Below are 72089 nucleotides of genomic sequence, written 5' to 3' on the forward strand. Positions count from 1 at the left end.
TATATCTGGTTATTATTATGCTTTTCATGCAGTCTATGAATGCAAACACATATGAATGAATGTATTGGCCAATCAGATTTGAATCCGCATCCGGTTAGTGAGTTTTGAGCAACCAAACCAAAGTCTTTCTAGCAAGTCAGCCCACTGGAGGTCTCAGGAGGCTATTTCCAGTCATGCAAGTGCAGCTCCTATCTACTTGAATGGAGAAAGACCGAAATCTCCAAAAAGGTTGGTCAAGATTACGATCAAAGAACATACTTCAAATCAGCAGTAAAATCTGACAATACTGGAATCATAAATTGTACTTCTTCACCTCATATTATGCTAAAAGATCCAATTTTCTCGGCTTGTATACCTAATGCGCATGCGCGTTCTTGAGTTGATTGACAGGCGATGTCTGTATCTTAAAGGTGATTGGCTCGTTTAACTGTAAGGCGGGACTTCCTTTCTACATCCGTTGACTGTTGGGCGCTCCAATTTCTCCCATTCATTTTAATAGAAGTGGCCCATCTCTACTAAATAATCTCTGGCAATACTACTAAATCTACGATTCTCACAGATTGATACGAAATGAAACGACTCTTACAGTTACTGAAAAATAGATATAGAAATGAAATATCTGCGCTCACCTTTAATGAACTCAACGCATTTGGGCAGATCACAGTTTTCTTCAGACATGTTGTTCCGGTGCATTATTTTAATCTTTTAATTCTCGGTTCGGTTTAATGAGACTTAACTCTTGTCTAATGCGAACTCGCTCCTTGGACTTGAAGACTGTTTAAAGTTCAAACCCGTTTAAAGCCAGTCCATTCCAGGCACATGATTGGCTCGTGGTCGCCCCGCTGACACGTCAATCACGTTAGGTCCCTCCCTCTAATATTTAAGTGGAGCAGCAGAAGCGCCGACTGGCCAATAGAATCTCACGCTGCTCTGACTAAACGCTTTGATCCACTGTTTTGAATAATTTCAGCTATTTACATCCATCGAACAGAACAAAGAACATCGCTGTCGTATCTGAAAATTCCGATAGCGGGTTGTTACTGTATATAAGATCATGATGGCAGCGTTTGTAATTTGTTTACCTGTGATATGAGTGTAAATCTCGCGCTTGGGCTCCGCCTCTTTCCTCAGTCTTTTCCTGGAGTCGCTCCGTCGCTCGTTCTTGCGCTTCATTCTTCTCTATGCACGAACAGATGACGCTTTAAACATGAATAATCGATGTTTTTCCGCGGGTCGTTGTGAAATGTGTGCTTTATTTTGCATAGTCCAGTTTCTAACAGCTCCAAAGCGTATTTGAGCCAGTGACGTCTAGAAGGCAAGTTAGAGCCTTCCGAGTGACGTCACTGCGTCATCCGCGTTATTATTTACAGACTGTGATGACGCGTTTCCGCCTCATTTAGCAGCGTAAATCTAGCAAATGTTTTTTATATGATCATTTTTTTAAATATTGGGTGTAAGTTTATAACATTATGCTTTGTGTTATATTACTCTGGAATTAGTTTTAAAAAACGAATTACCACAGCTGCGAGGGGGTTTATATTACAGCTGCCTTGAGAGAGTGACAGTAAATTGGAGTTATATATGTGCCACAGTTCTGCACGCGCAAAATTATATTTTGAGTGCAAAAAATAAAAATGTTCTGCACGACCCAGATGATATTTTGAGCGCACAAAAAATGTTCTTCATGCGCATGATATTTTGAGCGCACAAAAAGTTATTTTGCATGCACAAGATGATATTTTGAGCACACAAAAAAAATGTTCTGCACGAGCAAGATGATATTTTGAGCGCACAAAAAATTATTTTGCATGCACAAGATGATACTTTGAGCACACAAAAAATGTTCTGCACGCGCAAGATGATATTTTGAGCGCACAAAAAGTTATTTTGCATGCGCAAGATGATATTTTGAGTGCAAAAAAAAATTCTGCATGCAAAAGATGACATTTTGAGCACACAAAAAGTTATTTTGCACACGCTTGAACTCAGTTTTGTAAAGCAATGTATCTTCTTGCAAAGATAAATTCATTTTGAGCAAACGAAAATAAATTTTGCGCTTGAACAAAGTTTATTTGAATGTGAATTTGCTCAGAATTCTTACATTTTGCTTTCTCCTCCTACCTACTCTATGTGCAAAATACTTTTTTGCGTGCTCAAAATATCATGCACACGCAGAACATTTTTTGTGCGCTCAAACTATAATTTTGTGCATGCAGAATTGTAGCACAAGTATAACTCCATATAAGTGTGTAGAGTGGTGGCCTAGTGGGCTAAAACACATAACTGGTAATCAGAAGGTTGCTGGTTCGATCCTCACAGCCACTACCATTGTGTCCTTGAGCAAGGGACTTAACGCCAGGTTGCTCTGGGGGGATTGTCCCTGTAATGAGTGCACTGTAAGTCGCTTTGGATAAAAGCACCTGCCAAATGCATAAATGTGGCATCTTCTCCCAACTGTCTTAATCCACCACTCTCTATATTTATTTTCTTCTGGAAAGTCATTCAAATGTAATAGTGATTTTATCTTTTGCTCTTGGAGCAAATGGTTAAGTGAAGTTTACCCTGCAAACGTTTACTTCCGTATTCCAAAGCACTGAGTGTGAAAAAGGTCTCTGGCAACTCCAGCTATTGATATAATTAGACGTCAAATGATTGGACGAAAGTTGTCTTTACGTCACCAGCTTGACAATGCCTTCTGATTGGATGGTTATGATATCCACCTTCAAGATAAGGCATTGGGGTGATTCTAACTTCTGACACTTTGACAGTTTTTTTGTAATATTATTAATAGTAAATGGCTGAATAAATGTATTGGAAAGAAAATAATTAGTTATAAGTGACATCACTTTGTCCTGAACACTAATGAGTGATATGAATGAGAAATGTTTTATGACAAACCAATTTTGCCTGGCTCCCACGTCTATAGTTTCACTGTATGCCAAATATAAGAATCTAAAATATCAAGGTAACTATCACCTCCCATGAGAGAATATGTATTTTTTTGTAATTAAATATTTTATGCCACTTGTATCCATTGAAAATAGCTGCGTGGGAGCTTTCCAAAGATGGCTGCTCAGTGGACTGACTTGACTTGAAAAGGACTTTGGTATGAGAGATGTACAGTGATTTTATACCTTGTTTGTTTGTTAAAAAAATAAATAGGCCTATATACAAAAATGATATGTTGCTGCAAAATGCGTACTGGACATTTCACCAGTGCTTGGCATATTGTATCTTTAGAATCGCATGTACACATATGAAAATTTCCCTTACATCGGTATTAATGAGAGCAATATGGGTTAGTGAGTGCTACCTGAAGGAATAAAACAGAAAAAGCATCTTTAACATTGCTTTCTAAATGTAAACATAACACAGCGACAGTTCTCGGGTCATTTCGGTCGTGTCTAGAAGGGATCCCTCTCACGCCAAGTTCTCGCACATGCGCATTCTGTTATGATGCTTTCGCCATGCTGTCACTTGTACCGTCCTTGTGCCAGTGCTGTCTTGCACCCAACCAATATGTAAAGTTTGCTCTTGGGGCCTCATAGAGGGGCCAACTCTCCTCTTTGCTATACCACAGAGACAATTTCCCAGGGCTTGGTAGGGTATCGTAGGTGGATCTTATTAGAAATCTTAGGATGGGCTGACCTGTGGAAGGTGCCCCAGACCAGGCTAACACTCTATCAGATGTCCCCTCCCATATGGTCCAGCGCCCTTGCTGCAGCTGGCTGACTGCCCTAACCTTATACCCTTCCACTTCCATCCTAGTTACTTCCGTAACTACCATTGCTTTCCACTGTTTTTGGGAGGCTGCTGACCACAGTTTGGGAGCCACACCCAATCCAAGGCCTGTTCATCCTGACTGTGCTCTTCCAATAATCTCTTGATGCTTCAGTCTTGAAACCACCTGGTTAACAATCTACTCTGCCTTCCAAGTTCTGCCTGTCCAGACTTGGACTTGACCTGCTCTCACTGCCTGGTCTGTTGATTCCCGTAGTTCCAAAACAAGCCTGGTCTTTTTCTGCTTGTAGCCCAGAGTGAGTGATTTTAGAGGCAGTTGTAAAGCATTTCTTCCAAACAATGCTACATCTGAGAGACAACGTGGCAGGCCTAGCCACTTCCTGATATAACTGTTGGCCTTGGCGTCCATACTTGCCACTGCAGAAATTGCACACATTTTTAGCGGCCACATCAGGCATCGGTAAAGTGTAAATTGGTAACGCCAAACCTTGAATTTGCCTGGGAGATGACAATTGTCTATCTTATCCAAGCACTCTTTCAGTTGCTTCAGGACCAACTCTGCTATGTGTTTGTCTGAAAGATGTATTCTCTCCCTAAACTTAAAATAGGCTACTCTGCCACAACCGGGATTTTTTCACCCTCCACATCAAATGAAACCCGAACATCCCTCACCCCCTTTCTAATAGAAATGTGATTTTGTTGGCTTAATCTTCATTCTGGCCCATGCCAATAGCTCTTCCAGCCTTTTCAAGAGCCGGTTTGTACATGCAGCAGTCTGGAGGATGCTTGTGACATCATCCATATAATTGCGCAGAGCTGGCAATCTCACCCCAGATTATGCACGTATTCCTCGGACCATTTGTCTTGCACCAGTTAGGATGATCTCGAACGCAGCCATGAACAGGATGGGAGAGATTTATCATCCCATCGCTATTCCTTTTTCCAGTTGCTGCCATCGTGTTGTGTAGTCCTGTGTTGCATGACATATCTTCAAGTCCCCATTGCAGCTGTCTACCAAGCTCCTAATGCACTCTGGTACATGTAAAAACTCCAGTGCATAGCTAACAAGCTGGTGTGAAACTGATCCATAGGTGTTTGCCAAGTGGACATGTGGATGTCTTTCTTATCTCTCTTGGCAGACTGGATCTGCTCCCATATTACTGATGCATGTTCCACACACCCAGGAATACCTGGTACGCCTGCCCTCTGGCAGCTTGTGTCTATGTATCCATTCTTCAGGAGGTAGTCAGTCATCCTCCTTGCTACCACCGAAAAGAAAACATTTCTCTCCACGTTTAATAGAGCAGTGCTCCTAAACTGACTAATGTTTTGACAGCTTGACAAATGTAGTCATTATGAACTGTTGTTGTACATAAAAGAACTGCAGATTATTCAAAAATTCTCATTTTTTTGTACCATGAGTATAAGTTAATGATAACAGAATTTTCATTTTTGGTTAAACTAATCTTTAAATGTATTTTTGGGTTGCAGTCATCACCCTATAACTGATAAAGCTGCTTAGATAAGTGATGAAATGCCTTTAAACTACGAGAAATAAGTGTTGATTTTAAAACTGAATTATATAAATAGACAGTAAACAAATCCACAAAAGGCACAATTAGGACAGACAGAAGTATACACACATGACTAGTCAGGGTAGATGCCATATTGAATTTTATGAAAATGAAAGCAAGGCTTTGAGGGAAAGAATATAGTCTAAAGATTAAAGATTAGGCCTACATTTAATTTTCACAAATTGTGTTTTCACACAGCCTTAAACAGCACTAATTGATCCAATCATGAGAGGAGACGTCTTACTTTTTAATGAAAGATCAAAGCATAATAAGCCTGGGGGCCTGGGTAGCTCAGCGAGTAAAGACACTGACTACCACACCTGGAGCTGCGAGTTTGAATCCAGGGTGTGCTGAGTGACTCCAGACAGGTCTCCTAAGCAACCAAATTGGCCCGGTTGCTAGGGAGGGTAGAGTCACATAGAGTAACCTCCTCGTGGTCGCTATAATGTGGTTCTCGCTCTCGGTGGGACGCGTGGTGAGTTGTGCGTGGATGCCGCGGAGAATAGCGTGAAGCCTCCACACACGCTATGTCTCCGCGGTAATGCGCTCAACAAGCCACGTGATAAGATGTGTGGGTTGATGGTCTCAGATGCGGAGGCAACTGAGATTCGTCCTCCACCACCCGGATTGAGGCGAGTCACCACGCCACCACGAGGACTTACAGTGTATTGGGAATTGGGCATTCCAAATTGGGGAGAAAAAGCACCCCCACCCCACCCCTGATGAATAATTTAAATTGCGAAACAGCACAGGAAGTGCTCGTAAAACATTGGCACTAGCATTAGATTAAATATTAATGATGTTTGTATGAACTGCTTTTGTTGTAACAGGCAGGAGAGTCTGTTTACAGATGGATAAACACTGGATTGTGTGAATGCACTGGAATGGGGAAGTTTTTTTTAATGGGATTTTAGGGGAATTCATGGACACAAACCCTTTATCACAGGTCATACCTTGCTTGGAGACCCTGAACTGTGTTTCGATTGTATGGCTTTGTGTTTGTAGGTTCTGAACAGTGCGTAGTCACAATCTTTGTCGGGCATGTGTGTTTTGAAACTCAGAAGGAGATTGAAAAGAATGATGGGCTTCATGAAGATGATCTGAGATGGTTTGTGTCCTGTTTTCATCACATGTTGAGGCTTATAGGTTTTGGGTTTGACTGAAAAAAAAGAAAAAGAAAAAAAAAAAAAGAGTAGGAGGGGCTTTCAGTGATAAAAATATTCTTTCTAGGACTTTACTATGGTTGCGACACTCACGCTGGTAGACATCTTGACCTCATCAACCAACTACTCCAAACGCTCTCCCATATAAGCTAGACAACACAAAACAAACAGAATAAATAATAACAGAGAAAAGCAAACATCACTGATCAGCTTTAGTCATCATGGGCTGAAAAAGTGAACAATAGTTACTGGCTTTTCTGGTGATCTTCTTCCTCAATGTTCTTCAAGACGTTCTATGATGTGTAACATCTGCAGCCAATGCAGAACGTTCTAGACTAGAGAGTTCACATCAATAGAGCGCAATAGTGACCGCCCACTTTTTCAGCCATCTGGGTTCTGGAAGTATTTTCCCCATTTATTTCTTCCATAGACTTTTAATAAAATCCTTCATAAAAGAGTTGTGAGCCATGAACTAAACCAACCAGCTCCGAGGAGAATCACAACATCACAAACTTTGTTTTGAGGCAAAAAAGTGTTGGACATAAAGACAAAGAAACAAGACTGTGTACTTACCATCTTTCATGAGGGCACAAACTACAATCCCATGATGCACTGGGAATGATGTCATTGAATAAAAAAACATGGGAATATATAAAACTATTGATTTTAGGTTGTTGATAAGTACAGGAACAGTATATTTTACGTTTATTGCAGAATATCCTGATATGTACAAATATATACAGTAAGTAGTTTAAGGGTGAAGAGACAAGATTAGGTCATTCACAGTGCGTCATGGGAGTGGGCGGTCACTCCGAAGCATGTTTCGCGTGTTACGTTGGCCGCGGTTCTCTGATTGGTGGATCTTTCTCTGATGCACCATGGGTAATGTAGTTGGTTACCGTTAATTACGCTATCAAATAAGATTTTTAAACATTGAAGTTGAGATAACACAGACGGATGGCTTCAACGGAAGCATACCATCGATGAACATCCTCGTAGATCACGGTAGGTCTGTCTTTAAAGGTTTATAAGTTTTCATCGAAAATCAATTCGAATAAGGCATAAATGAATGGGATTGTTACTTCCGAAATCAGACTGTTGCACTCTACAGTGCCTTTACTTGTTTCTCTGGAACAAGACACACCCATCTCATTCACATATTTATTAAAAACAGTGATGTTGTCCATCTTGTTGTTTCTTGGTTGCTTAGTAAGACATCACAACCATGACTGTCAAGCACCAAAAAAGAAAAAAACTAAATAAATGTAGTCCACATGACTCTAAAGTTGTGCAATGATTTTGTGTGATGAAAAGACTGAAATGTATCCCCTTTCACCCTGAAGGCATTTTTAGGAATGTCATGCTCATATGGCATACCCAAAAATAAGAGCTTTTAACTCTTTAAAAAAAAATAAAAAAATTATAATGTCAAATGCATGATATACATTTTTAGAAAACCTTTCAAATTTTGAAGAAAATATATTTGGATCACACTTACCAGACACATGATATAACACTGCTGACAAATCACACAAAACATGAACGCTAAAAATACACTTACACGAGTTATTATTCATGTTTGACATTATTCCTTTTAGACAGTAAGTATGGACGGTTATAGTGTTGTCACGGTACCAAAATGTCAGTAGTTGCTACCGATCGATACCAGTGAAATATCAAGGTTCTCGATTCCAGTGAAATTTCGGTACAACAGCATAAATATGCTAATATGAAGTGCTACTGAACACATCCGATTAGCCTATTTAAAAAGTGACATGTCAATGTAAATAATACATTTCCTTCAAGTGTTTCTCAAACAAGGATGCATTGCTTAAGTGTTTTTAAGTAGCGCCCGACTGAAATCCGTTTTATTATTCACCAAATCATGTTTTCCTTTGTTATTATTTTTCAGAACTCCATGTTTTAGTTTAGTTTAATTTCCACATCAAATTGGTGTCTAATCAATTAATTTTCTAAAACATTTAACAAGTGAAAATATAACTTTTCAACATAACTAAACTTTTATTCAATTACAATGAATCGAATGCGCATGCGCATTAGCGACTTGATTGACAGGCGATGTCTGTATCTAAAAGCTGATTGGCTCTTTTACCTGTAAGGCGGGACTTCCTTTTCTACATCCGCCATATTTGGTGTTTCAATTTCTCCCATTCATTTTAATACAAGTGCTCCATCTTGGGGCTAAATAGTCTCTGTGCTGGCGCAACAGCTGCATTATTTTTATTGAAAATTCCTTTCCCACATAATAACTCCATAAAGGTGTCAGTGGTGTAGTTTTGTGATACTATCACCTGTGTAATGCTGGCTGGGAAAACACAAATCCAAATGTCTACTCCTCTTAGAAGGGAGCCTTATGATCCTTATTATTATGATCTTCCCCCCTATTGCTTAGAAGCAAGTAAATAAGCATTGAAAATGTGTACAGGCATATTTATTTAATTCAGTATTACGGAGAACAGAAAGAGGGACAAAAACTGATGCAACAGTAACCTACAAACGAGCGGGCAAAGATTAAAGGAATATTCCGGGTTCAATACAAGTTAAGATCATTTTACAGCATTTGTGGCATAATGTTGATTCCCACAAAAATGAAGTTTCAACTCGTCCCTCCTTTTCTTAAAAAAAGCAAAAATCTGGGTTACAGTGAGACACAATGGAAGTGAATGGGGCCAGTTCTCACCGTTTCAAAAGTATAGTCACAAAACGTAAACTATGCGTGTAAACATTTTTAGTGTGATAAAATCACGTGTAAAATTGTACAACTTTGTCGCCATGAAAACAGAATGCCATTAACCCTAAATTGACTGTAAACACAATTATTTAAACAACATTACAGCTCAAGTAATACACGAGTTTTAACAGAAGAATTAATGTAATTGCTTTTATAAAATTATATGCTTCACATTTCTGCTTTTAAACCCCATTGACTTCCATTGTAAGTGTCTCACTGTAACCTAACTGTAAGATTTTTTGCTTTTTTTAAAGAAAAGGAGGGACAAGTCGAAACAAATTTTTGTGGCGATCAACATTATGCCACAAATGCTGCCGATTGACCTCAACTTGTATTGAACCTGGAATATTTCTTTAATACGGCACAATCGATGGATCAATAAAGAGGCACATACTGTGAAAACATGCAGCGACTAGTCAGAGGTCAAGTGACCCAAAGATCATTTAAATATTAACGCTCAGATTCAAAACTGTAAATACAGAAAATGAAGCACATAGGAATCAATATCCACTCAATACCAAATATTAATCTCTCAAACCCAAAAATCCTTCCCGGACAATATATAAAATAAATTAAGTGCTGATTAAACAAGATTATTTTCTAAGTTGTGTGCATTAATGTGTGAGATTGTCATTTTAATATTTCTAAAACATCACCCCTGACCTCTGAAATATTATATTGGTCTCTATGAACATCATATTGTTAATAATATGTACTATGTGTGTCTGGAAATCATTTACAAACCCACAATAAATTCAAATCAGTTGGCAAATAACACTGGCATTTTAAATTTGTAATCTTCACAGTTTGAAATCGAACTCAAGCCATCATGCAATAGAAAGGCTAAAGACTTATAAGTGCTGATATTGCATATAAATGAATGCATTTCAGGCTTATAAAGTGCACAAAGAGACTGTAAGATGTGTGCACATGCATGACCTCAGTATGGGATCTGGTTTTGATAGTACTGGATCATGTCATACTTTTTGCTCCTGAAACAAAAGGAAGTTTATAAGGTAGTTTATTATGTTTTAAACACTTAAAGGCAAAAGAAATAAAATATGTGTGCAGGGATGCAAACTCATGAGGGGCGAAAAAGGTGAGACACTGGTCCATGAACATATATATATATATATAAATAAATTTTTTTTAAGAATGAACTAAAAGCACCAATTCCAGCTATTTTAATGATTCAAGTATTGTAAATTAAACTGCTGAGCATGCCTTTTATCAGAAACAATGACAATAATAGCCTAAAAATTATTACTGAGATTCAATAATGTCCTTTTGTCATTGTAAAGCGATTTTCACATGACTTGCGTCGAGGTGTCAACACAGCATCAAGCGCCGCTAGCATCAATAAACCTTGAAAATGTATTTAGAAGAGGAAAAAAATTGCAATTGCTTTAATTGCAGAAAGTAAAAAGAGGACTCGTTTATGTTAATGTCTTAGCATTTTTTGGGTTAATTACTGTATTCATTAACTGAGGTCTCTGGATAGTCGGAAACGATGAGGTAATATTTATTTTTATATAAATTATGACACATTCAATATCTATTCAAACATTTGGACAGTTTTTAAATATTTCTTGTTGCTTTGAACTCTCAAAGACATCATTTGTGAAGCAAAAACACTTTGGTGTAAAGTTGGAGCTGAGGTTGCACTGACACGTCACTCCATAGACTTCAATGAGCGCATTTACATGCACGTTCTTACACTGATTATGCTTAAGCTGACAACGCATGCAGTCATGTAAACGCAATAAACCGCGTTCCTTTATCGGCGTAAAGGCTATGAACAGCTTATGAATAACCCGATCGACACGGGTAGATTTTTGCCAATTACGCCAATTTCGTGTGCCATGTAAACACCTTACCTGATGTTCTTACCGGCTCATCCAATGTGCGCACGTGTTGAGCGCATGCCTCTTTACTGTTTGACGTCAAAAGTAGAGAATAATGCGATTATTTCAAATGTAATATAAATGCGGATTTCTTACCTTGTCAGATTTTTTAAATAGGCTGATATTAGAGAGTAATCAGTGTAATTTACACATTAATAGCTCTTCCACCTCTTTCTCTTTGAACAAGGTGAACATGGTAGACTCACATGCCGATGCTGAAGTGAACGAACAACATGCCCCTTTAGTTTGTTTTTAAATTGAGAAGTTTCACGATTGCCGCTTTTTTAGAGCCCTTCATGCTCCATTCCTGTGAGACACAGTATAACTGTGCACGCACTGCTGTAGCCAAGCACGCGACTGGCCGCTGCTGTAATCAACAACGCATGAGACCGAACCCCTACCCCCCAAAACCAAAAACTCTTCGGATATGCAACAGGTTATAAAACAGCAAATTTGGCCAAAAGGTGAGGAGTTTTCATCCCTGTGTGTGAGAATATGAGACACTGACCTGCTGCTCAGGAAGCAGCTCTGAATGACTTTGATGATAAAAGCCACAGCTTCTTTCTCACTGACTCCAGGATTGAATCGCTGCCTATGACACATTTAAATAGCTCAAAATCTGTCAACAACTCAATGTGGCATTTCTGAACCACCATAGCTGCTTTACTCACTTAAGAGGTTTGATGGTCTGACCACGGAAGCAGGGTAGTCCTGTGTCCAACATCAATGTTACCAAAGCAACCACAGCATCCATGTACGGCCTGCAGAGTGTGGACGGAAATAAACATTCCATATTTATAAGACATAAAAAAACACATTAATACCATATGAAATACCTGACGGCCAGGTATCCGCGCACACACATCTCCATGAACCATTTGAAGGGCGTGGCCTCCATCTTCCCAGCCATAATCACCATCTCATCCGTTAGTTTGATGTCCGGCTCCCAGCCCAGATTCCCACCTGGAGAACTCTCAAACATGAAGCCAAAATCTGCAGAGGACAAACACGCAGATCACATTCATGTTTTTTACACAAGTGCATAACATGTCTTCATCGATACAGGGCCATCGCTTGAATTCACATCGCCCAGGAGAGATTAGGGGTGAATATGGCACTAAATATGACAAAAATCCCCCAGATATTTTAAATGTGGGACAAAAATGCAGTTTTAGTCAATTCATTTATTTTTATTATCTACTATCTAACATTTCGTTTATTTCACAAGATTCTATTCTTAACACACAATGTGTGTTATACAGTATGTTAAGAAATGCTTGCATAAACGTAAAAAATGCCCCTGAGAATCAATTACATGGGTAAATATCCAGTAATGTCCAGAGGCTCAGGTGACATTTCACCCCACACTTCCTGTAGCACTTGCCATAGATGTGGCTGTCTTGTCGGGCACTTCTCACGCACCTTACAGTCTAGCTGATCCCACAAAAGCTCAATGGGGTTAAGATCCAGAACACTCTTTTCCAATTATCTGTTGTCCAATGTCTGTGTTTCTTTGCCCACTCGAACCTTTTCTTTTTGTTTTTCTGTTTCAAAAGTGGCTTTTTCTTTGCAATTCTTCCCATAAGGCCTGCACCCCTGAGTCTTCTCTTTACTGTTGTACATGAAACTGGTGTTGAGCGGGTAGAATTCAATGAAGCTGTCAGCTGAGGACATGTGAGGCGTCTATTTCTCAAACTAGAGACTCTGATGTACTTATCCTCTTGTTTAGTTGTACATCTGGTCTTCCACATCACTTTCTGTCCTTGTTAGAGTCAGTTGTCCTTTGTCTTTGAAGACTGTAGTGTACACCTTTGAATGAAATCTTGTATAGCCTTCATTCCTCAAAACAATGATTGAATGATGAGTTTCTAGAGAAAGCTGTTTCTTTTTTTTGCCATTTTTGACCTAATATTGACCTTAAGACATGCCAGTCTATTGCATACTGTGGCAACTCAAAAACAAACACAAAGACAATGTTAAGATTCATTTAATGAACCAAATCTGGGCATCACAGGAACTGTGCTTGACTGGTTTAATTCCTATCTCTCAGGTAGGTCCTTCAAGGTAGCCTGAGAGGTGAGGTATCCAAGCCACATCAGCTACTTACTGGGGTACCTCAGGGACCTCAGCACAACATCACTGGGACCCATCATTCAGGTACATGGTTTCTCTTATCACTGCTACGCTGATGACACGCAACTCTACTTGTCTTTCCAGCCCAACGACACCACAGTGACCACTCGAATTTCTGCCTGCCTGGCGGACATCTCGGCCTGGATGAAGGAGCACCACCTGCAACTCAACCCAGCCAAGACTGAACTCCTTGTCTTTCCAGCCAACCCTGCTGTTGAACACAACATCACCGTGCAACTGGGTGCAACTACAGTAACGCCTTCCAAATCGGTCAGAAATCTAGGGGTAACCATCGACAAAAGACTAAATTTCACAGACCACATCTCAAAGACTGCAAGATCATGTAGATTTACACTCTACAATATCAGGAAGATAAGACCCTTTCTCTCTGAACATGCCACACAACTGCTTGTCCAGTCACTTGTCATAACTAGACTGGACTACTGTAATGCTCTCATTGCAGGCCTCACTGCATGTGCAATTAGACCCCTGCAAATGATCCAGAATGCAGCAGGACGTCTGGTCTTTAATGAACCAAAGAAAGCGCATGTTACACCACTCCTTGTCTCTCTCCACTGGCTGCCGGTTGATGCACGTATCAAATTCAAGGCTCTGATGCTGGCATACAGAACAGTCACTGGGTCTGCTCCAGCATACCTAAAATCATTTATGTAGAGCTACGCACCCACTAGAAGCCTGCGGTCGGCTAAGGAACATCGCCTTGTTGTACCAACATAAAGAGGCACCAAAACACTTTCCCGGACTTTCAGCTTCATCATACCATGTTGGTGGAATGACCTTCCCAACTCAATCCATGAAGCTGACTCACTCTCTGTCTTCAAAAAACGACTAAAAACACATCTTTTCCATGAGCACTTAACCAGTCATTAATAAAAAAATTAAAAAAACATTCCTGTTGCACTTTATTCTGTTTTGAATACTATTCTGATACTAGTGAAACTTTGTAATACGGCACTTTTCATACCACTGTCTCCTTAAGATGATTCGCTTATGTTTTCCTCTTTTGTAAGTCGCTTTGGATAAAAGCATCTGCCAAATGAATAAATGTAAGTGTAGCTGATGATAATAAAATCAGCGAGTACTGATAGATGTGGGTGAGGTTTTATTTTGTTTTATTATTATTTTTGTCTCCTGCTACCCAATACCTTGCTCTCCTCTTTCAACAAACATGAAAGAACGGCTCGTGCCCATTTTGCTATTTGCGGTATAGACACCAGTTAGGCAGTTGTGGGTGAAGTTTTATTTGATTTTTAAATTATTTTTTTGTCTTCTGCTTCCTTCTGCTCCTCTTTCATTGACTGTGGCTCATTGTCCGTCTTTTGCTCGTTGGGAAAGTGCGAACACCTGAAGACAAGACGTCTAGATATCAAGCAGTTTTGAAAACTGTCGTAGCATCTGGGACTTGTCTCGGCCTGTTGCTGGAGTGTGCACACAACAAGCCCGTTCGTTGTGAGATTCGAGACTTTTTGTCACAGACCAGTCACAGTCTCAAAACATCAAAGGAGATGAGCTTGAGTCATGTAGTGTACACTAGGCTTAAAGGATACATATTAAAGCTCAATAAGTTCAAGCCTGAAGTTGGAATTAATAAACATTATAAAGAGAGTTTCGTTACTGGTGTAACAGTGTCGTTCTTCAGTGCAGAGTTGTACTGAAGTTCTGAACGCAGCGGTTCTCCACTCAGAAATGTTAGCAGCGGCGATTTTGTGGCAATTTCACACACTCCCTCATACCACTCCTCAAGCCACAGACCTAAGACACACACTTCTGTAGAAATAATATTTGAAGCTCTGTTCCAAAATCTAGTGAACTATCAAGCTTTCTACTGCCTACATAGGCAGCTACTTAAGGCAACCTCATAAAGATGGAACCTCATTAGCACCTTTTTGTAGAATGTTCTACATAGTCAGCAACACAAAAACACAAGTAATCCACACAAGAGTTTGATGTTAGCATGTTGCTAAGCTAACAACACAATACTGTAATAAGCATAAAACTACATAGGACACACAAACATTTGGGTAAAATAGTCTGTTTTTAAACAGACTGAACTATTTAATCCATACTTCTCAGTATTGAATGAAATATACTTATAAGTTAACATTTCTCTCACTTCATCTGCCATCTTGGATTTATTTTTCAATGAGCTTGTCCCTATGCATTCTAGAATTGCCTTCTCCATGAATAAAACATGCAATGATTAGAATTAGGCCAAATGAAGTGTCTTTGAAGGGCCAAGAAGAGATAGCTTTTGTGTTGGAGAGCGCCTACAATACCTTAAAAAGCTGTCTAGGTAGGTAGCACACTAGATTTTGGAAAAGAATCAGCATATGGTGAAATTTGTTTCCACAGTGGCAGTGATACAGATGATTTTATTTCCTCACCAGAACCTTCAACAGCAAAAGCCATGACCACAGAACAGAGCCAGAAGTTTTTGAAGAGCTTCTGTAGACGAGGTTTGTCTTCTTTAACGGGAGGCAACCGACGGGTCAACTGCACAGATAGAGACAAATTAACAATTGATTTAACTTTATACTATATTCACACATTTAAAAGAAAAACACCCAGACAAGCAGATACTCTTTGTGTGTTTCAAGGGTTAAACAGTCAAATGAAAAGGTCTTTGAGGACTGTTTGAACTCGGTTCTGTTTGATCAGTGAAGACTAACTTCAAAGTCCAGCTGGGGAATGTATTCACAAACCGACACACAGAAACAGATTCCACAGGAAGAGAGCAGGTAAGCAGTTCAAACCAGTATGAAAAATTATACGATCGCACAAGTTATGTTAACAGTGAATGTTTAAAATATATCAAATCTCAAATGCATAGGTCTTATCTCTGAAACAAAAATTTTAATTTTATTCTGAGTAAGCGTTAGACATTCAAGCAAGTTTTGTTTCCATAATTTCCTAGGATGTGGATTATTCCAATCATAGTTGTAGCTGCTCTCCTGAACACCCCAGCTCTGGCTGGGGTAAAAGACATCAGTTCACACTTTGAAGGACTGAAGAATGAAAAGGCAGTGGATGCACGTGCACATTCTCTGGGTGGAGAGAACACAGACGTCGAGCCCCAATCACTGGACTTCCATCGGGAGAACACGGTCACAAACTACCTTCCTCTAGAAGGGCTCGACGATGAGGACTACATCGACTTCGATAAGATCTTGGAGGAGGGTGAGGATGACTACAGCGAAGGTGATCATATAGATGAGATCTCCACTCCTGCCCCTGACCTTGACTTATACTCAGAACCCTCAGACCCCAAAATACGACGAGCACGCCTCTTAAAGCTATTCCACGGACAAACTCGCCTGCAGCGCATCAACGTGGTGAATGCCCGCTTTGGGTTTCGCCTTTATCGAAAACTTAGAAATCGACTCAACCAGACCGACAACATTCTGCTCGCTCCTGTTGGAATCTCCATTGCGATGGGCATGATGGCTCTTGGCGTTGGCCCAGCCACTCACGAAAAGCTCTATGAAACTCTCGGTTTTGCCGAATTCGTCAACGCCAGCACTCAATACGATAACTCTACAGTGCACAAGCTGTTCCGCAAACTTACGCACAGGCTTTTCAGACGAAACTTTGGCTATACCTTGCGCTCTGTTAACGACCTGTACGTGAAACAAAATGTCCGCATACAGGATGGGTTCCGTGGTGATGCAAAGACTTACTACTTCGCCGAACCGCAGTCGGTGGACTTTGCCGACCCTGCATTCATCGTGAAGGCAAACCAACGCATTCAGAAGATCACAAAAGGTCTGATCAAAGAACCGCTTAAGAGTATCGACCCCAACATGGTAGTGATGCTACTGAATTACCTCTACTTCAAAGGTAAATTGATTCTGCTACATTTTTGTGATTGTTCATTGAGCCAAAAACCAAAGAGTGACACTATTTGTTTTTGTAAGATTACTGATGTGCCCCTTCATTATAATTTTCTCTACTCATTATACTCTAATCAACTCAATTCTAGTGTAAATGATTGTGCCTTGTGTGCAATTTTTCTTGTACCACAATTGATTGAAATATTTAATATCTTTTTAACCTAACCCTGCTGATAAGACAATGATAGCTGGTCAACAGCATATTGAGTTTTGGATGCTGGATCCCAGTATGAGATTCTGCTATGCTGGTTTCCCCACTAGGCTTCTTTACAAGCTTAACCAGCAACAGTTTCTTGGTCAACCAGCTTTGCAAGAAGAAAACATGCTGGTTGACCAGCTTCAACAAGTTTTGCTGGTGAACCACCAAACCAGTTGGAACAGCAAAGAAATTCATGCTTGCCTAAGCTGGCATTTTTAGCAGGGAAACCGGTTCATCTTTAGGGAAATAAATGTCCACTTTAACTTAACCTGACTCACCTCTAAACAGATGTAGAATCTAATGCCAAGATTACTTGCTTCTCCCAAATAATCCCACAAAATGAGACTATAAAATGTTGACTTCTCCTCAACAACCTATGCAGGTACATGGGAGCAGAAGTTCCCAAAGGAACTGACGCACATAAGGAATTTCCGTGTCAATGAGAAGCAGCAGGTGCGTGTTCCCATGATGCAGAACAAAGGAAGCTACCTGGCAGCGGCCGACCACGAGCTCAACTGTGACATTCTGCAGATGCCTTACAATGGTAACATCAGCATGCTCATCGCTGTTCCTCAGAAATTCTCAGGAATGAGATCCCTTGAGCAGGAGATCTCGCCAACACTTATCAATAAGTGGCTCAACAGCATGACCAACAGGTAAAGCACAATAAACCACCAGCAACACGTATGAGACCAACTTACCAACAAGCCAGAAGACCACTGAACTTTGCCAATTCACAGCAGATAGAAACTATACCAAAAGATACCAAAACTGTAAAGCTCATTACATTGCAAGGTTAAGTCTTGTAATAAAGACTGAAAGAAATGCTAAACATAATTTACCCAAACAAGACATCCTTATTGGTCCTGGATAAACATATCTTCCACCCAGACTGTTGGGTTAGGTTCAAGGTTAGGGATAGGGATAGGGCATTGGGCTGGGGTAAGGAGACTGAACAACATTCTTATCAACCCTCTTATCATGACTCTCTGATTTTAGGTATAGGTTAAGGTTAGGAATAGGGTCTGGTAAATGATTGTTTTACAGAAATGTTGTTTGAGAACGGAAAAATGATGTTGATCCAGGAACATGTCCAGTTTGGCTAAACTGTACTGTGCTTTGTAAAGTACATGTTCCAGGAAGTAGTATCCTTGTTGGCCCTGGAACAACATTCTAATCAACCAGTCAGATTGTATGGTTAGGCTAAGGGTTAGGGACTGGCCATTGGGCTAGGAGCCTGAACAACGTTCTTATCAACCCTCTTATCACGACTCTCTGATTTTAGGGATAAGTTATGGTTAGGAATAGGGTCTGGTATATGATTGTTTGATAGAAATGTTGTTTGAGGACCAAAAAAGGATGTTGATCCAGGAATTAGTATCCTTGTTGGTCTTCTTAGGGTTAGGGCTATGCTTCGGGATACGTTTAGAGGCTTGAAAAACATTCTTAGAAAGCTATAATTTACCTCTGATGTTATGGGTTGGTTATGGTTATGATTGTTGGATAGGAATGGATATAGATCCAGGAACACATCCTACTTGGCTTAATCAAACCATATTGGGTAAAGCGCATTCTTCAGTTGCCTTTTCAACTTTGCTTGATCTTATGAAAACAAATCAAACTTCTCATTTGTCTTTTTGCTCTTTCTCTGGTAGAACTCGTGAGGTGGTGTTCCCTCGGTTTAAACTCGATCAGAACTACGATCTGATTGAGCACCTGAAAGAAATGGGCCTCACGGACCTGTTCACCGAAAAGGGTGACTTTTCCCCCATGACTTCAGAGAAGGTCGTCATTAACTGGGTAAGAGAAGAGATGGCATGGGCCAAAATAATGCAACTTAGGACTTATACGTTTCTCTAGACTGTTAGGCCAGTTTCATACATGTTGCATCTACAGCACATAGGCAAAGCAGTAATTAAATGACAGAACCAAAACCCCAAAGTGCACACTATAAACTACTGAAATTGTATGGATTTACTGTACTGAAGTGTTTGCGTACCAGTCACGGTTTCCAAACTATAAGGGTTTAGTTCACTCCATTATTTGATGTTGCTTCATAAAAGCCTATATTGTAAGAGATCATGTTGATAAATAATTTTATAGAGCATTTTCAGCATGCAACATAGAAACTGCACTTGCAGTGCTTCTTAGGTTACTTTTCTATTATGCAGAATTCATACTGCAACCTGTTATCATGGGTTCCGAATATGTGTTGCTTAAATGCTGCAAATGTGAGATGTGTGAAGCAGGCCGTATACTTTTAACTTCTTTACCTCAAATTTGTCCCATTGTACTGTTATGTTAGAGAGCACTTTTGGTGGCCTAAGCCTTATCTGTCACAAAAACATACTCTTTGACCTTTTATTGCACAACAAAAACCTGCCTTTTCCTGTCATCCTCCCACTCACTACAACCCCTTCTCTCTCAGTTTAAGCACCAGAGCATTATTACTGTCAATGAAGAAGGTACAGAGGCCGCAGCAATGACACACATTGGTTTTATGCCTTTATCGACACAAACACGTTTCGTTGTGGACCGACCCTTCCTCTTCCTCATCTACGAACATCGAACAGGCTGCGTCGTGTTCATGGGACGTGTGGTAGACCCTTCACGGAGTTAATCAAACATGCATTCACACACACAGCTGTAATCACTTCTCAAGTATAACAAATCACTGTAAAGCACTGAAATGGAATAGTTTGTTTAAAAAAGACTGTAATATGACATAAAAGTAGCCAGATCATAACATTCTGTGACATTATCAAGTGGAGACTGTTGTAAAGCAATGCTAGTGAAATGTAAACAATGAGATCATCAACTGATAAACATATTTGTTCATTTGTAAGAGAACATGTTGTGGAAAATAAAATGAATCAGAGGACTGCTATACTGAAGTAATCTGTTCAAAGGGTGAATAAAAACAACACTTATGTATGTCAATAACATAGCAGAACATTTTGCAAGCCAAGTAAATATTTGTCAGCGAAGCTAAAGTCTAACCACAAGCACTTGAGGTCTAATTACAACGATTATTTGGCTACCACAGGAATGATGCATGCAAAAAAGCAAAGTGAGAGGTTTTACATGTTTCTATACATGACTTAAAAAAAAAAAAACCACACAAACAAATAAAATAAAACAGAAACTAATTATATTAAAAAATAATGGGTTAAAAGAATGTGTGCAACTAATATGCACCTTGACTGTACATTAATTTCGTAATAAGGAATTCAGTACCACATTTGTTATTAAATTATTTTAATTATATATTATATTTATTTAGAGGCATTTTTTCACAGGACAGGTCATAGTCTAAGAGATCCAATTTTGGTAATAACTCAGTTTTGACAAAAAATGTGTAGTTACTGTTTTTGCCTTTGCATGGATGTATTGTCCACTCAGACTTTCACTGTATTTACTCTTAACAAATTCAGATTGGTGGTCAATCACATTCTAACCCTCATCAAGTCAATACATTTAACCTCCAGACACCCGAGCGTGACTGCTGTGTGCATTTTCCATTTCACTTTTTGATTTTTAACAAGTAGCACATAATAAACAAGTAAAAAAAGTTTTTCTAGAGCAAATATTTTTCCTAAAAATGTATGTCCATGTATGTGGATAGTGGGATTAAATTGTGAAATTTTAAATAAAATAAATCTACAGAAAATCAGATTTTTTCCATCAAATTGTTTATGTTGTTTCCAGGAGTGTTGATTATTCATGTTACAGACATTACATCAGAAATTAGCATAATTAATTCTGATTCAAAGTAATGTCCAGCATCATCCAATCACTGTCAATCATGTTAAAATAAAATGATACATTATAAATTCTGAATCTATGTACTGATTATCATTGTCACATGTCTGTCAAACATGTTGAGTGATCCAAACATCATCTGCAGCCTGAAACTGAACTTTTGATCAGATTTTAGGAGTGAATGCATTTAACTGCATAGAGAGCTATAGGATGAATTAATTGAATGTTGTGCTTTTTCTGACACTACACTCAAAGAGCTTTACACAGTGAACAGGGGTCTCTCCTCAACCTCCACCAGTGTGCAGCATCCACCTGGATGATGCGACGGCAGCCATAGTGCACCTGAAAGCTCACCACACACCAGCTGTTGGTGGAGAGGAGAGAGTAGAGTGATGGAGCCAATACATGGATGGGGATTATTAGGAGGCCATGATTGATAAGGGCCAATGGGGGGAATTTGGCCAGGACTTTGGGATTTTTAATGACCACAGAGAGTCAGGACCTCGGTTTAACGTCTCATCCGAAGGACAGTACCTTTTTTTTTTTACAGTAAAAAAGTTTTAAATACCTGCACACTACGCAGTATACACTATATACTGCCAAATATTGTTTTAAATAGTATGTGAAGCAGTGCGGATGATAGAATATTTATGGTAACACTTTCTATAAAGCCCATATTTATAATGCATGTGTAAAGTCTCATAATAAATTGTTGTGACTTCTCATAAATAATTGTAACCACAATTATAATACATTATAATACTTAACTATTCATTGTTATATCTTAGAAGAATATAATGTATTACAGCATGACCAACATCACATTTTATCTGCAGAAAATATAATGTATTATATATGTTTTTATTTATATTTATTAGGTATGCTTTAAGTAAAGTGACAAAAGTAATGTCTTCTTGTTAATATCCATAAGATATTTTTATGGGTTATAAGATATTGCAAGACATGTTTTAACTTTGCTTTACAAGTGTATTTCATAATGTTTAAAAATGTACATTGTGAATGTATGATCCATTGTATTCTGTGCATTTTCTATAAATTCCATTATAAAAGCTTGACTTGCAATATATTGCATATTACCTGTTTATGTTATGACTGTATATAAGAACACTATATATAACTGCTTTGGTAACTTAAAGCAGGTCAAGATCACGTATAATGGTATACGATAGGGATGGGACGATATGGTTATCTTCTGATTCGGTTTGATATACGATACGAGGTTCACAATTCGATATAATCTCGATTCGATATAATAACACAAATGAAAAAATATTGCAGAATTGTTTTTATTTTCTGAAAAAATGTTTGAGCAAAATGCTCATTATAATTTCTCATAATAATAAAGATCTATAATACACAATAGAAATGCTCAAAGTTTAAATAATAAGAGTTTCTCTATAAGAAAAGATCACAAACAAATAAGCTTTCAAAAATAGTGGGTTACATTCAGACTGATCAGCAATTGAAATGAACAAAACCGGTCCAGAAAACAAATATGTGAAAGTGTATATTTATATTTTAATAACTTGTTTGTCATCATTATTAGAATAAAAAAAGTCCTAAAAATTCTGCATTATATTAATTAATATTATATCATGAAATTGCATGTATAATAATGATATGAGCAGACACTGTTTGAAATAATGTGTACAATTTACATTACATGTTACAGTTATTTGTGTAAGAAATGCTAAAAAGGTTACTGTCACTTTAAGGGTTCAACGATCCGGTTCAGTGAACATTAACGAGCATCTCTCAGTTTCTTTAGCGCATCCATGCTGTGTGAGATTAAAATTAATATTTCTTTTAACTTTTTTATCTGACTGTAAAGAACAAAGCATATTAAAAGACATTATTCAATGAAAGTGGAGTCACCTAATTTTTTATGGACACACATTACACGGAGGATCTGTTTTAACCTCAAGCACTTTTCATCAAAACAAGGTTTTTGACTATATGGTTCGTCACGCGATATATCGTCCCATCTCTAGTATATGATCATGTCAATCCTTATGACTGTTTACACTATGCTTCTTTTGTAGACAGCACTTTTACGATACCAGATATATAATGTATATTACATTACAGCTTTTGACAATAAAATTAGATGTTTACTGTGTTATAATGCATTATACTACTTTATGTATAACTCTAATAAGTATTATAATGTATTATAACTGTAGTTACAATTGTTTATGAGAAGTTCTAACATATTATACATGGGCTTCACAGAAAGTGTTACCGAAATGATAAATGCTTCAAACAGTAGTACACTACATTGTTGTCACATGACCTCATTAGGCTGCATGTCATCATCTTGGAAATCAAATGGTTATTTTTCCATTTTAAATTTAAATCCAATTTTGAGTAAAACTGTCTAAATGTCAATTTAAAAAAATCATAGTTGATATTACTTCTGGCTCATTCATCTCTCTGGATTTGAATGTGGAGAGCATTGCATTGTGGGATACAGTATTCCATGCCGTGTGTTCTGTTGTTTACTGCACATTTCATCAAATGTAATAGATCATTTGTGTATTCTTTGCATGCCTCAGAATGGAGTAAGAGTAGTATGGTAGTATGCTATTCAGAACACAGAATCAGACACACACTGACCTTCAGTGCAGGACCTTCATCACTAGCTCTCTTGCCCTCCAGTCCGAGCTGAACAAACAGCTCCAGTAGATTCACCAACAGCTCGTCCACCAGTGGCTCCCACTGCATGTTAGCTGCAATATTTACCAGTGCGTTCATCACAGCGAGAGAGCAGTGCCTGCAGACATAAACGCAAACATCACCACGACTGTCCATATTTACACATCAATACCGAATCAGTGTTCAGTACAAACGTCGGTGGAAACGGATCATGAAAAACTAAATTATGTTTTGGACAGTGTTGGGCAAGTAATGCACTACAAATCACTAATTACCTCTCTAAAATACTAATAAGATTACTTTACTGATTACATTACTATTTACTTTACTTTTAAGTTACTTTTAAAACTTTTTACAGAAAAACAATTGTTTCTTTGCTCTACAAATTCAAAATAAGGTCTAGATTTCCTCGTTCATTGTCACATCCAAGCCATACACTCGTTTCTCCCTACAATGATTATTTAGGGGATGCACTCCCTTCGGCTGTCAAACAGACGTACATACTAACATAATTAATGCTTTAAATGTGTTTTATATTAATAATATTTTTTCAGAAATGTGTGTAACCCAAGTAATGTACTTAAAAGTAATTAATTTAATTGAAAATCAGTAACTGTAATCTGATTACAAATGTAATTAAATAATGTGTTACACTACTTTTTTGATTTACCCTTCAAGCTCGGCTGGGCCTGTGAGAAACAAAATAGTCAAAATATTAACAACTACAGTCATGACGAACACAAAATAGGTGTCGTTTGAAAGCTTAGAAGCTCTATTTTTCAATGCATGTAGATATTATGACCAAAACTGAACAAGTGCTTTTAAATTTGCAGACAAATCAGAAGTGTTCAGTTTTGATAATTCAGAAAACATTTGCACTGTACATATTATTGCAACCAGTATAAACATAAAAATCATCAAATGGCCATGTATCATATGTTGTTAGAAAGCTCTCAAAGAGTAGAATACAACCAGCCTATTTGTTTTACTCACAGACAAAAATATAGTGAGTAATAGCTAAGTATATGTCTTTGACAATTACGTTGGTGTTGCTTATATGCCACATTTTCACTTATAACTTCACGAAAAATAAACGGAACATAAAATATCACTTTATTACCATATCACCATTACTTAGAGGAGGTCATTATATTTCAAAAGAGTCCACACACAAGGTAATCGGATGCATAGATCATTAGATAATCCACATGAAGCACAATGTTACATATGGCCACCAGGAGATGGCGCCAAACACATGACACAGACTCAATGATGACTCAAATGACACAGAATGAAACTCATTCTGTGAAATCTCATTACTAAAATCATGTCTGCATGCTATGCAAACCTTTAGTCATTGTTGTGTTTGCATGTGTAATTAGTTCTTATGTTTTATTTGTTTGGAGATGTTTTTGGACACTATGATAAATTATTTTTGTAATGCTATAAATTTTGATTGCTTTGTCGTATCAAAACAAACTTTTTCTCAGATACTGTTGACATGATTGGGAACAAAACAAAAGCAGGTTTTTCAGAGCTGCTTATTTACACCGAGAGATACAGTATATAATGTCAAATAAGAAAAATATATATATATATATATATATCTTTTTTTTTTGGCTATTTAGCTAATAACTTTGGCTACGACAGCGTCCAGAGTCTTTAGGAATGAATCAGAGACAAAATGCTCACCTACACAAAGATAATAAACTGCATTATGACTATAATAATATTTCTGCTGTATTATTATCAGCCAAAGAATGTCAGGAACAGAGTAAATGGGGCATTTACATCGATTTGTAGCAATAAAATGACCAGAAGTCATTAATATTCAATATTAATGTATTTTTATTTTTATTTTATTTTTTATTTATAATGAAAATGTGACATACAAGTAACACCAACATAATTGTCAAAGACATATACTTAGCTGTTACTCACTATATTTTGTCTGTGAGTAAAACAAATAGGCTGGTTGTATTCTACTCTTTGATAACCTTCCAACAACATATGACACATGGCTATTTGATGAGTTTGATGTTTTTACTGATTGCAAAAAAAAAAATTTCTCTTGCAGGCCCCATCCGAGCTTCAAGGATTAAAAGACCTTTTCAGTCAGAAAGGAAAGATCCTGATGCTGTCATCGGTGGCAGATTTCTAATTTCAATCAATAAGAGAGGCGAATGTGACGACTTTTCCAATAATTCGCAAAGATGCTCAAGGGGAGACGCATGGAATTCATGTTCAAGTAAAGGTAGGATAACATATGTGACTGCTGTTATGGATTACATAGTTATATGGTGCGTTTTGTAATTTGACTCCCTGCGAAGCTGTAAAGGCTCTGGACTGATCTCCTTCATGGCAAGCATATAATTGTTTTATTATGCTCTGTTTGTTTTATAGGTCTAATGTTATGGCACAGAGTCAGCTTTAAATAAATGATTAAGGGGTGCAGATACTGTATATCTATATGCATTTATGCACCATGTTTTGAGGGGGGCTATGAAGCAGGTTATTATTCTCAAAATGTGGCCCCCTCAGACATTTCTACAGTATGTGTGTGCAGACAAATGATGCATTATTTAATATATCTAGTACTAAGTTGATAAATCTTACTCAAAACAATCTTTTGAGTAGAGAAAGAACAGAAAAGAGTAAAGGTACAGCTGATCTGTGTGTTGAAACAATACTGCGAGTCTGTTTAAAGTAGCTTAACAAGCCAGCAGCACTAATCCAGCTGTGATCACACATTAACTGGTCTAGCGGTTACACACTCACAGCGTCACTTGTGAAAGACATTCATTCTCTAACAAGCCCTGCTGAATAACGGAGTCAGTCCTTATATGGCAGCATCATCTCACCTGTAAATCTGACTTGACCAGGAAGATGGCCAGCACGATGACCGCATCTCTGCGGCGGACGTCTAGAGTGAATACGCCGTGTCTGTCGCATGGACACATGCATAATAAATTCTGTACCTGATGGAGAGAAAATGATGCAAAGTAATCATCAGATTTATTTTACATTCTTGTCTGTTCACATGCAGAGTGAATAATAGCCACAAATGCTGACAATTCAATTGGTCAAGTTAAAGGTGAAGTGTGTATTTGTGTACTACAGTGTTTACATTTTTGGGAGAAATCAGCCTACAAATGGTTTACGTATTAGAGATAGACCGATATATCGGTTTTACCGATTACTTGGTGCCAATAGTTGCTTTTTGGAATTATCGGTTATCGGCAAAAATCTATGCCGATGGTTGCCTATATTTTTTTCCCTCCGTGTTTCTCTATCTTTAATCATTGACAATATTCATCCATATTTTTATCCTCACTTCAAGGCATATTTTCATTAGATAATCAAGCATCTAAATTGAAACGAGGGCATGCAACAAAAAATGCGATTAGGCCTATATTGAAACGTTCCCCAACAGCACATACATCGTGTCTCAAAGTTCATATCTTGCAAATAATACTAAACTTTATTCCTTATTAAACGTCATCTGGTAAAGTATATATATATATATACACACACACACACACACACACACACACACAAACACACTGATGGCCAAAAGTTTGGAATAATATACAGATTTTGCTGTTTCAGAAGGAAATTGGTACATTAATTCACCAAAGTGGCATTCAACTGATCACAAAGTATAGTCAGGACATTACTGATGTAAAAAACAGCACCATCACTATTTGAAAAAAGTCATTTTTGATCAAATCTAGACAGCAGCCATCACTCCAACACCTTATCCTTGAGTAATCATGCTAAATTGATCATTTGGTACTAGAAAATCACTTGCCATTACATCAAACACAGTGGAGAGATATTTGGTTCATTAAATGAATCTTAACATTGTCTTTGTGTTTGTTTTTGAGTTGCCACAGTATGCAATAGACTGGCATGTCTTAAGGTCAATATTAGGTCAAAAATGGCAAAAAAGAAACAGCTTTCTCTAGAAACTCATCAGTCAATCATTGTTTTGAGGAATGAAGGATATACAATGCTTGAAACTGCCAAAAAACTGAAGATTTCATACAAAGGTGTACACTACAGTCTTCAAAGACAAAGGACAACTGACTCTAACAAGGACAGAAAGAGATGTGGAAGACCAGATGTACAACTAAACAAGAGGATAAGTACATCAGAGTCTCTAGTTTGAGAAATAGACGCCTCACATGTCCTCAGCTGACAGCTTCATTGAATTCTACCCGCTCAACACCAGTTTCATGTACAACAGTAAAGAGAAGACTCAGGGGTGCAGGCCTTATGGAAGAATTGCAAAGAAAAAGCCACTTTTGAAACAGAAAAACAAAAAGAAAAGGTTAGAGTGGGCAAAAAAACACAAACATTGGACAACAGATAATTGGAAAAGAGTGTTATGGATCTTAACCCCATTGAGCTTTTGTGGGATCAGCTAGACTGTAAGGTGCGTGAGAAGTGCCCGACAAGACAGACACATCTATGGCAAGTGCTACAGGAAGTGTGGGGTGAAATGTCACCTGAGTATCTGGACAAACTGACAGCTAGAATAACAAGGATCTGTAAAGCTGTCATCGCTGCACGTGGAGGATTTTTTGATGAGAACTCTTTGAAGTAGTTTAAGAAGTTCTGAACATTTTTTTCAAATTGTAATAGTAATTTAGCACATTATTAATGTCCTGACTATACTTTGTGATCAACTGAATGCCACTTTGGTGAATAAAAGTACCAATTTCTTTCCATAAGAGCAAAACCTGTACATTATTCCAAACTTTTGGCTGCCAGTGTAAATGTACAAAAACCTTCATGTAGTGAATATATAGGCTATATACTTAAATTGATTACACGACTCTGTGGAACACTCGATTCTGATTGGTCAATGGCACCAGTCTGATATTTCTCAGTAATGGAGGTAGAACGATATATCGTTTTTTTTCCATCATCATTTTGCCATTTCAAAATAAGAGTCCCCATTGTGTTTCGTGCTTGTTTATAAATAAAATTCCCCCGTTATGCACCAAATCTTCATTTTTTCTAATTGTTAGGATTTTGATTGAACAAAAACTGCTTCTGGAATTTTATTCATTTTGGACTCTTTGTCTTTGTCAATTGTTTTTCGCATTCTATAAATCGATTATAAAAACTATTGGCCAATTAATCGGTTCTCGGCCTTTCTGACCACCTTAGTTATCGGTATCGGCAAAATCCACTATCGGTCGACCTCTATTATGTATTGTTGTCTATCCAAAGACAACAATCCCATACGAGAAAATATTTTAACATGGCAGAAATTACACACTTCACCTTTAAAACAAATTCTCTCTAAGAAGAATAAAAATGTGTCTGTGTGACATCTGTAGAACAAGAACAACCTGTTAAGGGAATCAAGCATCGTTCACTGCACTCTCTGAACTTTATTACAAAAACAGCTGGCTGGGGTTGATATAAGGACATCAACTACAAATAATATGAGTAAATGAATATTTCTAATGCAATGTGTTTAAACAGGGTGTTCCTGCACTGCGCAACACCTCTGCATGCAACCAAGTGAACACAAAAGATAGATGATAGCTCATGTAGGAGTTTGCAACATGACAAAGCATTTCGCAAGAGTATAAAAATCACCTGTAACCAGTTTATTAAACTGCATCATCAGAAAAAATGCCTACAGAGAAAACACTTCCAGGAGATGGCACCAGCTGGCACCACTCAGTGCCAGCAGCTGTGTAAAAGCCAACAGAATATGACAGCTCAGAACTATTGCAGCTGTCTTGATTTGAGGCAGTATATTATGTAATTTACTGTAGATACCCCCAAAACAAACAAGCTATAAAATGCATGTTTCATACATAAAAGATATTTACCTAAATATGTACGCATCTTTACACATGCTTTCTGTTTGATTTAGTACTAGAAGTGTATGTTGATTATATGGCATAGTAGATTGTTTGATTGATTTGATAAACACATAGCAGAGGTCATGCATTCATCCAGCACTTCCTTTTACACAAACAGCACCATGGTAATGCCTTGTTGTTTTGGACATTGCCATTGAATACCATTAAAATACCATGTATCAAACCAATATATGTTAACCAACAATAACAAGATTAAATAGTAAATAAAAAGCTCTATTATTTGAATAGTATTTACTAAAACTAACACCAGCCTCCCTGACATCATAACAGGGAATGCGCGCAAAATTGTTGCAATAAAGACTCACTGAGCGACACACTGCAACATTGTAGCAAGTGCAGCAGTCTCTGACACCTGTCGCATGCAACACTTTAACACTGCAATGCAACATCACAGCAGTGCAGTAAACAGTGTGTGATCTGGTGTGTACCTTCTCTCGGGGCGCTGGTCGATGCGCTGCCAGTGAACGTGCGAGCGACAGCACCTTGTTGAAATAAAACTCGCGCGTGCCGCCGCGCGTGGACATTATCCACGGGGAAAGTTGACGTTTCAAACGCACACATGACTGATTATTCACACAGATGTTCTGTAGTGAGGGAAAGAATCCACTGCAATACGGCAAGTGTGAAGGCACAAATAATAGCTTGTGAAAGAGAGCGAGAGAGGGGGCGCGCGAGCCGAGGCGTGTCGCGTGGAGCATCAACAAACTCACACGATGTTGAATCGCGAGGTTTTTTGTAAACGTTTTTTTTTTTTTTTTTTTTTTTTTTTTGCACCGGTCAAAAAAAAAATAAAAAAAAAAATAAATAAAAAAAAACATTACAAATAATATTGTATTTATGAAAATATTTATTTTAATAAATGAAAAGAAAGTGAATGTATTAACGACAATAAAGTTTTGACTGCCCTGTCTAGTGAATACAGAGAGAAAGTGAGCAAAACGGCAAAAGAGAGAGAGCAATTTATTGCAGAATTATTTTATTCAATACTTGGCACCTTATTTTAATCCTATGTTTATTGTTATTCGTTGCTGTATTATTATTATTATTATTATTATTATTATTATTATTATTATTATTATTAAGAACAATTCAAATTGTAAAAACATGAGTACATTTAACAATTTTAAAAACATTGTTTTTAACATAAACACGTTTAGAACAAGCAGAACAAATTACATTATAGAAAAATATTGCACATAGTAAGCAATTGCATAGTTCGTATTGCTTTCAGATTTGTACTTTTAGATATCGTTTTTAATTTCATTTTTCAGTCCATTTAACGTTGTGTATATATAATAACGAACCATAATAATAATTACATCTCATATAGCCTAAACAATAAATTTGTATTATTATCAAATGAAATACACTTTAACGTTACACCAGTTTCTTCAAAATTAACAAGAATATTGGCTTATTTTGTAAATAATTTTCCAACTCTCTCCAAAAAGACTTGTACTTTATAACAGTCCCAAAATAAATGATTAATTGTCTCAGGGGCATCCGCAAACGGTGACTTACTGTCGTAATACGCTAGGTGACCGTTACGCTCTCTACTAGTTAAAAGAGCGAAAGATCTCTGTAAAAATTTCCTAGCAGTGCCTACAAAAGTATTATTTATTTATAAAAAAATAAATAATATAAATGTAAAAAAAAAAAGTATGTTTTTTTGATTTTGTTTTTGTTTTTTGGACCTGCTTGCGAGTGTATTTCATCTATTTATCTAATTGTTTTTCATAAGTTACAAATATCAAAACCTCAAAACACACCACTCAGTGTCATAAATATTGATATCAACAACGAATATGAAAAAAAGTGAAAATGGGGGAAGAAACACAAAAGAGGAGGAGTCTATATGACATCACGGTGACGACACAGGAAACAGTTTCATCCAGAAGAGTCAGCTGACAGTAGAGCACATCACCCTCTTGCGATCAAAGGTGCATTTATCGATAAAATCTTCCATATTTCATGTTTTTCATCATACAGACCGAAAAGAAACGTAATGAACTGTTAAAGATCATGTAGGTTTTATTCGCAGGCTTGTTTTCGAGATGCAGAAAGAGTTTCGATTAGCTGAAATCGAGAACGAGCTTTAAACCGCATATTTCATGTATACATATTATAGCTATTATAAACTTGTCCAATATTTGTACATTTAATATGTGTTTTGTTTTTACATCTAGAAATGTTTGGAGGTCTGCTAATGATTTGTCAGTGGTGGAAAAATATACCATAGTAATGTCGTAGTATTCTTCATGTAAATAACATTGTACATGAATATGGTGATCATTTAGTGCCACATATAGCTTTATTTCAAAGTGCAATGGTATTACCATATAATATCATCACTGTACCATGGTACCACCACAGTTCTACCATGAACTACCAGTACCACCAACAATATTAAACTGATTGTATAATATATAAGTAAACATTGTTGATACTAGTTAACCAGCTTGTTTATATGCTGTCTTTACTCTTTAGGTTGGCTAGTAAAAGCCTAGTCTAAAAGATTATTGATAGATAGAATGCTTAGCTAGGCATTGCTAGTATGTTTTAGCATTCAGCTAGGTGTTGCTAGCATGTTTTAGCACTCAGCTAGACATTGATAACATGTTTTAGCACTTAGCTAGGCATTGTTAGCATGTTGTAGCACTCAGCTAGGTGTTGCTAAGATGTTTTAGCATGTCTCTATCATATTGCTAGCATGTTTTAGCACTTAGCTAGACATTGATAACATGTTTTCGTACTTAGCTATTGCGAAGATGTTTTAGCGTGTCGCTACCATGTTGCTAGCAAGTTTTAGCATGTCGCTACCATGTTGCTAGCATGTTTTAGTACTCAGCTGGGTGTTGCTAATGTGTTTTAGCATGTTGCTAACATGTTACTAGCATGTTTTAGCACTTAGCTAGGCTTTGCTAGCATGTTTTAGCACTTAGCTAGACATTGATAACATGTTGTAACACTTAACTAGGTGTTGCTAAGATGTTTTAGCATGTCGCTACCATGATGCTAGCATGTTTTAGCACTTAGCTATGCATTGCTAGCATGTTTTAGCACTTAGCTAGACATTGATAGCATGTTTTAACCCTTCGTTAGGCGTTGCTAACATGTTTTAGCACTTAGCTAGACATTGATAACATGTTGTAGCGCTTAACTAGGTGTTGCTAAGATGTTTTAGCATGTCACTACCATGATGCTAGCATGTTTTAGCACTTAGCTATGCATTGCTAGCATGTTTTAGCACTTAGCTAGACATTGATAACATGTTTTAACCCTTCGTTAGGTGTTGCTAGCATGTTTTAGCATGTTGCTACAATGTTGCTAGCATGTTTTAATACTCAGCTAGGTGTTGCTAGCGCGTTTTAGCATGTTGCTATCATGTTACTAGCATGTTTTAGCACTTAGCTCACTATAACTCATGTGCAGGATGTCTGCCTACCCCAAATCCCACAACCCATTTGCTGATGATGATGAAGAGGATGTGGCAGGTGCAGCGAGAAGAGGCTTTAACTTCGATGATGATCCGGAGGAGAGCGCGCTGAGCCCAGCGGAGAGACGCCAGAGACAGCTGCAGAGAGAAGTGATGCACACCGCCCAGTCTGCCGTGGACAGCAGCTACCGCTCACTCGGGCTCATCTATGAATCGGAGAAAGTGGGAACGGAGACAGCAGAGGTGAGAGGAGAGTTTAGACTGCACACACCCTTCCTCTTTGTCTCTTCACATTTATCACTTTGGCTCTTGTGTTTTATTCTAGAGTCATGCAACCACGTTAGTTATCGTACTTCATTCACGATGTGTTCAATAACAGTACCTATGGCTACCAAGAAACGAACATTTCAGTGACATTTCACTATCCTCAATGCCAATTTCACCAACACAGCAAAATTTGACTGTTTAACACACTTCTTTATTTAAATGTTAACAAATTACATGAACGCAATAGTTTGTAGCCAAACTTTGCTTAATTTTTCAATTAAGTAAACAGTCCACAGAACAAAGAAACAAATTAGTAAAAGCAATACAATAAATAAAAGCAACCAAACAAAAATACAATTGACATTTTTCCAGTATCTAACAAACTGAAATACACAACAAAGGTAGGGGTGAACCGATGTATTGGCTGCCGATATTTATCGGCCAGTTATTAACCAAATTAAAACCAGTGGCATATTGTAATAAGCATGAAAACGCAGATGTGGAAAACCAGTGGTTTATTTATAATTAATTTGTAACACACTTTGCAAGAACTCAATCCAGAGTTGAGTGCACAATCCAGAAGTAATAACTGCCACACTATGTAGAAGGGTTGACACTCCTAAGAACATTTAATATATATTTTATCCCCTTTCCTCCCCAGTTTTGGAATGCCCAATTCCCACTACTTAGTAGGTCCTCGTGGTGGTGCGGTTACTCACCTCAATCCAGGTGGCGGAGGACAAGTCTCAGTTGCCTCCGCTTCTGAGACCGTCAATCCGTGCATCTTATCACGTGACTCGTTGTGCATGACACCGCGGAGACTCACAGCATGTGGAGGCTCATGCTACTCTCCATGATCCACACACAACTTACCACACGCCCCATTGAGAGCGAGAACCACTAATCGTGACCATGAGGAGGTTACCCCATGTGACTCTACCCTCCCTAGCAACCGGGCCAATTTGGTTGCTTAGGAGACCTGTCTGGAGTCACTCAGCACTGTGGCTCTTTAAAATGTTGGCCTGTCATGTGTTCAACAGATCTAATGTTCAATGGAAATTATTTATTGTTAGAACAGTGTAAAAGCTTTTGTACCTCTTTGCAAATTTTTTAAGCATTCCTACGTAAAACAGCGATCTGATGACAAAATAAGTTAAATTGCAAAATATCTATAATATCTATAATATATATTTTTTTTAAATCGATATCATATCGGCCTAATATTTTCATATTGGTTAATCCCTAAACAAAGGTAATCAAAAGTAACATTTTTTTTCTCTCTTCAGGAACTGATTCGTCAGGGTGAAGCTCTGAAGAGAACGGAGAAAATGATTGACAACATGGAGCAGGACATGAGGACGAGTCAGAAGCACATAAACAGCATTAAGAGTGTGTGGGGAGGACTGGTCAACTACTTCAAAGGCAAACCTGAACCCAGACCTCCACAAAACGACCAGCCGGTGTCTTATGAGGCCAACAGCAGGTGACATTAACTACTGAGTCAATGTATTTAGCTCTTAGATGTAGACTGATATATATCGCTTTTACTGATTAATCGGTGCTGATAGTTGCTTTTTGGAACTATCGGTTATCAGATAAAATCTATTGCAGATACTGTTTTTTGTTTATTATTCCTCTGAGTTACTCTATAGGTGGCGCTGGAGGATTCTACAGTTAGAATGGCTTCTTTCAACAGAATATATCAAATATTCACCTATATTTATATCCTAACTTCAATGCATATTTTATTATTTTGATTAGATAATCAAGTGTTCTAAATTGAAGCGAGGGCATGTGAAGAAAAATGCGTCATCAGCACATACATTGTGTCTCCAACCAAGGTTGTTATCGTAAATGAAAATGATTACTAAAGCGAAAACCAACAGTGAAAAAATATTTTCTAAAATAGATATTTTCATTAACTAAACAAACTTTAAAAGTGCACAACAAAACGAACGACAAATAGAATCATGGAGAAAATGACTTAAGTTATCGTATTTTCAATCATTGTTGGATGATCTGATTTGAATAATCTCATGTTTTCTTTTATCTCTTGTAAGACTTGTATCTCTGCAGAACAATAATGGGCTTTTCCCAATCATTGGCCATTTTCAAAACCATTGTGATTCCCTACTGTCATTGGATAGTTTAAAAACGCACATTCCGGTTTGAAAACGCCCACAGATTGGAAAACACCTGTTATTGTTCTGCAGTGACCTATACTTGAAAAAAACCGGCGAGCAGCCATCTGATTGACATGTGAAAACATACGTGTATATGTGTTGTTAAGAGGCATGTAAAGCTGGGGGCGGGGCTCTGGACGACACCAAATGAAACTCCCATATGAGAAAGTGTTGACGGCAAATAATGGCGCCCTTTGAAACAGCACAACTACAGCACAAAATAAATTGGGACCTCATTTAGTTGACCTCAGACAAAACTTCTGAATATATTTCATTCCATGAACTTCGGAAACTGTGTCAAATAAGCGACTGCTTGTTCTCCGGTGCGGGCCGTCTGACACAAGACCCGTGTGATTCCAGTCCACGCTGCTGATATATGCTACGGAGATGTTGGAATAGTTTCTGCGAAATAAAGCCTATATGCATCGGCTATTTAGGTTTCATTTATAGCACATTTTCTTCATGTCAAAAGTGCTGTGTTGTGGTGAATTTGACAAATGATTTTTTTTAACTTTGATGGTATTATTTTGAGCGAGCATCTTCTGATCAAGTGTTATCACATGCAGCCTAAAGACCAAAGTATACTTCGGGTTTGCACATTGCGGATCGCTCCGCGCACAGTATGTGTGACACAAATTGCGTCATCAGCACAGCTTGACCGCGCGCTGCCTAGATTTTCTTGACTTACACATGCGGTCCTCGGCTGTGCGTGTCGTCTGTACATGCGCTGGCCATTGACCGTACTTAAAGAGTGTCACAGAGCAGTTGTAGTTTGCATGCATTGAATGTATTCCTATTCATTCACGGTCAGAAAAGTATACTCGGAAAGGCAACATGATCGGCCGGACGCGAGGCAATCCGGAACGTGCAAAAACGAAGTATGCCTGGGCCTTAACACTTTACAATAAGTTTGTACTTGTTAACATTAGTAAATGCATCTTGAACAAATAAAAAACAACATTTGTGTTTACATTTTACAACAAGGTTTCATTCGTTAACATTGGTTAACGCATTACGTATCATAAACTAACAATGAACAGTATATTTTTACAGCATTTCTTTTTTTAATCTTGGGTAATGCTAATTTATAAAAATACAACTGTTTATCCTACGTTCATGTTTGTTCATACTGCATTAACTAATTCTAATCGCAAGTGATCCTCCCTATGCCCTATACTCACTCTGAACTGCAGAACCCTTGAAGTGGGCACTCTGAAGGAAACGTGGCATTACTGTATGAATGTACCTTCGCTAACAGTCTTGTGGAAGGGCCCTCTGAGAAAAGATTAATTTTCTCACTTTTGTTTTGAACGAGCATTCGAGTGGCATCCCTCCTGCAGCATTGCCCTTTAAGAAAGCCAAAAATGCAGTTTTGAATTCGCCCCGGAACATCAAAGTGCCGTTACCTCAGACGAGTAACAGGTCAGATAAAAAGTCCACTCCATGTATTGTGTTGTAAGTTCATCAAAAGAATAACACTCGACTGCTACCACATTTCTGACATCGCGTACCTTTAGTGTAGACAGATTTATTAATTATAATGGGAGCGGTCACGTTGCTTTCAGTGATATACATTAAATTTGTCTTTTATAGAATATTGACATAAACTGAAGGAGCTGTCTGGTTCAGCCAAAGCTTGTTTGGTTTTGTTGAAACTAATAAGCCATTAATCACTTTCAGAAAAATACCATTAGGCTTCCACAGTACCGCCGCTCCCTATACGCATATTACGCAGTCTGCGTAGGGCACCAACTCCCTAGGGGGGCACCATCATACCCTAGGGGGCACCGGAAACTCAACCGGCTGCCCTTACTCGCATGTTATATGTTATTCAAGGACCCGGTAGCATTTGCAGAACACGGTCGATCGCCTCGCGCTCACACTTTCTCATCACGCCTTCGCACCGTGTACCACATTACCACGGTGATGCCATGATACTGAATGATTGATCATGTTCATATTTCATGATGCTGTCATGGTACTCCAAGGTACTTTAAAAAATACCATGGTTTTACTATGACACATGTCAAAAACATGGGGTTATCACAGACCATAATAAATAAATAAACAAACAAGTGTAATACCATGGTGCTTTTGTGAGAAATATAACAGAATAGGCTTTTATTTGTGATAAAGGAAAAATTAAATTTGTACGGTATATACTGCATATACAAGAAAATGGTTAAATACTTCAAAAGCAAATAAAGTAGTTAAGTATTTATAATTACTACTCATGCAAAAAATAAATAAATAAAAATCAGTGCCCTTTTTTATCCTTCTGCCCCTGTCCCTGCTAAGGTCTGTGCATGTCACTGTTGTGAATAGTAATGAACTGTATTCCTTATAAAACCTCATCTGGTGAAATATATATACATGAAATCCTTCTAAATTTTCAATATAAGAGTCCCTGGTGTGTTTTGGGCTTGTTTGTATTTAAAGTCCCGTGTTATGCACCAAATGTTAATTTGTTTCTGGTTAGTATTTAGATTTTGGTTGCACAAAAAACTGCATCTGGCATTTTATTAATTTTGGACTCTTTATGTCTGTGCCCGTCATAAGGAAAGACTAAGATTTTTTTTTTTACATTCTATAAATCTATTTGAAAAACGATTATCTAATTATTCTGCCTTTTGTCGGTAAAATCCACTATCGGTCAAATAATTTACAGTTAAATGGTCATAATGACCAGCTGACTCCACATTATCCTGCTTTAGTGCATGGCTACTTACCAAATAAATACGAAGATTGACAGGAAGTAATGCATATGCTAAAATGTCTTCTAATCTGATTTGTCAAAGAATGATTTAACAACAAAAGTATTTTCTAATTATTTTTTATTTTTTATTAAATTAGCTTGCAGAATGCGCTTGCGGTGAGCAAACAACAAGAAGACAAATATCAGGCCAGTCACCCCAACCTCAGGAAACTGGAAACATCTGGTAAGCACAAAACACATGAATATACACATACTTCTGAGTTTACCTGTATACAGACACCACATCTGAACATGAGGAAGTTAAACAGAAGCATCTGTCAGTTCATCTGAATCACAGATGTGTATTTGAACAGGATTCGGAGCCTCTGCTTCACTGGATGATGACCTATCCAATCAGAATGGATATCCCAAGAACAAACAGCTACGGGTCGCTCATCAACAACTGGACAAAAATCTTGGTGCGAAACACAGTTTTTAACCCTTTAAGCACTGAAGGTATTTTTAAAGATTACCTGTTTCAGTGGCATTCCCAAAAATAGAAGCTTATAACTAAAAAACAAAACAAGAAGGGTCAAATGTTTATGGTATCAGTGTAAAGAAATCTTTGCACACTTTTTAATGATATAGACGGATACATTCTGAGACTCTCAGCCTAAGAAACTGCTGAAAAATCACACAAAAAATTTAGCCAAAAATTTGCTTTTTTTTCCCTTTTCTTATTTAACATTATAAATTTCTGGTTGTAAATAAGGTGGCTACGAAAAACTGCTGTTGTTTTGTTCCCAATCATGTCAACTGTATCTGATAAAAATGTTGTGTTGATACGACAAAGCAATCAGAAGTTATAGCACTACAAAAATAATTAATCATAGTGTCCACAAAGGTCTCCACGTGTCCAAAAGCCTCTCCAAACAAATAAAACATAATAATTGTACATAAGAACTAATTACACATGCAAACACAACAATGACTAAAGGTTTGCATAGCATGCAGACATGATTTTAGTAATGAGATTTCACAGAATGAGTTTCATTCTGTGTCATTTGAGTCATCATTGAGTCTCTGTCATGTATTTGGCGCCATCTCCTGGTGGCCATATGTAACATTGTGCTTCATGTGGATTATCTAATGATCTTTGCATCCGATTACCTTGTGTGTGGACTCATTTGAAATATAATGACCTCCTCTAAATAATGGTATGTAATATTTTATGTTCCGTTTATATATTGTGAAGTTATAAGCAAAAACGTGGCATATTAGCAACACCAACATAATTGTCAAAGACATATACATAGCTAATACTCGCTATATTATTGTCTGTGAGTAAAACAAATAGGCTGGTTGTATTCTACTCTTCGAGAACTTTCCAACAACATATGACACATGGCTATTTGATGAGTTTGATGTTTTTACTGATTGCAATAAAATGTACAGTGCAATTTTTTTTAATAAATTATCAAAACGGAACACTTCTGCTTTGTCTGAAAATTTTAAAGCACTTGTTCAGTTTTGGTCATTTGGACGCCCTTTGATATTTTTTCAGTTTGAATGCAATTTTAATGCTAGCGAGAGTTTATATCCTGTGGAAGACCAAACGTGAATATATGAATTTAAATGCGAAGATCTAACTGTTTTTTGTTGTTGTTTTTTTAAACCTTGATTAAGGTTCTTACTGTGTCTTTGTGTGCGCAATGTTCTCTCTCCAGATGAAATGTCGTTGGGTCTGGGTCGGCTGAAGAATCTGGGTCTGGGGCTGCAGTCGGAGATCGATGATCAGGATGTTTCTCTGGACACTTTGCTCAATAAGGTCGACACGATGGACGGCAAGATCAGCTCCACCAACAGGCAACTCAAAAACCTCAAATAGACTTAGTGTGATGTCATCTCTTGAGGGCGTGGCCAATCTGCAATGATTTATACCTGAAACACCTTAAACTTGAACACTGTCAGTGCTCATTTGATTTTCCCTCTAATAAATGTATGTTTGTGTGTGTTCACATATATATGCGAATGTGTTGGACAGAGAAAATATTAAAGGAGATAGATGGTGTTTGGCTCTTAACATTTCAGGTCATCCATTATTTGCTCGCCACACGTCTGGACACCAACATAACATATAGCCAAACTGGTTTGTACAAGATCTGGATGCCTCTTTATGCAGGGTCAAAATATTATAAATGTTACCAGTGAGGAAAGTGTATCAACGATGTACACCATTTCAGTTACCGTTGTCCACCAAAGCAATGTTAGTAAAGCACTCCTTAATCAAATGACTAGTTTAGAAACCACATTCCTCTGGTTTAAGCTCACCTTGTAGAATGGAACTGATAAGAAGCAAATGTATTGGTTATTCCACTTTCATCTGACACTTCTATCATGATTCTTGATATCCATGTGATTTTTCATCAAGTTTTTGGTTAATAAAGCCAATGTATGCACAGTAATGGAGTCTTAAGTGTGTAGTTTATCAGAAAGTGTGACTATTGACCTGCCTTAATGTTTACCCTTTCTTTGAGGCTTAGACATAGACTGATTCTCATTGCTTTGTACCATGGCATTTCACCAGATTTTATTGGCTAGTTCTCAGTCCCAGCATCCTACACGCTATTCGTATCTTTTGTAGAGATGTATTATGGTAGCTTTCTATGATATGCCAGGCCGAATCAGGTGTGAATTTGCAAGCGTGTTTTGATTCATTGTTCAAACTTTGTACTCCTGTTAAAGCCAACGATTTTTGTCTGCTGAATGTGATAGGTAATATGTAAACAAAAATAAAATATAATGTTTTATTTTGTGTACGTTTTCATTTAGATCATTTCACCTTGGAGGGCAGTAGCTGTTCTAGTTGTATGGTGCCCTGGGTGAAACCCGCTTCAACACGGCCCCAAAGTTGTTGTTGGGGGGGAGGGATTTTATGGTGCCTTGGGTGAAACCCGCTTCAACACCCCCCCCAAAGTTGTTGTTGTGGGGGGGGGTTATTTTATGGTGCCTTGGGTGAAACCCGCTTCAACACACCCCCAAAGTTGTTGTTGTGGGGTGCGGGGGGGTGGTGGTATTTTATGGTGCCTTGGGCGAAACCCGTTTCAACACACTTCAACATGCCCCCAAAGTTGTTGTTGTGTGGGGGGGGGGGGGGGGTAGGTGTATTTTATGGTGCCTTGGGCGAAACCCGCTTCAACACACCCCCAAAGTTGTTGTTGGCGGGGGGGGGGGGGTTAATTGTATGGTGCCTTGGGTGAAACCTGCTTCAACACATGCCCAAAGTTGTTGTTCTGGGAGGGGGGTATTGTATGGTGCCTTTGGCGAAACCCACTTCGACACACCCCCAAAGTTGTTGGGGAGGGGGGTGGTCTGTGTGGGTGCCTCGTGCCGCCCCCCACAAGATGCCACCCTGGGATGGCCCTTTCCTTAGTCTATTTAAAAGTTCAAATACCATTGCAGATATCATAGAACACTTAAGTCTGCTCAGTTTCATTGGTCGTGTACACTCTTTTTAAACCTCATTTAAACCGCTAGTGATGTCTATCGTTGGTCTTGGCCGGGCTGGAATCCCTTTCTTTTCAAACCCTAATCCCAGAATCCCTAATCGGCGGTACAAGATGGTGGGTTACACGCTAATAAAAGAAAACATCTTATTAAGCTCCTACTCGATCTTTACCCTCACAGATCACATTAGTGAGTTCTTCAATGAGCTCATTGGCAAAATTAACAGTGACCTCAATGGTGAGCTAGTCCATGTGCTCATATGTTGTCTTTACAACGAGTCGCTATATTTTAATGGTTATGATCTTTTGCAATTTGACTGTATATTTACAGTCAGGAGCAGACAGGAAGTTGGCGGGGGGGGCTTGTGACATGACACAGACCGCTTTTAAACCTGCGCCATAGCACGCACTTACATAAGTTCTTGCGACGATTATGCTAAATACGCCAACAATGTTTGTAGTTATGTAAGCGCATTAAACGCCTTTCCTTTATCGGTGTAAGGTCATAAACGGATTAAGAATAAACCAGTTGACACAGATAGATTTTTGCCCATTAACCCAACTGCAAGTAACGCCTTTATCGGCATTCTTACCAGCTTATCTAGTGTGCGCAAGTGTTATGCGCATGCCTCCTCATGGTTTGACGTCAGAAGCAGAGAGTAACACGATTAATTCCAAAGTTTTCTAGCTTTGTCTGATTTTTTTAATAAGCTGATTCTTGCCAGTTATCAGCATATTGGTGTACATGTAAACGGTTAGCACATTAGCGCTAATCTGTCGTGAGCACATCCACTACTAAGTGTGCGACAGTTCCGACAAATGTGGTTTGGCTTTTCAAATACAGTAACAAAAAGCATTTTACACTGTTATTGCATTATGATACGTGTTCAGTAAGTACCCGTATATACAGAGTTGTACGGAATGTTGTGGATGGAGAGAGACGGTCCACTACTATTAAAATTAATGGGAGAAATTGGAACAGTCAATGGATGTAGAAAGGAAGTCCCGCCTTACAGGTAAAAGAGCCAATCACCTTTTAGATACAGACATCGCCTAACAATCGACTCGAGAACGTGCAAGCGCATTAGCTATAGGGCAATTCCACGAAAATGTCAACTATACCATGGAAAAATGGTGATTTCAATTTTATTCCAATTCATCATGCAGCCTTGATGGGTATTATAACGTAATATAATCTCAGAGGTCGAAGTCTGCAGATGCGTTTTTGGATGGTTTCCCCTCATGATGTAAGTGCCGCTTTTTACATCCATCACGTCCTTAACGAAGAGATGACACATCCGTAACGCTGGAATTGCCCTATACAAGACGGTAAAATTGAGTTTTTTAGCGTAATCTGAGGTAAAGCAGCACAGTTTATGATACCAATTGAATATTGAAATATGTACATTGACTGTAATCTTAAACAACCGGTTTGGAGATTTCGGACTTTCCCCATTCAAGTAGATAGAAGCTGCACTTTCCTGACTATAAATAGCTTCCCGGGACCTACCAGTGGACTGACTTGCTAGAAAGACTTTGATTGAAGTACATAAATGTAGGTGGTCATTCCATTTTACAAACCAAGCTGTCGGCGAGAAAATGCATCTTAAGTAGACTGTACATACTGTAGAGAGAAGAAGAATGTAAAAAATTCCACAAAATATATACAGTGAGTGTGTGCAGAGGGTTGTGTGTATGTATACGCAAGACAAAGGCTTTGATCTCTAATGACCACATTCACGATAAATACCTGGTATGGCTTTGAGATGCCAGTGACTGGGTTAGTGAAACAACTCTTATAGAGTGGGCATCAACTGATATTGCTTCACAAGCTAGAAAACATTGTTTTCAATGTTTGATTTCAATAATCACACAGCCAAAAAGACTAAAAACAAACTACATCAACTAAATCAAAATGCTACAATGATCTTTTAAAATACTTGGAAAGCAATAAAATTATCCACACCTGTTAGACAAAAAGTCAAACCAGTAAAAGAACGGATGAAAACCAAGCAACGGATCCATGGAAGATCACCCCCAGAGAAATTAACTCATTATCAGTAGTATCATGACGGATATTTTAATGAACGATGGGGAAAAGAATAACATTGCAAATAACATGAGCCAACAAAATGATACAATATACATAGTCAATAAAACACAAGCTGTTGAAATAATATTATTTAAAAGCAAAATAATACAATGAAATCAGAATCTTGAAAGCATTTATTGGTCACACTTTATATTAGGTGGCCTTAACTACTATGTACTAACATGAAATACATACAAGACTACGTATTTACTGTGTAACTACATGTAATTCTGCAAAATTCCCACATTTGCTGCTACTGAGGTTGAGATATGGGTAGGTTTTGGGGTAAGGGTTGGGTTAGGGTTAGGGGTAAAATTAACAGTGTAACTACAAATGTAATTAAATGCAAGTACTTTAAATGTAATTACAATGCAACAACATGTATGTACATAATAAGTAAATTGTATCAAACGGTTAAGTACATAGTAGTTAAGGCCACCTAATATAAAGTGGGTCCCATTTATTTGACTGTAACTTCATGTATTAAATATTGTGATTACTGTGAGGTCTTCAGGCCAAAGTAAACTTGCTGGTACGTCACAGTGTGCTTGATGCAGATTTCATCTGTGTGTAGTTTAGTTTGTCTTTGTGCATCACTGGCATGTGCGCCTGCCATTAGCTAAGCTTCCATCCAAGTTCCGAATTAAATGTTTGCGCAAAATCGTAATATCGTAAAAACAATTCGCAAATAAGAGAAACATCTGTTTAAGAGAACAAAATAGTCACTTCTGGGGACATTTGTGCAAAAAATAGAAATGGAAGTTGAAGCCACAATGGCTCTTTTATTAAATGTAATATGTAAATGAGCGTGCAGACAAAACGCTCTGATGAACTTTGTGTTTTCTAGCGTTAAGCGGCATGTATGGGAGCGAAAGCGTGTCAGACAGTTCTAGGAGGTAATAGTAGCCAAACATTTTGATGACAGGCTTTGTGTCCAACATTTAAAAATGACCAGAGCAACATTTGAGATGCTATGCTATTGATGATGTTCTCTGAGCGAAATATGTATTATAGGGCTGAAACGATTAGACGACGTTATCGACAACGTCGACAATATAGTCGACGATTTAACGTAACATGAGATCATATGAAACTCTAATGATGGCGTGCCAGATTGAGAGGAAGAAAACAACTCGCAGTCCAGACGAACTCCAAAGTTTCCAAACAGCTTCAGGTGATGTAGACTGCAAAGTTTGAGGGAATTATAATGCAAAAATGCAAAATAAGTAAATACAGAAGCGGTGTCATCGTGAAATAAAGCGGAATCGGATCTGGCGAGCGTTTAAGGAAACACCCTGGCATTATATTTTGAATGCAACCTTTATTAAAGTTCAAATAATAAGGAAGCAGGTTATGTAAATAAACAATGAAACTGGCATTTCTCTTTGTGGTAAGCGCCGCTTCTATGAGTCATGTGAAGTGACCCAATCAAAGGTGAAGAGATGCACAGTCTGGCGCGGGGATGCTCGTCTGACGCGTTTGCTGCAGCTAAATTATGATGTGATGGCTCGCGACATATTGAATCATAATAAACTGTATATTTCACGGTGTGTATCTCATCTTGAAGAAAATCTGCAATAAGCAAATCTATTAATAAGAGTTTTTTTGTGAGTTAAAGATGGATTTTTGGATCATGTTAAATGGAAAGCAAGACAAAAACACTTGATAACAATAGGATTTTTTCCCTTTAATTCAGTGAATGTCATTTAGAGGTATTTTTAAAAGATGATTTTGTCCTCTTTATTGTTAGTCAGCACGTTTAATACAACCTGAATCGGTTAAGAGCTGACGATTAATCGTTGCAATAATCGCCCGAATAGTCGAATAATCGTTCTAACAATCATTAGATTAGTTGATTATCAAAACAATCGTTAGTTGCAGCCCTATTGTATTCACATTACTTTTTTTTTGATGAGCATCTATATTCCTGCATAAATTATATAGGAATATATTTATAAATGTGTTTCCATCGTAGTTTATGTGCATGTCTTCTTATCGAAAAAACGATGTACCCACCTCAAGCGAGCATACACATTTTTATGCACATTTTGGAGATTTTATCTGATGTTTTCGTCCAGCCTTTTTTTACGCGATATCCCAAAATACGCGAATTATATATATATATATATATATATATATATACAGATGGAAAACCATCTATTAACTGTGCTAAAAGAGTATCACAAAGCAGTTGTAGTGCACATGTGGCAAACATGTCCATATGGGCTCGAAGTAAAAAAGGAATACTTTGAAAGCACGCAACATTTCGAAAGATGGAACGGTACATGGAGAAATTAAGTATATGTAACGGGAGCCAGCTGGTAGGTAGCTGTGCGGTATGTAAACCTCACTCCTCTGGCCTCAAGAGGCGCACTAGTGACTGTTGCTAAGGGTTGTAGCCTTTAGCCTCCTCGTTAGCGCACCCGCCTCCCATGCCGGAGACCCCGGTTTGAGTCCCGTTCGGAGCGGGTTGAGCAGGACTGGTTACATATACACTAGCCTTTAGAACCACACTTTCACTTGATACACTATGTTTGTTCAGAGGCAAGCAGCAATGAGAAAGGCGTTTAACTGGAATAAGCAAAATATATGACATCAGTAAGGCCTGTCAGACCAACTGCAAACAGATGAACATCACCACACCGTTTTCAAGCACACTTGGGTGCAGTTCGCTAGTGGTTGGATTATTCTGCATAGTTCGGGATACTTTCCAGAACTCATAAAAAGGACAAACAAAAATCCAAAGTAGATCAAAATGAAGTGGATTTTCAGAGAATGAAAAACTACCAAATAGAAACATTCATATATGATAGCCTTCCTGTCAGCGACTTGTGCATTAACAAACAAGTACACATTTAATTCGAACATAACATACACAAACATAACTGTATATAAATGCACACACAGACAAACGGACACACACAAGTTACATTCAAACATATATAAATACGGCACATATGAAACAGGAGAGTAAAAAAGTATTGAGCTAAATCTGTATCAAGATAAAAGGCATTATCAAAAACAGGTGCAGGTGCATTTTAGAGGTAGATAGCAGAGTTTCAGAAAAACAGGTTTGTGTTTTGGGTTTGGTGGTGGCAGAGAAACACAGAGAGGTGAAGTTAGAGTTGGCAAGCATAGAGAATTTGGCTTCAACGTTGGTTGGCTCTCCAAGACTCCTGTAGAACAACTTGGAGCAACCATGTCCCTCAAAATGAGCTTTTAAGGGTGTTGTTCAGACAAATAGCACTGAGTAAGGCGGACACCGGCAGTTCTCAGTGGACGACTCTCGAACCCACGATCCAGAGCAACCAGGTGCTGATGCAGCGGCCCAGAAGGTTCTGGTGGAAGAGACATTCATGTCAAATGACTTTAAAGTCTCTGTGAGTCAATGTCTGCTTATATATACTTATATGCATTAAGCTTACCTGATGTCTTTCAAGCCATCTCCACGGCAGTGGTTGTCTGTGGCCATGGCATCACTCTGACACTCGACACATACGGAGCGCTCGCGGACCAGTTGAGCACTCCACAGTTTCACCTTACACGCCACACTGACCTGCTTCACACGCATGTACACGCAATAACTACAACAGAGAGAGAGAGAGAGCAATTAACTTTCCTATTCTAATCAAGAAGGGCCTCTTACTTTGCAGAGATAGCTAATGATAATGTTAATGATAACATTTCTTCTTTCCTGAAGTGAAAACCAAAAATAATGATGCACTTCTTTTGGGATCTTATTTACATATACATTTCTCGATTTGACCATTCAATAGCCTATACAAATAAAAATTTATGTAACTTCACTACAGTAAAAACCTAGTTGAAACATGAAGAAAATATGTGAATAAGTCCTGAATTGAGAGCGGATTACCACCTGGTGAAAAAATAAAAAATAAAAATAACATGACTTGAAAATCATGTAATGACAATAATAGCCAGTAGATGGCTGCAGTGATCTATGCGGCCACCTATTGTGTAGTAATTCTAAATTTGATCACAAGTTATGCATTTAGATATATATTTAGACATTGTCCAAATTTAGCATTTGTTTTATGTGCGTGTGTGTGTGTGTGTGTGTGTGTGTGTGTGTGTGTGGGGGGGGGGGGGGTTATATAAATTAAAAACAAATACCTGATGGAGGGGGTTTACTCCAGAATAAAATAAATAAAAATAAATACTCAAATAATCTATTTGTTTCATTTTATTATTATTTTTTGGTTTGGATTAAAAAACTATGCATAGAAAACAAAACAGATCAATTATTATTTTAATAATTATTTATCGAGACATTTTTTTTTTTTCCATTGCAATGGACATGACAGGTGTACTATTAGGCTACTTTGGGCATCGTTTTAAATAAAAAAATAAACTTTTTTTTTTATATGAAGTTTTTGAATCACTTTTCACCGAAATGGATGTACAGGTGCATCTCAATAAATTAGAATGTCGTGGAAAAGTTCATTTATTTCAGTAATTCAACTCAAATTGTGAAACTCGTGTATTAAATAAATTCAGTTCACACAGACTGAAGTAGTTTAAGTCTTTGGTTCTTTTAATTGTGATGATTTTGGCTCACATTTAACAAAAACCCACCAATTCACTATCTCAAAAAATTAGAATACATCATAAGACCAATAAAAAAAACATTTTTAGTGAATTGTTGGCCTTCTGGAAAGTATGTTCATTTACTGTATATGTACTCAATACTTGGTAGGGGCTCCTTTTGCTTTAATTACTGCCTCAATTCGGCGTGGCATGGAGGTGATCAGTTTGTGGCACTGCTGAGGTGGTATGGAAGCCCAGGTTTCTTTGACAGTGGCCTTCAGCTCATCTGCATTTTTTGGTCTCTTGTTTCTCATTTTCCTCTTGACAGTACCCCATAGATTCTCTATGGGGTTCAGGTCTGGTGAGTTTGCTGGCCAGTCAAGCACACCAACACCATGGTCATTTAACCAACTTTTGGTGCTTTTGGCAGTGTGGGCAGGTGCCAAATCCTGCTGGAAAATGAAATCAGCATCTTTAAAAAGCTGGTCAGCAGAAGGAAGCATGAAGTGCTCCAAAATTTCTTGGTAAACGGGTGCAGTGACTTTGGTTTTCAAAAAACACAATGGACCAACACCAGCAGATGACATTGCACCTCAAATCATCACAGACTGTGGAAACTTAACACTGGACTTCAAGCAACTTGGGCTATGAGCTTCTCCACCCTTCCTCCAGACTCTAGGACCTTGGTTTCCAAATGAAATACAAAACTTGCTCTCATCTGAAAAGAGGACTTTGGACCACTGGGCAACAGTCCAGTTCTTCTTCTCCTTAGCCCAGGTAAGACGCCTCTGACGTTGTCTGTGGTTCAGGAGTGGCTTAACAAGAGGAATATGACAACTGTAGCCAAATTCCTTGACATGTCTGTGTGTGGTGGCTCTTGATGCCTTGACCCCAGCCTCAGTCCATTCCTTGTGAAGTTCACCCAAATTCTTGAATCGATTTTGCTTGACAATTCTCATAAGGCTGCGGTTCTCTCGGTTGGTTGTGCATCTTTTTCTTCCACACTTTTTCCTTCCACTCAACTTTCTGTTAACACGCTTGGATACAGCACTCTGTGAACAGCCAGCTTCTTTGGCAATGAATGTTTGTGGCTTACCCTCCTTGTGAAGGGTGTCAATGATTGTCTTCTGGACAACTGTCAGATCAGCAGTCTTCCCCATGATTGTGTAGCCTAGTGAACCAAACTGAGAGACCATTTTGAAGGCTCAGGAAACCTTTGCAGGTGTTTTGAGTTGATTAGCTGATTGGCATGTCACCATATTCAAATTTTTTGAGATAGTGAATTGGTGGGTTTTTGTTAAATGTGAGCCAAAATCATCACAATTAAAAGAACCAAAGACTTAAACTACTTCAGTCTGTGTGCATTGAATTTATTTAATACACGAGTTTCACAATTTGAGTTGAATTACTGAAATAAATGAACTTTTCCACGACATTCTAATTTATTGAGATGCACCTGTAAATGTAGGCTATATGCTTATCTTCATGTATATCTTTATCAACCAAAACTTTTAAGAATATCGATATATAATTTTTTGCTTATCACCCACCCCTATCACATGGATATTTAATAAATAATAAATATTTTGCTGACTTTCCGAAAGGAAAATAAAAACTATATTGTGATATACCGTTACCATGATATAAAATTACTTATACTGTGATATAGAATTTTGATCATATTGCCCACCCCTATTTCCCATTCATTTTCTATGATCTGTCAATTTTATCCATGAACAGTAAAGGTGTTGCTTTTTTTAATTTTTATGACCACTCAGACCTATAGAATCAACTAAATGTTTTGGGTGAGTGTTCAGATGACAAGCAGAAGAAAATTTGTTTTTAAAACCCATTTTTTTTTCCTCCACCAATGTGGAATGCCCAATTCCCAATGCGCTCTAGGTCCTCGTGGTGGTGTAGTGACTCGCCTCAATCCGGGTGGTGGAGGACGAATCTCAGTTGCCTCCACATCTGAGACCGTCACGTGTCTTGTTGAGCGTGTTACCATGGAGATATAGCGTGTGTGGAGGCTTCACGCCATCCACCACGGCATCCACACTCAACTCACCACGTGCCCCACCGAGAGCAAGAACCACATTATGGTGACCACGAGGAGGTTACCCCATGTGACTCTACCCTCCCTAGCAACCGGGCCAATTTGGTTGCTTGGGAGACCTGGCTGGAGTCACTCAGCACGCCCTGGATTTGAACTAGCGACTCCAGGGGTGATAGTCAGCATCTTTACTCGCTGAGCTACCCAGACCCCATTTAAAAAACATTTTTATTACTTTGGAAAAATGCATTCAGTCAAAAATGACCACACAGAACAAGAAGGTTAAATGGATAGTTCACTCAAAATAAAGTTCTGTCAATTTAACTGCATTTCCTGCATTGGAATTTTTTTCGGCGGCCGCTCAATCATGAGCAACTGGAAAAACTGAGATGAGGAAACCCTAATGATAATTTCTTTGTGTATGTTGCAGTCAGTGCCGTCTGAATTAGGTAAAAGGTCATCCCTCCCATGCTTGATTTAATTAGTTTGCTTTGTTATGACTGTGTGGTGTCATTTCCTCCTCCATGGCACACATGTAGCCTTTGTCTTATTCTTCCTCACACTCACACACACATTAGTCATTCTGAAACTATACACCTGTAGTTGATGAAAGATTTCCTGCTCTGGGATTTCCAGTGTGTGTTGCTAGAAAAGAACATAAGATATCCATTTAATCTCACATCATTTGAAGGTGCACCTGCTGTTTAATTCTAAAGTAGCTAACTACTAATTATCTCCACACTGATCACACAGTCGTAGAGTTCATACTCCTGAACTGATGTCCCACACACACGCACAACTTACCACGCTCCCCATTGAGTGTGAGAACCACATTATAGTGACCACGAGGAGGTTACCCCATGTGACTCTACCCTCCCTAGCAACCGGGCCAATTTGGTTGCTTAGGAGACCTGGCTGGAGTCACTCAGCATGCCCTGGATTCGAACTCGCGACTCCAGGTGTGGTAGTCAGCGTCAATACTCGCTGAGCTACCCAGGCCCCCCACGTTGACTGATCTTAGCTGACTGAACAAGAATTAGCTGTCGGCCTCAAAGTAGGTGGAGCTCCTACCGATGACGTCGACCAATGGCAGTAAGAAGGTGTTTAGCAGCCGTTAAGAAGTTTTCCTAAAAGTTAGCCCTGGTGAGCTGTTACAAACCACCAAAACAAACTCAAAAGCGCCTTCTTTTTGGACAGATTTTGTTCTAAATGACATCACACCCGTTCATTCTTCGATTTCATAGGAAGTCTGCAGGGGCTCAAGACTACACCCGCATTAATCCGGATTCATTTTAAAATGCATATTTTTCTCTACATTTTGGCCTTCCGTCCACACTGAGACGGTGTTTTGTGCAGCGAAAACTGAGCTTTTCAAAAAAAAAACGCTCTCCCAAGTAGTTACATTTGAAAACGCCTTATTCGCGTTGTAGTGCGGTCTGGAAAACTGAGATATTGGAAAACGGATATATTTGTAAACTAAATATTTGTTGTCATGCAATCCAAGCAACCTCAAAAAACAGTCAAGAGTTGTTGATGGCTGATGTTTTCAGACGGTCCCTTACCACACCCCCACAGTTTTAGCATGTTTTATTACAATGTGTGGACTTTTCAGACAGTCCCTTACCCAGCATAGGCACATTTTCCAACGAATATCAAGGTTAATTTAACTATTTCTCTGTGACGCCATTGGAACAGCTTTAATATGTGACAAATTACATCCTGTATGGATTTGATATGGGACACATTATTTCATCTTTAAATATGGGACGTTACCGTATTTTACGGGATGGGTGGCAACCCTAGCTGTAGCGCCGTTGTTGTGCCTGCTATCCACTATGATAGCGTTGATAAAGATAAATGTTACTTTGTACAACTTTCACATTACATTCCTTCAAAGACGGGAAGTTTACTCAGAATTGGCGTCCGGCGGCGGAACACGAGGACAACTGCATTTCAGACCACACCTATGTTTTTTCACAAGCGCAGTAAGGGGATTTAAGTGTTTCAACTTTTGGACAACTTGTGGACAGAGAGCATTTCGAGACGTAAACGCCATTTTCAAACGTATCCTGATTAATGTGGACGTAGCCTTAAAAACAGGCTTGTGAAATCAATTAAATGAATTAACCTGCAGATTAGGTCCAACAGGATGAGATACTTGAGAAAATACAACCTGCTTAAAGAAACAGAATACCCAAAAATACACATTCTGTCATAATTTACTCACCCTCATTTCCTCAAATCTCTTTTTGGGCATGTTCCTTACACAAAGATATTGCATGGCTTCAGAATACTTGGAATGTGGCGAATTAATTTTATGGTGCTTTTGGTTTTGTCCTTTTTTGGAGCTAATTCATTGACTTTCATTGTATGGTACAATGCAGGATTCTGCTAAACATCCTTCTGTGTTTCCCAGACAAAAATGAAATATGGGTTTGGAACGAAATAAGGTGAATAAATGACTTTTTTCTTATTTTTTGATGATGATAGGGTTACAAATCCACCCATTTACACAGACAAAAATCCATGATTGTCAACTTTAAAGACTTGAAAATGTTAATTTCCAGAATTACTCATATCAACAGTAGATGTTGTTTGAAGGACTGAACAAAGCACTCCTAAACCTGACAAACTCTGAGCTATTAAAGTCAAAACAGAGATATCTACCCTATATCAGGTCCGATAACTAATATAAAGCTTCATATTCATTCTGTTTTAGTACAGAGTCTCTAGAGGTCACAGTGACACTATGAATCTAGACAACACTGTTGATGTTTAGACTCAGAATGTGACCCTCTGCTGTTGATTATTGCTGGAAGAATGTGTTGGAATCATCGATAAATGGAACATTATTTTGTTAATACTATTTTAAAACACTTTCAAAACACTCTCACCTCTTCTTCTCCTCCTTTATCAGCATGTGCGGCCGTCTCCAAGGATCCTTAAAGTTACGCTTGAACGAGTCGGGCAGGATTTTGGCCACCTCTGAAGAGATCAAGATAATGAAAGAGCAAATTAAACTCCTCCTGAGACAAACTACAGCAACAAAACACACGCAGACCCGAACGCAACACAGAAAACGTCTACTGCTCACTCTTTGTTGACAGACATTAGACATTTTACTATGAGATCTACGCAAAAACAAGAGACTAATGTGTTTTCAAGCTTCTAAAGATGGAAAGATTTACTGCTGATATAATGCATCACTGATGCGGGATTTCTCATCCACTGAAATCAACTCAATTAAACAATCGAAACGCAACCAGACCTTTTCATTTTCATGCTGTTCCAAACTCTTTAAGTTATGCTGCCATCTAAGGCCACAGCCTCAACATACTCCCAGTTTTTAGTCTCCTAATGTCATTGTTTTCCAAAGTACGCAGTAATGCTGGGCATTTTAGAAAAGCTCAAGTTTTGGTGGAAGAAAACAGCATTGTATTGTGTTTAAAAACAAAAACGTATTTTGTTGACGTGGCCTACAACAGGGGTTTTCAAGGAACTGCTAAGGTGTTCGCAGAAAATTTCATATGAAAAAAAAAAAAAGAGTAAAAAGTTGTTTTTTTAGACGTTTTTACGGTTTCAGAAATCATGAGATTAATCGTGATTATTTATTCAATTGACAGGCATACATTTCTCTCCATCCTTGCAATGTACATACTATCAATAATAGTTGGTACATAGTTGTGTATCTGTCCTGGTTATTCAATATCACACTTAAAGGATAAGTTCACCCAAAAATGAAAATTCAGTCATTGTTTACTCACCCCTGTGTTGTTATAACCCTATATGACTTTCTTTCTTTTTCTGAACACAAAGGGAAAAATTGTGAATAAATGTTGTGCTCAGTGATGTCATACAATGGCAGTTTATGGTGACCACCTCTTCAAGCTTCAAAAGAACACAAAAGTATCATTCAGAAGTCTAATAAATTATTCCATGAGACTCATGATTGTTATGAAAGTATACGATAAGATTTGATGAGAAACAAACTGAAATCTAATGTATTATTTAGTGTAAATGTTCACTGACCGTTGATCTCCTGTGTGCGTTCATGACAGGGCAATAGAGCAACAGTTTACGCAGCCCCCTCGCGACACTGGGGCGTTCAAGCGAAAACTTGTTGCGTTTATCTAAAAACAGTGATAGTGACAACACATCACATCAGCACACAAAACAGAGAACAGAACTTACTAAACATGTCTGAAGACTTTGTAGTCAAAGAATTTATGCATTTCTATGCCCAGCCTTATTTTTTGGAACCAGAGTCCTCAATCAAAGAGAGAGATGAAGTAGGCAGAAATGTCTGTCACATCTTCTCCATTCTGAACGGGTGAGTATTTGTGACAGACCTGAGGGAAATAAGACCTCCACAAAAACATTCGGTAGGTGTAACATTTTCGGCCAAAATCAAGTGGTCTTTAACCGGCTCATGAGATGCTGGCTTTAATATACTATAAGAAGAACGTTTTGTGCCGGTGCCAGTTCATAGTGTACAGATTTACCAGTGCAATGCCAAAAATAGAAAACAAGCGATCGATAGAATGTACCATGGCTCGTCACAGCTGGTTAGGATAAAACTCTGATTAACATAGGAAGTATACCTTACATCGCATGTCATTTGCTGTCGTTTGTTTGATTTCTGAGTACTCGTTAATAAAATAAAATAAAGGCTGGGCATAGAAATGCATCAATTCTTCACCTACAAACTGTTCTCTGTTTTGTGTGCAGATGTGTTGTGTTCTGTTGTCACTATCGCTGTGGAGGACCTTAAATTCTATGTATATCCTTTACAGGTAAAGTAATCCCAGTATGGACTGCAAAGAGCTCAGTAGGGGTTAAAATACACCAAGATGTCACATGTACAGAAATTTTCATTGACCCCTTGGAAGGTAGCTGCCAATGCAGGTAGTAGACAGCAGGGTTTCTCACTAGGGTTTGTAACATTGTGTTACCTTTTGCTGCGCTGCAGGTCTCAGTGTGAGCAAAACACCCTCTGCGCTGTTTGAGATCGGGACAAGGTGTGCCTCCATTGCGTGGGGGCGTGGCTACCTGACGGCTTCGCTCTGTAGTCCCCGCCCCACAGACTGACGAACATGGAGACCAGGGACCCCACTGGCCAACCTCACAGTCTACTGCTGCTGAGAGAGACGAGAAAGATGATAGGCATAAATATTATCTTTATTATAATAGCAATTCATCTAGAAAAACTTTTACATGAATTGAGTTGTGATAGGAGTCAAATAAAAGGTCAAATCAAACCTAAAGTAGGTGCTAAGAATGTTGTGAGCAGCTGTTTGTGCAGAGTTTGTAATTGTACATCAGTGAACAGCTGTAGTGACATCATACACACCCTCATCTTAAACCACACACACACACACACAAACAGAGAAGCAAAATACATGCATCTAGACCTCAATAACACAGCTGCTGTCTCGTGGGATTCAGAGAGACACAAGATCCCAATCGCTTTACATGGTTTACAATGAGAGTGTGTTTGAAAACACTGGTAAATTCAGCCAGTGACTTTTTTTCCTTTTTTTTTTTTTTGGCCTTTAGTAGGCTTTTTTTAATGACAGAGTTAGTGGAGAGGGGATAGGAAATGACAGGGGAGAAGAGTGGGAATGGGATCGGGAAAGGACCTCACGAGCAGGGACTCAAACTCGGGTCACCCGTGATGCATCAGCACCACATGACATGAGCGCAGCCCGCTAGGCATTTTCGGACTGAAACTTCATGACATCCTCCACAAAGGTGATATGGACCTGGCAAAGTTTTTTTTATTTTTTTTTTTTAATTTCATGCATTTATTAACAAGGTATAAAAAAAAAATGTACCTAAGAAGGTCCTCCGGGTCAATTTGACCCGGTCCATATAAAGACTTAAGAGAAAGCTGTAAAAGAGTAGAACAGTTCAAAATGTTATTTAAAAGTACACTCATACTCATAACTGCACACACCCCCCTCCACACACCTACCCCACACACAGACAAACACAAACACACACATAAGTTGTCACAATATTACCTCAATATAAAAACAATGGAAGTCAATGGAAACAAATGTATGTGTCTGTGTGTGGTTCAAGCAAAACTTTACCCACACACACCCCGACAAATCTCACAAGTACACACAAACACTCATACACACACACACACACACACACACACACACACACACACACACACACACACACACACACACAAATACATACTGTACATCCATATATTCTAATGTAAATTTACTGTATATAAAATTTGTAAATTTTACATTTGTAAATTAGCGAAATGTTAAGTTATTAATGATAAAACAGTTGTTTTGGAGAAAATTTACAAATTGTGACTGTTGAACTGTGATTTAAAGTGCCGGGTCAATTTGACCCGGTGAGATCAACAATGGGACTTGATCGTTAAGGCCATTAAAGAGTTAAGCAGAAAGAATAAACTTCTTCTGAAGTTTGTAATTGGCAAATTCCGTAATTTCCCCTGACTTCCATTGCTTGGATAAACAGGTAGTCGGGTTGCGGTGTTGGGCTGGTTCAGGATGCTCAAACCAACAGGATCAATGTTTTAAAAGTGTCACAGAGATACAGTGTTTACAGTTTTCAGGGATCAATCAACCCAATCTGCATAACTGATACCAAAAATAAGAAGAAACAACACAAACAAAAATTAACACAAATTATAATCAAATGTTATGAGTCACGCAATGACATCAGAGAACGCCGATTATAGTTTTTAACCAAAGTTCTAACAATAGTTTACCGCAAAAGTACGTGTTGTCTTGTTAAACATAATATACATTTTCACCATTAATTATAAGGTAAGTCGTACCTTTACTTCTAAAAGTAAAAAAACAAACATATATTTTTTACAATAAAGTAAAATGACACGTATTGGGCCTCATTCATGAAACTTTTGTAAATATGGAGTAATTAGTGTGTAAAATGAACCTTCCCGAAAACTTTCCACCGGATTCACAATTATCATAATCCACGCCCATAAAAACACCATATAAGGAAGGCACCAGACTCGCTAGTAAATGCTGCTAACATCTATGCAGAACGCTAATGAAATCGTTTCTATGAATGAAGTGCATTCACATCGTAAAATGTTAATTCAGCAAGCACAATAGCGTCTCAAAGAAAGTGAGTTACTGTCATCGCATGTTTTTGCTGTCGTATGACACTCTTTTCTGTAACAAACAGTTCAAGAAGTCAATAAATATGGATTGACATGAGTGTAAATAAAGGGAGGAGGATATCCACCACCATTAATCTTCTCTGGTTCAGTTCGCAGCACGTCGCCAGCATCATTTGTGAAACTTCTCGGGTAAATCATGATGTAACAGTGATAAACTTGCAACTGGAAGAATCTACAGAGACGTTAATAGAATGCCTGAAGAAGATCTCTGACTGAAACACTAAGATATTACAGATTTGTAAGCTATACGACAATGTGCAGGCTTTATTCCCCATTGTTTTGTGTTCACTTTTACCTGCGATGTGTTTTTTTATGGGTTTAACATCATTAGCATTGACCATACATTATCAACTGAACATGATTTACCAATGACTATACTAAATTATGAGTGTATTACTTGTGTGCAACAATGAACAAAGAAGAAATATAGACATTATTTTGGATTTTTTGAGCGGAAAAGTGTTTTTAGAAAGTAATTAGTAATGTGATTACTTTTTCAATTAAGTAATTAGTAAAGTGAAGGAGGCTTGATGCCATCCACCGCAACATCCACGCTCAACTCACCACATGCCCCACTGACAACGAACCACATTATAGCAACCACGAGGAGGTTACCCCATGTGACTCTACCCTCCCTAGCAACCGGGCCAATTTGGTTGCTTAGGAGACCTGGCTGGAGTCACTCAGCACGCCCTGGTATTTGAACTAGCGAACTAGCGAACTCCAGGGGTGGTAGCCAGCGTCTTTTACCACTGAGCTACCCAGTCCCCCACAGTTATTATTGAGATTTGTGTAATTAGCAGTGATTTGAAACAAGGTAGAATCCGACCACAAAACTACTGATATCGGCAGATGTTGTTCTAAACAATCGGATATCTTATCTGCACACAAACTTGTATAGGTGCTTCCCAATTACATGTTATATATTTTTTATCATAAAACGGCATCCATTGATTGTCATTGCCTGTGTGTCTGTCTCTGTTGTTTTAAGTGACATCATGGCTCGTTCATTCTCATTCTTCTGTCCTTCCACACTAGAGTGACAAACATCTCATCACAATGCACGCAAACACACTCACAAACACACACCTCCATACAAAAGCCCCTGTCAAATTCCCCACATTCCACTGCATTAGTTCTGCAGATATGCCCTTTACCCCGTTCCCAGATCCTAGATGCCTCCACTCCCTTGCTCTCGTTCGCTCAGACTGTGATGGGGACCCAAAGTCACTGGCGGTCCCAAAGGCCCAACAGCATTTTAATCTAACTCACACACTCTATGGGTCACCAAAGGTCACTATTGCTCTGATCAGGTGATGTGGTTAGAATCAGAAGAAGAATCAGAATCAGAATGAGCTTTATTGCCAAGTGTGTTTTTGGTGATAGGAGAAACAAGCAAGTGCACACAGAACATTACAGTGAGACACAGAATATAAAACAAAAGTATAAATAGACATACAAATAATAGGACATATAACAGAATGGCGTATGTGCAAGTGGTAATGTATGTGCAAGGTAGGGGTATGTACAGTTATTGAATTAAATATGTGAATTTACATATGTACATGACATATTTATTTACATTATTGCACTATGGGGGAGTGCTGAAGGCAGTTTAATTGTTCATGTGGAAAATGGCTTGAGGGTAAAAACTGTTCTTGTGCCCGGATGTCCTGGCGCTCAGTGCTCTGTAGTGCCGGCCAGAGGGCAACAGATAAAATAGAGAGTGGGCAGGGTGTGTGGGGTCCAGAGTGATTCTTCCTGCACATTTCCTCACTCTGGAGACATACAGGTCTTGGAGGGTGGGCAAGGGGGCACCAATAATCACTCAGTCCTTAAGGGGGCGATAGAGTTAGCTTCAAAGGTTCTGTGCCATTAAACTGGTCGTGGGCAATTCCACCGAAATGTCAACCAAACCATGAAAAAATTACGTTTTAAGCAAAGGAGCAAAACCTCTTTTAAATTGTTCATTTAGGTCTATATTTTACTGTATTATTGTGCAATAATGATTTTTTTAGGAAACTGCATTATCAACCGCTTATGAGGGGTACACCTTTTCTAAAACAACATTTTCAAACAGCCATATTTCAATATTTTATTTTCCAGAAAGACAATCAAAAGCTGCACTTTGTGGCGGGCCATTGTTACAATCTTCTGACTTTTTTCTCTTTCTTTTTTATTGGACACATCGGACAGGGGGTTGGGAGCAGTACGGTCCCAGATGGTGGAGGGGGGAGGAGCGTCCCGTGCTGTATACATTAGTTGCAAACTCTCACTGAGGGAGACTAGGTACAGCACGATTGAGAAGGATTGTTTGGCCATCAAGTGGGCAGTCCTCACCCTCTGTTTGGACCACACCTCGCTCCAGTGGCTCCATCGTATGAAGGATACCAACGTGCAGATCACCCGTTGGTATCTAGCTCTCCAGCCTTTTAAGTTTGAGATGATCCACAGGCTGGGGGTGCAGATGGCTGTGGCGGATTTCCTCTCTAGAAATGGGTGGGTGGGGGGGTGGTTTGAGTAAGTCTCAGGCCGGATGGCTCCCCGGCCTGAGTCTGGCGATGGGGGTATGTGGTGATCAGTGTTGGGTGTAATGCATTACTAAGTAATTAATTACTGTAATTAAATTACTTTTTCATTGAAAGTAGTAAGGGATTACTCTTAATTTTTCAGTCATTTAATTATAGTTACTTCTGATGTAATTGTGTTAAATACTGTATAGACTATAGAACAATTCTATATAAAACAATAGTGAATTTAAACTTTAAATTTAACATTTAATGTTAAAATGTATGTTTTCTAATTTAACGCTACCCCCTTAAATTCTTTGGCCAGTTCATGAATAATTTATTTGATTTATTTGAAAGAGTTAAAAGAACAATTTCATGTCTATCCTTGTATTTTTCATCTGGTTGAGGTTGATAAGGGTTTTAGAAAGTAATTAGTAATAAGTAATGTAATTACTTTTCAGACAGAATAATTAGTACAGTAATCTAATTACACTGTAGAGGATGTAATTAGCAGTTAGTAATTCATAACTTACCCAACACTGGTGGTGATGTGGGCGTGGCCGAGCGAAGTCTGTGGAGGGCGAGGCCGGGAGAGAGAGAGAGAGAACGGTCAGGATTGACACCTGGGAAAAATTATCTCTGACAGCTGTTTTGTGTCAACAGTGAAAGCCGTAGGGCGATAAAAGAGCGGCGAGAGCTGCAGTGGAAGAGAGAGACCTAAAGCTGAAAATGCTACGGATGGCAGTGTGCCTTTACGTTGGTGTGAACCCTGGGATAAGGACTTTATGCTGAGCTAGAAGAAAGCTGAAGAGTTTCTGTTTTAAAATAATCACTGTGAAGTGTGTAAGCTGGTTCCCGCTTCCTCCTTTCCCCCTTTACTGACTTGGAAAATTGTTACACACATTTATGATGTTGTTGTGTTTCAGTGCTGTGTCACGTTCATAATGTTTTAGAGGTGAAGTTTATTTCACTAAAACAATATTCATTCAAATAAGTTGATACTTTCTATTAGGGATGCACAGAAATTGAATTTTTTGGCCGGTTACCGATTTTAACAAAAAACTATAGGCCGATGCCGATATTTTGCCACTTTTGTCATAGGATCACACTTTTACTTAGGAATTGCTATATGCTATAAAAATGTACAAAGAGATACAAAAGCTTTTTTTACTGTTCTAACAATAAATAATTTCCACTGAACATGGATTGGATCTGTTGAACACATGACAGGCCAAAATTTGAAAGACAGCCACGATGAAAGATAAAAAGATACAAAAATGACTTAACATGATGATTGATATGAGAAAAGGTTATTTTGTACTTCTAAAACATATTTGCACTTATTTTTTGCAGTTTAAAACAACAGAACTCACATTTTACATGTATGTACTGAAACAGAGAACATTACAAATTCATACTATGCATATGTTGGAAAATTCCACGAAAAGGTCAACCACATCATGGAAAAAACAAAACCCCCTTTTAACTTGTTTTATAGTGGTATAATGGATAATGCTGTCCAGACCGCTAGAGGGCGCCGCTTGCTCACACAGCGCTGACTGAAGCACTTAATGCAGAAACGCAGCCTTTTAAGGTTTAGCAATCGCGCAAGGCCAAATTACGATTTCAAACTTAATTCAATCAATCATGCAGCATTAATGGATATCATACCAATATCTCAGAAGTCAAAGTCTGCTGATTTCTAAGTGTTTTCTGATTTTTTGCTCATTTATATGAGAACAAGAATAAATACAAATTAAATATTACATGTTCTTAGGAGTGCCAACCCTTCTACATATTGTGGCTATTATTATTTCAGGATTGCGCATTTGAGTTCACAGAGTTTTTACAAATTGTGTTACTGATGAATTATAAATAAACAATCGTTATTTTATATCAGCGTTTTAATGCTTATAACCGATAAATATCGGCAGCTGATACATCAGTCTCTGTACAAAGCTAACTTTTGTCGATGTTAGGTATGATGAACCAATGGTCTCCCTTCTTTACTTTAAACACTCATAAAATTGTGTTACAGGGCTCCAGACTAAAAAAATGACTTAGGAGCCACTGGCTCCTAAACTGAAACATTAAGGATGTTTTTATGAAAAAGGTGATTCATGAAAAAGATCCGGTTCAAAAGAGTCATTTGTTCACGACTCTCTCATGCTGGGTTTGTTGTTGACACAACAAACGGGTGAAAAGTGGCACGAGACACACGACGTGCATGTGCTAAAGATGTATTCAATAACTCACAAGATGATATCTGATGAACGCCAGTGGCGACTAGATTTTAAATGATTGTTACAATCAATTATTTTTGGTCACATTTGCAACCATTTTACTCGCAGCCTGGAGCCCTGTGTTACGAACGTGGCAGTAACCTACATGGAAATCAATGAGAGAATCAAACATCCACCGCTTGTTCTTTTACCATGATGATACTGATAGATCGCTGACTATTGCTTTGATCTGTGATATATTTCAAGCTTTCTGCACCTAAAGCCAACTTTTGGGAGGAGATCATTTTTAAGAATTTTGCGATTTTCATTGTAATGTGATTAACATCATCTAATATTGCTGTGCTGCTCAGTGTGTTCCGCGTAGAGCCGCTAGAGGGTGCTGCTCACTCACGCACGATGACTGAAGCGCTCAATACAGATGTAAGGCCTTATGGTGATTTCAATCTTATTTCAATCCACCATGCCACCTTAAAGGACATCACACAGATGTCTCAAAGGTCAAAGTCTGCAGGTTTCAAAGTGTTTTGGATGGATACCCCATTAAGTAAATGCTGCTTTCACAACAGTCACGTCCATAACGCAGATTTTTCCCAATTTATATGAAAACGATAATGAATAAAAATTATATTTTACATGTTCTTAGGAGTGCCAAGCCTTCTACAGTCTGTGGCTATTATTATTTCTGGATTGTGCATATTTAAGATTTCCAGATCTAAACTGGACAAAAACACTTGTCTAGACTGAAACGGTTCTGATGTCTGGACTCTATCTGCAGGGGTCTATGATTATACATACAAATGATTTGATATACTGGCAATGACTACTTTATATAGGATGTTAAATGTAACATTTTCACTGCAAATGTCACGTCAGTAACGCTGGAACTGCCCTTAAATTATTATTCAGGTAAGTTTCTATAAATATATTGATTTTAATTTACTTGCTTAGCAATATTCGCCATGACAGTAGTTAACTTGAAAGAGAAAACTCACCATAGAAGCAGACAGTTCGTACTAATCTTGCTATAGCGCCCCTTGTGGCAACGTTGAGAATGCAACAGCCACAGTAATTGCGATATGTTATGAATTGCGGTCTGACAAATTTTGGAACGCAGCTACACTCAAAATCAATCAGAAACTGCTTTTATGTACTTGCGTAGAGTATGTTTCGGCCTTAAAGTTTGTGGTGCATAAAGATCCTTTTAAAGATCCAAAGTAACGTTACACACCTACTCATGAATTAGCAGATGGAGCAGCTCAGCTGAGAGTTAACTACCATTTGACTCATCAGGAGATGATGTGGGAGAACAGAGAAGAGAGAAACACATGCTTTTACTTTAAGACTGACATGTTTATGAAATAACTGTGAAACTAAGCAGACACTGTACAGCTTACTCAGTCAGGTACGACACACAACATTAACTGCTTTCAGGCGAACAGCTCGACAGACATTTCCATTACTTTCCCATTCTGTCTAAGAGCACCATGGTGTTTATGAGGCCACCAAACACATGATACATTTTCTGCTCTGCATTTTTCCACTTTCAGGAATCCGTCACAGAGACAGTAAAGCTCCATTATGAGACAGATAAAAGAGACTGACATCAACATACTAGTGCTGAAAAGGGTTCACTTCTCTTTAAATGTCCTGAATGTACACATCAGTAAAACAGCGAACAGTTCTAAAATATGCAATATTTGGTTTGAACATGATAAAATCACTGTGACGCATAGACTCGAGTGGCTTATGTACAATAAATAGTTAAAACTTGTCATTTAGATGTATGTTGTTTTACATTACAAATGCTTAAATGGGTAGTTACAGCGATAATTCAACCAAAAACAAGACAATTCTTGGGCGCCTGGGTAGTTCAGCCGACTGTCACACCTGGAGTCGCGAGTTCGAATCCAGGGCGTGCTGAGTGACTCCAGCCAAGTCTCCTAAGCAACCAAATTGGCTCGGTTGCTAGGGAGGGTAGAGTCACATGGGGTAACCTCCTTGTGGTCGTGATTAGTGGTTCTCGCTCTCAATGGGGCGTGTGGTAAGTTGTGTGTGGATCGTGGAGAGTAGCATGAGCCTCCACGTGCTGTGAGTCTCCGCGGTGTCATGCGCAACGAGTCACGTGATAAGATGCGCAGATTGACGTTCTCAGAAGCGGAGGCAACTGAGACTTGTCCTCCGCCATCCAGATTGAGGTGAGTAACCGCGCCACCACGAGGACCTACTAAGTAGTGGGAATTGGGCATTCCAAATTGGGAGAAAACGAGGATTAAAAAAATAAATAAAAAGAATAAATGAAAATTCTGTCATCATTTACTCACCCTCATGATGTTCCAAACCCATTTGAATTTCTCTCTTCCGTGAAACACAAAGGGGGATGTTTGGAAGAATGTCAGTCTCAGTCGCCATTCACTTTCACTGCATCTTTGTTCTGTATATTGGAAGTGAATGGTGACTGAGACTGACATTCTGCCTAACATCTCTTTTTGAGTTGCACTGAAGAAAGTTATACAGGTTTGCAACGGCATGAAGGTGAGAAGGTCATGATAGAATTTTCATGTTTGGGTGAACTGTTCCTTTAAGAGTACAATAATCACCAATAGCAAAATGCATTGAAAATGATAACAGATTCAATACTTAAGAGTTCTGTTTTTCTATTAGAAAATATTTTGCATATTTGTTTTTCCTCAGCTATATATATATATATATATATATCTAGCACACACACACACACACACACATATGGCAGTAATCATGAGTGAGGGAATGTCTGGTTTGGATTGAATAAGTTCAAGCTGTTATTTGGATGTAAACAAACAAACACCACCAGAATCCCTCCAGTCCCTCTTATGACACATAAGACACACAATAACAATCATAAAGGCTACAGTACACCTGCCAATAACGTCCGACTTGAAGAGAGAATCTACAGCATTATGGAATTATGGAACTTTTTTATTTTTTTATTTGGAATGCCCAATGTGCTTTTAAGTCCTTGTGGTGGCATAGTGACTCGCCTCAGTCCGGGTGGCAGAGGACGAATCTCAGTTGCCTCCACGTCTGAGATCATCAATCTGCGCATCTTATCACGTGGCTTGTTGAGCGCGTTACCACGGAGACATAGTGCGTGTGGAGGCTTCACGTCATCCAACGCCGGCAACCACGCTCAACTCACCACGCGCCCCACTGAGAGCGAACCACATTATAGCGACCACGAGGAGGTTACCCCATGTGACTCTACCCTCCATAGCGACCGGGCCAATTTGGTTGCTTAGGAGACCTGGCTGGAGTCACTCAGCATGCCTAGGAAACTCCAGGGGTGAGTTTATAACATATATGCTAATGTTATAATGTGCTATTGAACACACCAGTTTAGTTATTTTTAATAATTATAGTTTAATAATTATTATTATTTTCCAGAACATTTTTTAAAGTTTAATTTAATTTCATCATCAAAATGGTGTCTAATCAATAAATTCTTAAAACTTTTAACAGGTGAAAATAGAACTTTTCAACATGTCATTGCATTTTTTTGGCAAAACTTTTCTTCAACAGCTGTCTTGCTTGTGATATTTTGATTAATTATTATTATTATCACAGTGAATATTACATTTTACTATAGTTGTAATATATTTTAATTCAATAACTTCCATTTCAAGCATCTATATTTTATTTTGAATTGTGCTTTTATTATGACGTGTGTTTTTTTCCGGATGCTTCACTTTTCCGGATGAACAATTTGCATCACGTCGCAGTGTGATCACTGAAGACTTTTAAGTCACGTCTGAAATCTCATCTCTTTACACTGGCCTTAGTCTGACATATGAAATGTAGGACACAGTATTGGAGTGTTTGTATTTTAGATTTCTGCCGTTTGTGTATTTGGTCATTTTGAAATGTTATGTTTTAAATTGTATTACCTTGAAGCACTTTGGTCCACTGTTGATTTGAATGCAATACAAATAAAGCTGAGCTGAGATTAAAATGCAAATGCTGTTATTTTAATTATATAAATATATATTTTAGATGTGCTGTGTGCTTCACAGTGGATTAGTGCTCTGCTGTGTCATCTCGTACAACGTGAATGATTCTCAATGTCTGTGGAGTTTCTAGTGGATGAGCGATCGTATTTATTTAAAGTACGCAACTTGACCACATTAAGATTGCAGCCTTTAGTGGTTTAATAAATAACACTAGGACATGTCACGATTTTAATTTGATTAATTGGTCATTTCAGTGTAAAAGGAGTAACAGAGCACGCGTTCAAAATAAGCCTGTGAGCATTTTAAAACTGTCGTGTATCAGTCATACTTGCGTGCTGGTACCGGATAGAGTCGGTGCTCGGTACTACCGGCTCTCGACTTGGTATTGAAGTACCGGTACTTTTGACAACACTATTAGCTAGAATATTTTTCATATGCAAGCAAAAGGGACATTATAATTGAAATATACCCATTTAAATCGATTTTGAATCGAATAGAAAAGTAATCGAATCGAAACGAGAGTTTGTGAATCCGAATCTAATCGGGAAATTTTTATTGATACCCAGCCTTAGTTTCAAAGGTATAGCCACAAGACTTAAACATTACATGTGTTAACATGATTTTAGTGTGATAAAATCGCTTATTAATCCGGTACCCTAGGATTTGCCACATTACGCCGACTTGCCGACATTTTTGCATCGGTTCAAGCATGTTTACATTCTATTGTGACGTTGTATCAGCAGCATGGGAGACCCAGGTTCGGATCCCGCTTTGAAACCAGGAAGTAATCGCATTCGCATAGTCAGTACCCAACGATTTGGAGGTTGCATTTTCCCTCTAACATTACATTTTTACTCCAGTGATGGTTAGGTTTAGGCTTGGGGTTTGTGTTGAGGGGTACAGTTGATACAGTTTACAACTCTTTTCACAACTCGCTTTTGGCGCCCCTCCATAGACGTTTCATCCGTGAAATGGAGCTCACACGTCCCCATACACCCAACAACAGTTACCACTCTGGCCACTGGGGGCAATGTTTTGCATTTCGGTAAAAAGATTTTAGATGAAGAAAAGTCAACCTACTGTTTTGATCAGTCTGATTTATCACCCTAAAATCATGTTAACGTGTATAATGCTAGTACATCTTGTGGCTATACTTTTGAAAAGTGAGTATTTTAAAGTCATCATTCTCAGTGCTGGTCACACATTGAAAAAAATACAGAGAGAGACTGAATAACTTGCACACTGTCGTCGATGTGTGTTGTTGGGCAGAAAAGATGGGTAGAAAGTGGAAGAATTAGATTGATAGAGTATTTACAGGAATCAACAGCTGTTTTTTCCTGTGTTTTTTAGTGTAACTCCCCTTCTGTCAGAAAAAATAATGCGTGATGTGATGAGTGAAGTATGTGTGATGGTAAACCGGAGCTGTCTGCTGGGGTTATTATCATGGAGGAGGAGTGATCATTATCATTGTCTGTCTCTGCCACCTGCTTTTACTACAACACAGAATTCAAAAATGATTTCAAACTGCATGTGTGTTATGTAAACTATGTCTCAGAGATATAATCAGGTGAGTGTTTTTTAAAGCAGAGAAGGGGCTCAAGGTACAACATCACAGCTGCAGTATGTGCTGCGGCTGTCTGCTCTATATAAGGCAAAGAGATGAAATGCATGTGCCAAAGATGCAGAAGACAAAGATTGTAGCACCACGCGGCTTTCATTTTGCGTGTGTTTGGACTTTTGGGAGGCCTTGAGTGTGTTCCAGGTTTGTTGGGCGCTTCAGGAGTTTCGAGTTGCTCAATCATCTGTGTTTATGTTGTGCAGCTCCAAAGACTTAAAAAACAGTGACTTTAAAACATCTGCGAGAAGAGAATTCACTCCCACCAAATTACTACCCCTAAAACCCCCCTCACAAACACTGTGAACACAAACACGTCATTTTCAATTCAACTGAGGCTTTTAATTTTTCAAGCAAAACATGTGAAGGAAGATCGCAATGCGCACCAAACCTGATGTCTGACCGTATCATGAGATAAATGTACTCGGACACTTAAGTCAGACTTAAAAATGTCATAATGTCACTGCATTCGATGACAAAATACCAAAGCAAGTTTATTTGAAAGAAAAAAACAGCACACTTCTCAAGCAAATCTTTTGACAAAATGTCATTACTTGCAGGAATACACATTCTTGATATTTAAAAATGACTTCAATACTTCCGGGAATTCTCATTCTTGATATTTAAAAATGACCTCATAACTTGTGGGAATTCCTTATTTTGATATTTAAAAGTGACTTCTTTACTTGCGGCATCCACGCACAACTCACCACGCGCCCCACCGAGAGCAAGAACCACATTATAGCGACCACGAGGAGGTTACCCCATGTGACTCTACCCTCCCTAGCAACCGGGCCAATTTGGTTGCTTAGGAGACCTGGCTGGAGTCACTCAGCACACCCTGGATTCTAACTCGCAACTCCAGGGGTGATAGTCAGCGTCAATACTCACTGAGATACCCAGGCTTAGGAATTCCCATTCTTTATATTTAAAAATAAAATCATTACTCCCGGGAATACCCATTCTTCTTATTAAAAAATTATGTAATTACTCACGGGAATTCCCATTCTTGATATTTAAAAATGATGTCAATACTCGCGGGAATTCCCATTCTTTATATTTACAAATGACAATTACTCACGGGAATACCCATTCTAGATATCTAAAAATTACTTCATTACTCGCAGGAATACACATTCTTTATATTTAAAAATGACCTCATTACTCATGGTAATTCCCATTCTTGACATTTACAAATGACCTCATTACTCGCAGGAATTCCCATTCTTGATATTTACAAATGACCTCATTACTCGCAGGAATTCCCATTCTAGATATCTAAAAATTACTTCATTACTCGTGGGAATACACATTCTCGATATTTACAAATGACCTCATTACTCGCGGGAATACCCATTCTTGATATTTACAAATGACCTCATTACTCGCGGGAATACCCATTCTGGATAATTACAAATGACCTCATTACTCGCGGGAATTCCCATTCTTGATATTTACAAATGACCTCATTACTCGCGGGAATACCCATTCTTGATAATTACAAATGACCTCATTACTCGCGGGAATACCCATTCTTGATAATTACAAATGACCTCATTACTCGCGGGAATTCCCATTCTTGATATTTACAAATGACCTCATTACTCGCGGGAATTCCCATTCTTGATATTTACAAATGACCTCATTACTCGCGGGAATACCCATTCTTGATAATTACAAATGACCTCATTACTCGCGGGAATACCCATTCTTGATAATTACAAATGACCTCATTACTCGCGGGAATACCCATTCTTGATAATTACAAATGACCTCATTACTCGCGGGAATTCCCATTCTTGATATTTACAAATGACCTCATAACTCACATTAATTCACATTTTTGATATTTACAAATGACTTCATTACTCGCAGGAATTCCCATTCTTGATATTTACAAATGACCTCATTACTCACGGGAATTCCCATTCTTGATATTTACAAATGACCTCATTACTCGCGGGAATTCCCATTCTTGATATTTACAAATGACCTCATTACTCGAGGGAATTCCCATTCTTGATATTTACAAATAACCTCATTACTCGTGGGAAATCCCATTCTTGATATTTACAAATGACCTCATTACTCGCGGGAATTCCCATTCTTGATATTTACAAATGACCTCATTACTCGCGGGAATTCCCATTCTTGATATTTACAAATGACCTCATTACTCGTGGGAAATCCCATTCTTGATATTTACAAATGACCTCATTACTCGCGGGAATTCCCATTCTTGATGTTTAAAAATGATGGCATTACTCGCGGGAATTCCCATTCTTGATAATTACAAATGACCTCATTACTCGCGGGAATTCCCATTCTTGATATTTACAAATGACTTCATTACTCGTGGGAATTCCCATTCTTTATGTTTACAAATGACCATTACTTGCGGGAATTCCCATTCTTGATGTTTACAAATGACCTCATTACTCGCGGGAATTCCCATTCTTGATGTTTACAAATGACCTCATTACTCGCGGGAATTCCCATTCTTGATATTTACAAATGACCTCATTACTCGCGGGAATTCCCATTCTTGATATTTACAAATGACCTCATTACCCGTGGGAATTCCCATTCTTGATATTTACAAATTACCTCATTACTCGCGGGAATTCCCATTCTTGATGTTTACAAATGACCTCATTACTCGCGGGAATTCCCATTCTTGATATTTACAAATGACCTCATTACCCGTGGGAATTCCCATTCTTGATATTTACAAATGACCTCATAACTCACATTAATTCACATTTTTGATGTTTACAAATGACCTCATTACTCGCGGGAATTCCCATTCTTGATGTTTACAAATGACCTCATTACTCGCGGGAATTCCCATTCTTGATATTTACAAATGACCTCATTACCCGTGGGAATTCCCATTCTTGATATTTACAAATTACCTCATTACTCGCGGGAATTCCCATTCTTGATATTTACAAATGACCTCATAACTCACATTAATTCACATTTTTGATGTTTACAAATGACTTCATTACTCACGGGAATTCCCATTCTTGATGTTTAAAAATGATGTCATTACTCGCAGGAATACCCATTCTTAATATTTAAAAACTGTCATTTTTTATATCAAGAATATTTAATATTTTAAAACTGTCATTTTTTATATCAAGAATATTTAATATTTAAAAACTGTCCTTTTTTATACCAAGAATGAATGTTTTTTACTAGTACACACCTGAATACTGATATACTTACAGTAGAATAAGGATTTTAACTGGTGAAAATTGAATTGTCGGTATCTATAATTTATATCCTGCAATGACATTCATAAATTTGGTGGTGAAAAAAAGGACTTTCCTGAGAATCTAACCAGCAGAAGTTACAGTTTACACACTTCTTATGATCAACAGTCACTTCAATCACACCGCCATGACGTCACAACACAACGTGTCTATCAAGTGATAGTGATTATGCGCGCCATCAGCACGTTTGATGATAGTCTGACAGCAGTAACAGGTTATTTATTATTATTATTATTATTATTATTATGAGTACAAATAATTGTCCTTATGTACATTGTAACTCACCTGATATGTGACACGCTGTGTGATAGTCGTCACAGCAGTCTCCGGTCCTCATGCAGTATGTGTCGCAGTAACAAACAGTTTTTCTCCCGGTGAACTCCACACACTCGTTATTCCGTCCCGGACAGCAGTGCGGTGACGGTCTATCCGCGCATCCCGCGTCACACACACCGGATACACACATTAAAAATATAAACACAACAAAAACGCAATGCCTCATCACATTTACTCCAAGCATCCTGAATCTCTGTTAAAATCTCTGATAATTAAGTCTCGGATCTGGGAAAAAAAAAAAAACTTTTATATGCACTGAATGAATCTTATAACACCGAACACGAGCATCGATGAACTTCAGCTGTGAGTGCGCTTAATGATTCTGACTCACTCAATCAAAGCGCGTCTGACTCACCTCACACAGCGCCGCCTACCGGACAGATATCAGAACGACACACACAGCGCCGCCTACCGGACAGATA

At 38.3% G+C, this 72089-nt stretch overlaps 5 protein-coding genes and 1 long non-coding RNA gene across 11 annotated transcripts in view; 2 read left to right on the forward strand and 4 right to left on the reverse strand.

The window, feature by feature from the left end:
* Window positions 1–1351, reverse strand: part of LOC127414563 (dual specificity protein phosphatase CDC14A-like) — an 18644-nt gene extending 17293 nt beyond the window's left edge. For 3 of the 4 annotated variants that reach the window (XM_051652685.1, XM_051652684.1, XM_051652682.1), the window contains exon 1: window positions 1083–1351. In XM_051652685.1, the coding sequence (XP_051508645.1) occupies window positions 1083–1173 (91 nt within the window). In that variant the 5' untranslated portion in view covers window positions 1174–1351. Of the gene's footprint in view, window positions 1–629; window positions 790–1082 lie in introns of those variants that run through there. The other variant, XM_051652683.1, reaches the window with a different exon arrangement.
* Window positions 1352–7964: 6613 nt separating this feature from the next.
* On the reverse strand, window positions 7965–30403 carry LOC127414583 (phosphatidylinositol 4-kinase alpha-like). Of its 2 annotated transcripts, none has more exons than XM_051652715.1 (8): window positions 30153–30403; window positions 26677–26793; window positions 23777–23933; window positions 15673–15781; window positions 11998–12127; window positions 11806–11895; window positions 11643–11726; window positions 7965–10222 (listed from the first exon to the last, which is right to left on the reverse strand). In XM_051652715.1, exons 2-8 carry the CDS (start codon window positions 26721–26723, stop codon window positions 10171–10173), a joined length of 669 nt encoding a protein of 222 aa, XP_051508675.1. In that variant the 5' UTR covers window positions 26724–26793; window positions 30153–30403; the 3' UTR covers window positions 7965–10170. The 2 variants fall into 2 exon arrangements, with proteins under 2 accessions (XP_051508675.1, XP_051508674.1); XM_051652714.1 differs by having other exon boundaries at window positions 11971–12127.
* LOC127414564 (heparin cofactor 2-like) lies at window positions 15920–20264 on the forward strand. Its single transcript, XM_051652687.1, has 5 exons — window positions 15920–16026; window positions 16203–17125; window positions 17760–18033; window positions 19033–19177; window positions 19806–20264. The coding sequence occupies exons 1-5, from the start codon at window positions 15977–15979 to the stop codon at window positions 19995–19997; spliced, it is 1584 nt and encodes a 527-aa protein (XP_051508647.1). The 5' UTR covers window positions 15920–15976; the 3' UTR covers window positions 19998–20264.
* A 1192-nt stretch (window positions 30404–31595) lies between the features above and the next one.
* Window positions 31596–41115, forward strand: snap29 (synaptosome associated protein 29). The gene is made up of 6 exons (XM_051652709.1): window positions 31596–31664; window positions 33157–33403; window positions 34714–34910; window positions 38464–38549; window positions 38680–38784; window positions 40033–41115. Exons 2-6 carry the CDS (start codon window positions 33158–33160, stop codon window positions 40191–40193), a joined length of 795 nt encoding a protein of 264 aa, XP_051508669.1. The 5' UTR covers window positions 31596–31664; window position 33157; the 3' UTR covers window positions 40194–41115.
* Window positions 41116–43882: 2767 nt separating this feature from the next.
* Window positions 43883–72089, reverse strand: part of LOC127414582 (somatomedin-B and thrombospondin type-1 domain-containing protein-like) — a 29643-nt gene continuing 1436 nt past the window's right edge. The window contains exons 2-6 of one of the 2 annotated variants that reach the window (XM_051652713.1): window positions 71617–71756; window positions 55457–55642; window positions 53399–53489; window positions 47329–47487; window positions 43883–47241 (exon numbers count right to left, since the gene is read on the reverse strand). In XM_051652713.1, the coding sequence (XP_051508673.1) occupies window positions 47136–47241; window positions 47329–47487; window positions 53399–53489; window positions 55457–55642; window positions 71617–71668 (594 nt within the window). In that variant the 5' untranslated portion in view covers window positions 71669–71756 and the 3' untranslated portion in view covers window positions 43883–47135. Of the gene's footprint in view, window positions 47242–47328; window positions 47488–53398; window positions 53490–55456; window positions 55643–71616; window positions 71893–72089 lie in introns of both variants that reach the window. The other variant, XM_051652712.1, reaches the window with a different exon arrangement.
* LOC127414594 (uncharacterized) lies at window positions 69607–70766 on the reverse strand. Its single transcript, XR_007892821.1, has 4 exons — window positions 70749–70766; window positions 70529–70660; window positions 69739–69826; window positions 69607–69650 (listed from the first exon to the last, which is right to left on the reverse strand). It is a non-coding gene; the product is annotated as an uncharacterized LOC127414594 (long non-coding RNA).

This window comes from Myxocyprinus asiaticus, chromosome 24, assembly GCF_019703515.2.
Source record: "Myxocyprinus asiaticus isolate MX2 ecotype Aquarium Trade chromosome 24, UBuf_Myxa_2, whole genome shotgun sequence".
In the NCBI taxonomy this organism is placed as follows: Eukaryota; Metazoa; Chordata; class Actinopteri; order Cypriniformes; family Catostomidae; genus Myxocyprinus; species Myxocyprinus asiaticus.

What these genes read in the sequence shown, in the direction of transcription:
- LOC127414564 (XM_051652687.1), top strand. Translation starts at nt 15,977, where the DNA reads ATGTATTCACAAACCGACACACAGAAACAGATTCCACAGGAAGAGAGC. An exon ending in ATTCCACAGGAAGAGAGCAG is followed by an intron (nt 16,027 to 16,202) that starts GTAAGCAGTTCA and finishes ATAATTTCCTAG; the next exon opens with GATGTGGATTATTCCAATCA. An exon ending in CTCAACAGCATGACCAACAG is followed by an intron (nt 18,034 to 19,032) that starts GTAAAGCACAAT and finishes TTTCTCTGGTAG; the next exon opens with AACTCGTGAGGTGGTGTTCC.
- LOC127414583 (XM_051652714.1), bottom strand. Translation starts at nt 26,723, where the DNA reads ATGCGGTCATCGTGCTGGCCATCTTCCTGGTCAAGTCAGATTTACAG. An exon ending in TTTTGCTGTTGAAGGTTCTG is followed by an intron (nt 12,128 to 15,672) that starts GTGAGGAAATAA and finishes TGTCCTCTGCAG; the next exon opens with ATTTTGGCTTCATGTTTGAG. An exon ending in AGCTGCTTCCTGAGCAGCAG is followed by an intron (nt 10,223 to 11,642) that starts GTCAGTGTCTCA and finishes CTTTTGTTTCAG; the next exon opens with GAGCAAAAAGTATGACATGA.
- snap29 (XM_051652709.1), top strand. Translation starts at nt 33,158, where the DNA reads ATGTCTGCCTACCCCAAATCCCACAACCCATTTGCTGATGATGATGAA. An exon ending in CAGGAAACTGGAAACATCTG is followed by an intron (nt 38,550 to 38,679) that starts GTAAGCACAAAA and finishes GTATTTGAACAG; the next exon opens with GATTCGGAGCCTCTGCTTCA. An exon ending in ACAACTGGACAAAAATCTTG is followed by an intron (nt 38,785 to 40,032) that starts GTGCGAAACACA and finishes TTCTCTCTCCAG; the next exon opens with ATGAAATGTCGTTGGGTCTG.